At 43.6% G+C, this 70364-nt stretch overlaps 3 protein-coding genes across 3 annotated transcripts in view; all 3 read left to right on the top strand.

Annotated features, from left to right (window-relative positions):
• Window positions 1–10390: 10390 nt before the first annotated feature.
• Window positions 10391–24342, top strand: LOC120915629 (indolethylamine N-methyltransferase-like). The gene is made up of 3 exons (XM_040326298.1): window positions 10391–10593; window positions 14245–14452; window positions 23754–24342. The coding sequence occupies exons 1-3, from the start codon at window positions 10443–10445 to the stop codon at window positions 24175–24177; spliced, it is 783 nt and encodes a 260-aa protein (XP_040182232.1). The 5' UTR covers window positions 10391–10442; the 3' UTR covers window positions 24178–24342.
• An 8958-nt stretch (window positions 24343–33300) lies between these two features.
• On the top strand, window positions 33301–40917 carry LOC120916116 (indolethylamine N-methyltransferase-like). Its single transcript, XM_040326933.1, has 3 exons — window positions 33301–33528; window positions 36821–37028; window positions 40138–40917. Exons 1-3 carry the CDS (start codon window positions 33378–33380, stop codon window positions 40559–40561), a joined length of 783 nt encoding a protein of 260 aa, XP_040182867.1. The 5' UTR covers window positions 33301–33377; the 3' UTR covers window positions 40562–40917.
• A 21650-nt stretch (window positions 40918–62567) lies between these two features.
• The window catches only part of LOC120915628 (indolethylamine N-methyltransferase-like), a 19096-nt gene continuing 11299 nt past the window's right edge, over window positions 62568–70364 (top strand). Inside the window, exon 1 of the mRNA XM_040326297.1 lies at window positions 62568–62753. Within this exon, the coding sequence (XP_040182231.1) occupies window positions 62603–62753 (151 nt within the window). The 5' untranslated portion in view covers window positions 62568–62602. The remainder of the gene's footprint in view (window positions 62754–70364) is intronic.

Raw genomic sequence — 70364 nt, 5'->3', positions numbered from 1 at the left:
AGCTTCCCCTAATTTGAGATTTACCGCTCAGATTTACAACAACTGCACTTCTAGTCCAATTTCAAGTGCACTTCCCACTTGTAGTGCAAAGTGCATTTGCCTTTAGTAAAAGAACCCCAGTGTGTGTTTATATATATATAAATAGAGAGAGAAACACACACTGGGGGTCATTTAATAAAGGCAAATCAACTTTGCACTACAAGTGGGAAGTGCACTTGAAATTGCACTGGAAGTACAGTTGCTGTAAATCTGAGGAGTAAAACTGAAATTAGGGGAAGCTCTGCTGATTTTATCATCCAATTATGTGATGGCTAAAATGCTCTACAGGGACTGCACTTCCAAGTGTACTATCAGTGCAATTTCAAATTCACTTTGGACTTGTAGTGCAGAAGTGATTTTTCTTTAGTAAATGACCCCCAATGTGTGTGCTTGTATATATTTTAGAATATATGTGAGGTTTTTTTTTTTTCTATAAAGAAAAGAAAGGAGACAGCTGTGTGTCTGTTTCAGTGAAACAAAATAATTTATATGCCTTTTTTGTAATCAGTGACCTTTAAATGTGCCTGCGTCTGGCATTGCTCAAAGAAACTGATAAGATAACATACAAATGGTACTGAATTAATTAGTGTCCTGACTACTTACAAAAAAAAAAAAAAAGTATTCTGGCTAAGTTTAAATAAAAAAAACATTTCTATTTTTCTATATATGAATGTATATGTGTGTATATTCATATTTTTTTTTTTATTTCATATACATAACTTCAAAATTCTAACTGTAAAATATATTAAAAATAATCTAAATATGTTAATCAAAAATAATATGTATATATTTATCTAAAGTTTTATTTTTTTAGGACAAAAATAAAATTATATACATAAATATATATATATACATAAATATATATATATATATATATATATATATATATATATATATATATATATATATATATATATATATATATATATATAAAAAAAGACTATAAGTAAAAAAATATAAGAATGCTTTGGATAAATAAAAACTTCATGTTAGTGAATAATACAGGTAAATTATTTAAATATAAATAAAAATATGAATAACTAAGAAAAAAAATATGTGTTACGTGTGTATATATATATATAGATTATATATATATATATATATATATATATATATATATATATACAAACACATATTAAAATTTACTTTTTCTTGCCAAATATTTTACTATTTTAATTATTTTTTGTAATTCAATAATGCATTCTAAATGTATTTATATATTTTTAAATCAATTTAAATAATTATTATACTCTTTACAAATAAATAAACTTTAACACTAAAAAAGTTAAAAGTTTTTTAGTTTATTATTTATTTAAATGAAAAATCTTAAAAATAATAAATCCTAACCTTTGTATCAGCTGCTCAGGGCGTTCTGAGCACTCGCTGATAAAAAAAAAGCATTTATATGCTAGGCACAGCGGGGAGTGTCCTTTTCAGGACGCTGCCGGCCGTTGTCCTAGCAACTCAGCAGTGTTGACGGCGCGCCTCGCCGTCACACTGCGCATGCGCGGGATAGAGCGGTGAATGCTGGGACAGCATTCACCGCATCCCGGAAGATCCTGCAGGACGGCTTCAGAGTGCCAGTAGTAAAGATGGCAATGTCCATCAGAAAATTTTATAAAATATCTTTCTGGGCGATATCGTAGTGCTAGCGGCAGCGAGGATGAGACTGGTGAGTACTATTTTCTATGTACCACCAGCGTGACAAAAAGCTCTTGAAAAAAAAATGTTTTCCCGCGGAACTACCGCTTTAATGAGGACCTAGCACACAATGCACAGATTCCTGTGACTAAGGTGCACAGGCCCTTCTCAGTCTTGGCTGTCGATATTGGGGGGGACCCTAAGTCGTTTTCTTTTACAATTTTGGCACGGGTTTCCCCTTTAAATCAATACCAGGCCAAAACGGCCTGGTATGGATTGGAGGGCCCCCACCCCGTTTTTGTTTACATTTTTCTATTACAGGAAATGGTATTGTATTGCCAGAAATTTAAATGTCAATTTGTTTTTCTTTATAAGCATCAGTTTTGCTGCAGCAGGTTCTATGCATGCTACAGATGCACTACTTTACAGGCAGACTTAGGCCTCGTACACACGATAGGTTAACCAGAGGATGGACCGTTTTCATCAGTCCAAACCGATCGTGTGTAGGCCCCATAGGTTATTTAACCATAGGTTAAAAAAAAGCCAGCTTGCTTTAAAATTAACCTATGGATTCCTAACCGATGGGAAAAAAACGATCGGTTAAAAATCCACGCATGCTCAGAATCAAGTCGACGCATGCTTGGAAGCATTGAACTTCATTTTTTTCAGCACGTCGTTGTGTTTTACATCACCGCTTTCTGACACGATCGTTTTTTTAACTGATGGTGTGTAGGCACGATGGACCATCAGTCAGTTTCATAGGTTAACCTATGACAACCGTCTTTCAGACCGGTGTCCTCTGGTTAACCTATCGTGTGTACGAGGCCTAAGGGGACCCCCCATGCACAATATTTAATTTTTTTTTTTTTATTGTTTCACTTTAAGCATCATTAAAATCACTGCTCCTGTAAAAGGGATCTTTTTAAAAAAAAGATTGCATTGATACATGTCAACCACGGCAGTACCCGGGCCACCATACCCTTTTTATGGCCAATAACTTGCATATAAGGCTTCAAAATGGGAACTTCTAGTTTTTCAAGTTCGGATCCCATAGACTTTAATAGGGTTCTTGGTTCGGGTCCAACCTTTTTCCATGTTCGAGAGCTGAACCGGGGGGTGTTCAGCCCAACTTGACTAATGGTGTTTTAGCTTCATCTTTTGCATGCTCTGTACCACATTACACTAATCTGTTGGGAATAAAAACAAGTCTTCCCCCCAAGATCTTGTGAAATCTCAGAAAAAGGGCTTTTTTCTCAACAGATGCATGTAATGGTGTACGGTACGTGAGCAAGATGAGGTTCAAACATTATATACCTGATCTTGAACATGTGCAATACATCATTACACTCATCTGATCATAAAAAAGTAATCTCCTACTTTCCCAAGATCATATGAGATCTCAATGTTTAGAAGTGAGATCTCCCTGCAATGCACTGGTTACATTGTCTTCCTAGGGGATACCCGTGAGGCCCTGGCTTTCTCACCAGTGCCTCTGAAGACCTGGAAATAGAAAACCTTCATATGTAAGTACTCAAATAAAGCATTTATTTTGCATGCAAATTATGTTGTTCCGCAGCAACACACCAGGCTCTCCAGAGAGTGCATTTATTTGACTTCCAATACAGAATAGAAGTCCAAATTCCACAGATGATACAAATCCAACAGAGTAATTCAAAGTCCCATCTGACTAGATCAGCTCTAGACCTGTGCCGTACCCAGAGAATACACAGAGAATATTCTCAGTGACAAGACTGAATGCCAGCTTGAATGTCTCAAATACTGGTCTCACACTGGAGGGAGGGGTTCTTCCAGGTCAACCAAATGTTTCCCTGAATGAATACCCCCTCAAGTCTAATTACCATCAATAAATACTTCCTAGGTAGTCTTGCATAAGATTAACACATCAAAGGGTCTTCAGCTGTCCCTTTGATATGTTAGAATTCAGCTGGCTTGGACAGTTCAACTGAATTCCTGGTCAATATGGTAATGCAATACAATATATTGTGCAATACATATAACCTAACCTACCTACATTGACGGTAGTGACCTACATACACTGACTTACCTACACTGACGGTAGTAGTGACCTATATATACTGACCTACCTAAACTGACGTATTCCTATACCTCTGGGAATAAGACTTTTTTTGGGCTGTTTATTTTAATCAGTTGCTTAATTATATCCTATGAACCCAGGACTGGCACAGAGATATAGTGCTGTAGTGTATTGTGTTTTGTGGTATCATCTTTATACTTATGGTTAATAGTATATGCTGATAAATTTACCACAGCGCTGTCACTTTAAAAGCATGAATATTTTCCTTGGACTGCTTGCTGTCCATCAAGTACCAGATTTTTAGGCAGTTGTTTGTACTATTAGGCCCAGATTCTCAAAGGGCTTACGACGGCGCAACGCAATGTACGCCGTCGTAAGTCCTAATCTGGGCCGACGTATCTATGCGACTGATTCTTAGAATCAGTTACGCATAGATATCCATTAGATCCGACAGGCGTAAGGCTCTTACGCCGTCGGATCTTGAATGCAATTTTTATTTTGTCCGCTAGGTGTCGCCTCCGTCGTTTTCCCCGTCGAGTATGCAAATTAGCTAGATACGCGAATTCCCGAACGTAGGCGCGGCCGACGCAGTAAAGTTACGACGTTTACGTTAGGGTTGTCCCGGCGTAAAGTTGCCCCTGGGTATATGAGGCGCAATCAATGTTAAGTATGGCCGTCGTTCCCGCGTCAAAATTTATAAATGTATGTTGTTTGCGCAAGTCGTCCGTGAATGGGGCTGGACGCCATTTACGTTCACGTCGAAACCAATGACGTCCTTGCGACGTCATTTGGAGTAATGCACCCTGGGATATTTTACGGACGGCGCATGCGCAGTACGTTCGGCGCGGGAATGCGCTTAATTTAAATGCTACACGCCCCCTACCCGCCTAATTTGAATTAGGCGGGCTTGCGCCGGGTGATTTACGCTACGCCGCCGCAACTTTACAGGCAACTTCTTGCCTGAAAAACTTGCGGCGGCGTAACGTAAATGAGATAGTTTACGCCCGCCCTAAGTTACGCCATTCTACGAGAATCTGGCCCTTAATCTCTATCCACAGCGCTGTCCTTCACATGTTAATATTATCACATCATTATTACCATACATGATCTCATCATATATGCATTTGTGCATTAAATACAAAAATAATGAAATTGGTATAATAATTTCTTATTATATCAGCTTCATTTGTTTACTGTATGCACAAATGCATACAGTATATGATGAGAACATGTATGGTACTATTGCTGTGATAATATTAGCATGGGAAGGACAGCGCTATGGATAGAGATTAATAATGGTATATGCAATATGTTGGTTCCAGTAGTTCCTCTGTTCCCAATTACTTTGTTTAGATTTCTGTTTAATTTCTGAGTAAGGGAGACCCCACTGTTCACAGAGACCCTGCCCTGGGTGGAGGAACCGCCAACGTTATTAACAAACTCACACTTCCACTTACCGACGGTTCTGGGTTTTTTTTCCTAGGGGTTTCGTGAAATAACCTGTTTGGGATCGCTATTTCCCATATCCCCCCCCCAATAAAGTGAACTACACTCCTTAAACATGTATAGCCAGATTCAGGTAGGGGCGCGTATCTTTACGGCGGCGTAGTGTATCGTATTTACGCTACGCCGCCTTAAGTCAGAGAGGCAAGTACTGTATTCACAAAGTACTTGCCTCCTAACTTACGGCAGCGTAGCGTAAATGGGGCCTGCGTAAGCGTGCCTAATTCAAATGAGGGGGCGTGTTTTATGTTAATCATAAAAAAGCATTCAAGTTTCAATTTTTTGTCCACAAAGCCTGGTACACGTTTTATTTTTACAGCCTGAACAAAAAAAATTAAGAGCACGGGAGGAGCCGCTTTCCTAACTATTCAATGTTAGCGATCTCCCCCGCTGAGCTATTTTGTTCTGCCAGAACACACTGGTCAGTGCTTTCAGCCATTGGCTGAGAACGCTGATGAGGTGGTGATCAGCAGACCTTTTTCGGTCATGCCCCTTCAACAGAAGGGCCGAATATCAGCCAAATTGTATTGAATCGGTCTATGCCACCTGACATGCGGCCCCCTTTAAAGGAGTTGTAAAGTCAGAAGGCTTTTTTATCTGAATGCATTCTATACATGAAGATGAAAATCCTTCTGTGTGCAGAAGCGCCCCAAAGTTAGGAGAGAGAGGGGGTGGGGCCAGGCCGCAGTTCCGTGTCTGAATGGACACAGGGAGCTGTGACTTGACTAGGGTGCCCCCATAGCAAGCTGCTTGCTGTGTGTGCACTCAACAGGAGGGAGGGGCCAGTAGAGCCAAAGAGGGACCCTAGAAGAGTAGGGTCTGGGCTGCTCTGTGCAAATCAACTGAACAGAGGAGGTAAGTATGACATGTTTGTTATTTTTAAGAAAAAAAACATCTTTACAATCAATTCTGAATATAACTTGTAGATGTTGCTGATAGATTCATTGCGGAACCAAAATGTACCCCCCTACAGTGCAGACCCCCCCCCCCCTTCAGACCCATAATGTACCTCAGAACACACACAGAGACCCGGGACCCAGCCAGGGCCGGACTGGGAATAAAAACCAGCCCTGGAAAAAAATTTATACCAGCCCCACAGCATTTTTATACCAGCGTAACAGCATATCGTCATTATTTTCTTGTTCATGAAAGGGAAAACCATACATTTTAAATCACATTTGAAGAGTGTATTATATACAGATAAGACAGATATGAAAGCACAGAGGGCTTTATATCTATAAACGCAAACTCCAGGTAAAAGTGGTCAATCATCATGGGGGACCCCAGGAACTCAGAATGTGGGGGGGGGGGATCACCTTCCGCAGAAAGAATACGGTATGGGTAGTGGGTTACTGATATAAGGGGGAAACCTTTATATCAGTGCCCCATTACATTATAGTATTCACTTCCCCTTTACATGAGTGACCCCCCCCCCCTCAGACTGGCCTAGCGATGCTGTCACCGACCTCCTCTCAGGTGCACCATGCAGGGCTCAGTCAGTCGGCTCCAGCTTGGTGGCTCTAGTTTTATCCTATATAGTCTCCTCTCCACAGTCCACAGACATCTGACTTCTCCAGACTCCCTCAGAGACTGCAGACATGATACAAGAGCTCAATGCAGCCTCATCAGTGCCCATCAAATGCAGCCTCACTGTACCCATCAAATGCAGCCTCACTGTGCCCATCATTGCAGCCTCACTGTGCCCATCATTGCAGCCTCACTGTGCCCATCAAATGCATCCTCACTGTGCCCATCAAATGCAGTCTCACTGTGCCCATTATTGCAGCCCCTCCTGTGGCCCATGTCCCAGTCTGCAGTCCCTGTCTGTGGGAAGGTGTGTTGTTGATGCTCGGTACGGTACCTTCCATGCCAGCCGGATATCCATGATCGCCATCAGCATGCAGGGTCTGTTCTCATCTTGGATGGGGACAGTGCTCCTTCCAGAGGATCTGTTTGTTGTGAGATGGAGTGGTCCCTGGCCACCTGCACCTTCAGCTGTCCTCATTTTCTGCCCCCAGTCAGCCTGTCCTCTGATCCTGGGGAAGTGAGAGCACTGGGTGGGAGCTGGAGAGAAGGGAGAGCGGAGAGCACTGGCGGGGTTGGAGAGTACATGGGTGGGGGCAAAGAGCAGGGGAGAGTGGAGATCACAGGGGTGGGGAGCAGAGAGCGCTGGGGGGCTTGAGAGCACTGGGGGGGGGAGCCAAAAAGAACAGGGGTGGAGAGCACGGGTGGCTGAGGGGGGGGGGGCTGGAGAGCACTAAGGGGGGATCTTGAGAGCACTGGGGGGGCAGAAAGAACAGGGGTGGAGCGCACGGGGGCTGGAGAGCACTGGGGGGTATAAAGAGCAGGGGGGAGTGGAGGGCACTGGGGAGTGGATAGCAATTGGGGGAGCTTGAGAGCACCAGTGGGGGCCAGAAAAAACAGGGGTGGAAAGTACGGGGGGCTTGGGTGCACTATGGGGGGCGGAGAGCACTGGCGGGGTTGGATAGCACATGGGTGGGGGCAAAATGCAGGGGGAGTGGAGAGTACAGGGGTGGGGAGCGGAGAGTGCTGAGGGGGAGCTTGAGAGCACTGGAGGGGGAGCCAAAAAGAACAGGGGTGGAGAGCACTGGGGGGCTGGAGAGCGATGGGTGGAGCTTGAGAGCACTGGGGGGGGCCGAAAGAATAGGGGTGGAGAGCACAGGGGGGTAGGGAGAACAGGGGCAGAGAGCACAGGGGGGTAGGGAGAACAGGGGTGGAGAGCACTGGGGGGGGGTGGGGAGAACAGGGGTAGAGAGCACTGGGGGGAGAACAGGGGTGGAGAGCAGAACAGGGGTGGAGAGCACTAGGGGGAGAACAAGGGTGGAGAGCACTGTGGGGGGGGCAGGGGTGGAGAGCACTGGGGGGAGAACAGGGGGGTAGGGAGAACAGGGGTGGAGAGCACTGGGGGGGTGGGGAGCAGAACAGGGGTGGAGAGCACTGGGGGGGGAACAGGGGTGGAGAGCACTGGGGGGGACAGGGGTGGAGAGCACGGGGGGGACAGGGGTGGAGAACACTGAGGGGGGGACAAGGGTGGAGAGCACTGGGGGGGACAGGGGTGGAGAGCACTGGGGGGGGGGGCAGGGGTGGATGAGCACTGAGGGGGGACAGGGGTAGAGAGCACTGGGGGGGGGCAGGGGTGGAGAACACTGAGGGGGGGACAAGGGTGGAGAGCACTGGGGGGGGGGAAAGGGATGGAGAGCACTGGGGGGGGCAGGGGTGGATGAGCACTGAGGGGGGGACAGGGGTAGAGAGCACTGGGGGGGGGGGCAGGGGTGGAGAACACTGAGGGGGGGGGGACAAGGGTGGAGAGCACTGGGGGGGACAGGGGTGTAGAGCACTGGGGGGAGGCAGGGGTGGATGAGCACTGAGGGGGGGGACAGGGGTGGAGAGCACTGAGGGGGGGACAGGGGTGGAGAGCACTGAGGGGGGGACAGGGGTGGAGAGCACTGAGGGGGGGACAGGGGTGGAGAGCACTGGGGGGGGACAGGGGTGGATGAGAACTGTGGGGTGGGTACACTTGGATGGTGGCTGGAGAGGGATGGGGAGATCAGGGGGGCAGAAAGAACAGGGGTAGAGAGAACGGTGGTGGGGAGGAGAACACTGAGGGGGGGGGAAAGCTTCAAGGAGAACCTGATAGGAGGAGAAGCGGGGGGCTGCATATAGATGAATTGAGCTGTCTATTTTCCTCCATACAGCCGCGGAATGCTTGATTCTCCTCCTCTCCCTCCTGCAAACATTCAGCGGCTGTATGGAGGAATATAGACGGCTCAATTAATCTATATGCAGCCCCCCGCCGAATCCGATCTTAAGCACCTCGGCGGGCATGAAATCTCCTGTGTATTATTACGGAGCTAGCCTGGCTGCCTGGGTCTGTGTTCGGCGATGGCGCTGTAACACGGTCCCGCCCCCCTAGAGCGGCTCGTGTGATAGGATGAAGACTGGTTCTATCTACTATCGCATGAGCCGGTCTAGGGGGGCGGGACCGTGTTACAGCGTCATCGCCGTACACAGACCCAGGCAGCCAGGCTGCTAGCTCCGTAATGATACACACAGGAGAGAGGGGACTGCGAGCGCTGCAGCCCCCGCAAATGAAACCGGCCGCAGAACAGGCAGCCTACCGGGAGTTCTCCCGATTTCCCGGTAGGCCAGTCCGGCCCTGGACCCAGCGCAACGATCTTCTTCTCTCGGTGGTCACGGCTCTGATCAGTCTCGGCAGCGGCTGTCACAGCCAAGTAGAGTGAAGCCACCTCCCCCTCCTCCTACATGCACAGCACTGTGTAGACCTAAAGGAGGAGGGGGAGGCGGCTTCACTCTGCTCAGCTGTGACAGCGTCTGCCGAGACTGATCAGGGCCATGACCACGGAGAGAAGAGGATCATTGTGCCGGGTCCTGGGTTACTGTGACGACAGGTGCCTCTTGGGTGCGGCTCGCACCCCCCCTGTAAAGCCACTGCCTCGGGCTCTCCGCGCACGGTGCTGCTGCCTCACCCGCGGCGCTGTCTCCTCTCCAGTCACGGAGGGGAGGGCGCCGGCCTGACACCCCCAGTGTGTGGCACTCGGGGCGGCCCGCCCCCACATAGTACGCCACTGCCTGCCAGTAAATTGCACTTCGGGGAGTTGCCAATACTGAATCCTGGTAACCAACTTCAAGAATTGTCTTACCTCTGTGCTTGCCAACAAGGTTTTCTCCACCAAGTACTAAGACGTATTTTACATGGGGATCAAATACTTATTTTGCTCACTGAACTGCAACTCAATTTATAGCATTTGTTTTATGTGTTTTTTTCTGGACTTTTGGTTCAAATACTGTCTCTATCTTTTACAATACACCTATGATAACAATTTATAGACCCTTCATTTCTTTGTAAGTGAGCAAACGTACAAAATCTACAGGGGATCAAATAATTTCTTTCCCCTCTGTATAATATTTAGGTATTCTAAGTAATTTTGAAAACAACAAATATAAAAAAAAGCCTGGGCTTAAAGTGGTTAAACCTTTGCAAACTCAGGTGACAGTCATACCTCAGTCAGCACGATCCCCATGACTGCTTTATAAATATATTTTATGATTATATTATAATGAAATGTAAACACCTGATTTCAAAAGAATATAAATAGAACTCAAACATTAAAGCTTAGTTGAATTCAGAAATCAAAGAGGTGAAGTTCAGCATTGCAGGACAATGGATTCCACATCACCTAAACTCTATCATCAACATGGAATGGATCCCAGAAGTCATCTGGATTTATATTTCTCTAAAAAGGAGGGCATGCTCTTTGCAAAGGATACTTTAAAATTTCCAATGGCGTGTCTTCACTATCTGCTCAGCACCGGTATGTACAGCATAGATTGATATTTTCAACCAAAAAAGACTAATGTACATTATAATTTTGTTAATAAATCTAAGAGTATCACTCACATGAGTGGAGTCCCCATAGTTCTGTCCTGACAGCTTCCTATTGCTGGTAGAGGGGGAATGCTTTATTTACTGCTCAAAAATCAAGCTGTTTCTATAGAAAAAGTTATTCACCTCATTTTGGGCTCTTCCACATTTTGTTGTGTTACAACCTGCAATTGAAATTGATTTGATTGATATTTGATATCACTAAGATACATGAAATTTAATTGAATTTGTAAATAAATAACAAAGATCAACACAAAAAAATTGGATTACCTCTCAACCAATCCTCTGATTTAGTATAATTGGTTGAATGAAGTCTACTTTTGGGTAATTAATGTTCCTGGAGTAAGCAAGTCCAGGATAAGAATTAAGACAAGTACCAATCAAGGCTGTTTAAAAAAAAATATTATTGTGAAAAACTGTCTTGGGTGCCACTTCCATAGGAGGAAAACAACAACTTCAAGATTTAAGCCTCATTTACTCCATCCAATGGCGCAATGAAGGGATGGAGAACTCCAACTTGAGGTCGAGAGGTCAACAGTGGCAGCCTGACCCAAAGAAGATTATTGTAAAACAGAATCATAAACTAATACCACATTATGATGAGACAATAACAAATAATTATGTATGTATTTATTTTATTTGGTCAATATGTCACTCTTATGCCGTGTACACACGATCAGGCTTTTGCCCGGCCAAATCACATCGGAATTCCATCGTAGAAAAATAGAACATGTTCCATATCTAAACTCCAATGGAATTCATCGGAATTTCCGATGAAAAAACTCAGATGGGGCTACACACGATCGGAATTTCCGATGGAAAAGGTCCATCTGACTTTTTCCATCGGAAATTTCGATATATTATATTATCACTTTTTATGTTTTTGCTTGCAAAAGGTCAATTCATAAACATTATCACACTTGTTTTCTATCTTAAAGGCCCAGTTTACACTTGTAGGACTTGTCATGTAACTTTGGACTCCAAAGTCACATGACAAGTTGCACCCCATGTTTTCCAATGAGTACCGTTCATATTTGTGTGACTTAAGACTCATGCACACAGGATTTTTTACTTAAAGGGTCACTAAAGGATTTTTTTTTTTAGCTTCCTTTACCTTACTGTAGTCCTGGTTTCATGTCCTCATTGCTCATTTTTGCTCTGATGTTGCTGTAAAACTGCTCTGTTCTGGACACTTCCTGGTTGTCTGGCTCCGTATGAAAAAAGTCATGGGAGAGTTTAGTTTCGTTTTCCTAGCCATGACTCTCTATGGCACTGTCCAGCACAGAGGCATAAAATAACATGCAAAGACTAAACTACTTTCAGTTTCGTTTTTGCATCTAAGAGGCACATTATATGATTGATTTTTATCTATTTTTAATCGTTTTTAAAAAGGAATCAGTTAACTATTATGTCTCTATACCCTGTAAACAGTCATTTCAGCAAAAAAATGTTTTTCCTTTAGTGATCCTTTAAGACTCATGCACAAAGGATTTTTTTCCTTCCGCTTTTATGGAGTGTCAGGCTTTTTTAGTTATTTTTTTACAGAATAAAAACATCTCTCCATGTTATTCTATGTGTCCACATAAGCTTTTAGTAGCTTTTAGTGGCATAGGCATTTGCAAGCTGCAAAAAGCCCCAAGGCCATCGCATTCTTGCGCAGCAGCATTACAGCTGTAAAAATGCCTGAAGCGGCTAAACGCATATTAATGCTGTATACAGCATTAGGCCACCTCAAGCGTTTTTAACCACTTGTCGACCGCCGCATGTACATTTAGAATGGCTGAATTGCACGGCTGCGCAAAGGGACGTAACTGTACATCCCTTTGAATTTGCCACCGTGCAGGTGTGCGCGCACCCCTGCCGCAAGGTACGCGACCGTGCCCACAGGACCGGCGGACTCGATGTCCGCTGGTGTCCCCCAATTGTGTCACGGAGATGCAGAACAGGGAAATGCCTATGTAAACAAGGCATTTCCCTGTTCTGCCTTGTGACAGCTGATATACTGCTCCCTGTCATTAGTGTCATGACACTGGTATCCCATCCCCCACACAGTTAGAATCAATCCCTAGGACACACTTAACCCCTTCCTCGACTCCTAATGGTTAACCCCTTCCCTGCCAGTGTAATTTACTCAGTAACCAGTGCATTTTTATAGCACTGATAGCTGCATAAATGACAATGGTCCCAAAATAGTGTCTAAAGCGTCTGATGTGTCCACCAAAATGTCTCAGTCATGATGAAAATCACATATCGCCGCCATTACTAGTAAAAAAATATATATTAATAAAAATGCCATAAAACTATCCCCTATTTTGTAGACGCTATAAATTTTGCGCAAACCAATCAATATACGCTTATTGTGATTTTTTTACCAAAAATATGTAGAAGAATACGTATCGGCCCAAACTCAAAAAGAAATGTATTTTTTATATATTTTTTAGGGATATTTATTATAGCAAAAAGTAAAAAATATAGTTTTTTTCAAAATTTTCTTTTTTTTTTGTTTATAGCGCAAAACATAAAAACTGCAGAGGTGATCAAATACCACCAAAATAAATCTCTATTTGGGGGAAAAAAAAGTACGTAAATTTTGGTTGTAAGCCACGTCGAACGACCGCACAATTGTCAGTTAAAGAGACAAAGTGCTGAATCGCAAAAAATGGCCTGGTCATTGGGCAGCCAAATCCTCTGGGGCTAAAGTGGTTAAGCTGTAGCAATTGGATTTGGAAGTGGAAAATAGAAGAGGGTAGAGAAACACTGCTAAAAGCTAACTCAGCTAAACGCAGCTAAATAGGTATTAACGCCAATGCAAATCTCTTCTGTAAGCGCGTTTTTCCTGGTGTCGGTACTGGCTTTGCAGCTTGTTTTTTTGTTTTTTTAACACACTGTGTGCATGAAGCCTTAAAGTCACAGTGGCTTTTAAGTAAATCCTGTACTACTTTGGTCAGACTTTCATGCAACATGAGGGCCATAGACTTCAATATAAACCCTCAAAAGTTGCATGAAAGTCACACCTGAATCATATACATGCGTGTGCAACTTTGTAGAGCACACACAGTCACACGGTCAAAGCCAGAGTCGCAGCAAAGTTGCACTTGTCCAAAGTGGCATCAAAGTCACATCAAGTCACACTGTAAAATCGCAGTGGAAATCACACAATTTTGAAGTCGCACAAGTGTGAATGGAGCCTAAAAAATGATCAGAACAGATGTAGAGCAACGTGACTTTTTCTCTGCAACTGGCCCTCTGACCCCTCGATACTCTCCTTACTCTCTCTCTCTCTCTCTCTCTCTCTCTCTTGCTCTCTCTCTCTGACCCCTATACTCTCCTTGCCCTCTCTCTCTCAGCTCCTTGCTCATCTGGTGCTTTCATATATGGAGGATAATGTGACAGATAATCGTGGCTGGCCTAGCAGGAAATCCGAGAGCCATATTATATATTGGTTGGGAACAATTTTTTAAAGCATTTTTCACCTAGCATTGTCATTAAATGCCAAATGTTATGAAAATGTGAAATCTCTTTTTTAGCAGTGAAAATAGTTTCGGGTAAGATAACATCTGAATCTCTAATATTCCTGCAGGTCGAATTAAGGGTACGTTTTTGATTGATATCAGCCTTGGTTCCTTCATTCACCATCTTTTTTCCGCCTCTAATTTCTTCAAAAAAATAGTCCTATTAAAATTCCAAGAGAGATGTATCATGGAACTGAACAGATGGCTACATGACCGTACCGGAGCATACGATTGGTCGCATACATCATCAGTCGCGGCGGAGTTAGAAGGAACGAGGTGACTTGTCCCTTTCTAATTTTTGCATTTTAGGTTGCAGAAGATTGTTTCTTTAAAGGCAGCTTCTTTTGTTTTTGAGTATATTTCATTTATTAAGTTGTTTAAAATACAAACTTTTTTTCATATTTTTATTATTATTATACACGATTTATATAGCGCCAACAGTTTGTGCAGCGCTTTACAATGTATAGGGGGACAAGAAGGCATATTCCAAATAGGCACTTTACAACAGGGCTCAAAATTTAAAGTCCTGAGCTACTAGCCAGGCCTCAAGAGTTACTCGCCACCAGTTGCCCCACCTAATTCATACACTGCCCTGCGCCTAATTGCACCTGTAAACACGCCCTCGTAGATTATCTCATGGAATGACAATGTTTTATGCAGAATCAAGTTACAAAATTAAATATTACCAACAACAACTTTAACAAAATGGGACAGGGCACTGGGGGCAGATGAGAGGGACAGGGCACTGGGGGCAGACCAGAGGGACAGGGCACTGGGAGAAGACCAGAGGGACAGGGCACTGGGAGCAGACCAGAGGGACAGGGCAATGGGAGCAGACCAGAGGGACAGGGCACTGGGAGCAGACCAGAGGGACAGGGCACTGGGAGCAGACCAGAGGGACAGGGCAATGGGAGCAGACCAGAGGGACAGGGCACTGGGGGCAGACCAGAGGGACAGGGCACTGGGAGCAGACCAGAGGGACAGGGCACTGGGGGCAAACCAGAGGGACAGGGCACTGGGAGCAGACCAGAGGCACAGGGCACAGAGGCACAGGGGGCAGACCAGAGGGACATGGCACTAGAACTGGGTCTCTTTCCCATTCTCTTGCCGTCTCCTCTGCAACTCCCATCCATCCTCTCTCTCTCTCTCCCATTCATCTCATCATCAGGAGCCTGTGTGTGCGGCTCCACGCTTGCATGTCCACACTTCCCCCTTTTATTCAGGCTGGCAGAGAGGAGAGGAGCTGCAGCACAGCGGGAGGGAGTACAATCCAGCGCTGAGATCCACACAACTGCACAGCCATTGACACCATAGCACAGCGCACACTGACACCGCACAGCACACATTGAGGCCAGTCTGTTCACAGTGCTCAGGCTGAACTGTTGGACACCTACATAGAGCACAAGGAGAAAAAAACTGCACAAACTAGAAGGCTGCCGCTCTCATGTCAGGGCAACTTTCAGTGAGCGCTGCACCAGAGTGGTAATTTTCGCAATTCTCCACCTCACTCATTACTTTCTGCTCTCCAGCTACATTGGTCGGGGCCCGGGGGAGGGGGGCAGGCTCAGCGAGGTCATACCGTTAGGTCCCATGGCTTAATGAGAATTGTAAGGAGAGCACCTGTGTACTGCTCTGCCTGTGCGCGGCTCACCAGACTACTTTTCCTGAGCATGCACCTTTCCTCTTCGGCCGCCAATCTCATCAGGACTCTAAGTGTAGGCACAGATTGCAGGGAGATTGGTCATGCAGCCCTGTCATCACTCGCCCCCAGCTTAAATCCACTCGCCAAATGCTAGTAGGCGAGTGGAAATTTTGAGGGCTGCTTTACAATATACAATTGAGGGAAAATAGCACTAGCTGGTGTACCATTTTCCCTCGATTGTACATTGTGGAGTGTCTATTTTAGAATATTAATTAATGTCTAAATTAAGGTGATTTTATCAGATGTGTTGCGGACCAGACCCTTTTCCTATACTGTGAAGCCCATAATGAACAGGCCCGGTACCTGGTAGACAAGTGCATTTGTTTTAATCCGAATTTCTGGTATTTTCGCGTTCGTTTTAACAAACGATAACGAAAGTGCGAAATATGGCATGGCACTGGGGCAAACCAGAGGGACATGGACTTTTTTACTTCTGCAAATATTGCTCTCCCTCTTCTTATGTACAAGACTCCCTCCTCCTCCGCTGCCTTCTCTCTAGAACCAGGTATTTTCCCCCATTCTCTTGCTGTCTCCTCTGCAAGCCCCATCCATCCTCCTCTTTCTCTCCCTCTCCTATTCTACCCACTCTCATAATCAGGAGCCCCTGTGTGCAGCTCCACACTTGCATGTCCCCACTTCCCCCTTTCATTGTCGGGCAGTGAGGAGAAGAGCTGCAGCACAGCGGGAGGGAGTACAATCCAGCACCAAGATTCACACACCTGCATAGCCATTGACACCATATACTGCCCCTCTCTTATATATACTGCCGCTAGGGCAACTCTAGGTGAGCGCTGTGCTGCACTGCCTACCTGGGGACACCCAGAGTGGTGATAATCGGAGTCCTCCAGCTCACTTGTTTCTTCCTGCTCTCTGCTCTCCAGCTACATTGGTCAGGTTGGGAAGCCAGGCTCAGAGAGGTCATACTATCAGGTCCCATGGCTTAACGAGAATTGTAAGGAGAGCACCTGTGTACTGCTCTGCATGTGTGCGGCTCACCCGACTACTTTTCCTGGGCACGCACCTTTCCTCTTCGGCCACCAATCGCAGCGTGGCTCTAAGTGTAGGCACAGATTGGACTGTTGGTCGTGCAGAACTGTTATCACTCGCCCCCAGCTTAAATCCACTCGCCAAATGCTAGCAGGCGAGTGGAAATTTTGAGGGCTGGCGTAACCTATAGGCTTATGGGGCATCCATAGTCAGTTGTCCCTCCAATACACTGAAGCCGGCTCTGGGAGCCGATCATCTGACCAACCAGACCATTTTCCTCTATTGTGAAGCCTATGGGAGATGTCACCACCCAGACACTGCAGCCGTTGTTGGCGATCTCACCTCTCCAAGGAAGCAGACTGCTGAGAAGATCATGTGACCGGACCAGACCACCCTCAGACTAGGTACTCTGGTACCTATTTCCTTTACAGGGTAGTTAATATAGGGCTAAGAATAAGGGTGGGAGTAGGTTGATGTTTAGAGAGTATTTGATTGGACTTCTTCTTCAATAGCTCAATCTGTAACTTATATATAGAACTTAGATCAGTGACTCCTTGGAGTTGAACAGTTCCAGGTCTCTCTAGTTTTTCTGATAGACATCAGCTTGGGTGTCCCCAATGCAAACAAAGGATTTCAACTGTGTTGAAGTCAATAGGGGTACATTTTTTGGTGGTCACTTTTGGTCCTTTGATAAGGGAGGTGTATTCAATAATACCAGCAGGCTTGTGTTTCATAAGCAGCTGGTATTGACCCCTTAACATGTAGAAGAGAAAAGTACAGAGATCTTGTACTTACTGTAATTGCTTATTAACCATTTGCTTACTGGGCACTTAAACACCCTTCCAGCCCAGGTCAATTTTCAGCTTTTAATGCTGTTGCACTTTGAATGATAATTGCTTGTGCATGCAAACACTGTACCCAGATGGCATTTTTATAATTTTTTATAAATTTTCATTTGGTGGTATTTAATCACTACTTTTTTCTCTCCTCATACTGTCATACTGTCAACGCAAGAAAAAAAAAAGCTTATTACTTTCTTCTGTTTACATCACGTGATCAGCTGTCATTGGCTTAAAGCTGATCACGTGGTAAGGGATCTGTGATCAGCCGAGTCTCATTGACTGGATGAATAAGGTGAATATTTATGCATATAAAAAGTGAAAGGTAATAATAATTTTCTGTAACAAGATGTATTTTTTATATATATATATATATATATATATATATATATATATATATATATATATATATATATATATATAATAAAACTGAATTCTAGACAGATATAAAAGACTCAGATTAAAGGAGCTCTGTAATCATTTGAAAAGCAAAATTTGTAAGTACCTGAATCTGACCTGTTATCCGCCTCTTGCAGTCTCTGTATTATAGGACAGGAGTGTGAGAGGAAAAAGCAGCACATGTTCATGTGGTGATAGAAGGAAGGAGCAGAGTGACAGAGACAAAACTATCACTGTGCTGCTTTTCATATCACTGTCCAGTCACAGATTGGGGAGGGTCCAGGACAACCTGGTCTTAGAGGACGTGGGTTCAATGATCCTGACCATCAGACCGAGGACATCAAGTGGCAGAGAAATGGTACTATGGGGGATATCTCTGAAGGTGAATATTGCAGAAAAATCTGGTTGTATTATTTTATTTTATTCATCTTGTTTTTTGTATTTTTTGATCCTAAAATTGATAGATATACAGTAGTATAGAGTAGATATAAAATAAAATCATGTTTAGTTATATTTGATCAGAAATTAGTGGCTGTGCTTTCCAGTGTAGCACCCTGGTGTCTAGGCAGGGCTGCTCCTAAATTTACCTGCCAGGTGTATTGGCTTCGGACAATTGTTAGGGATCAATTGGGTTCACCCTAAGTCTGGAATTGCTGCACTTCTCTCTTCTGTCACTAGATGGCCGAGTATCTGGTGACATTAGATAAGACAAGGGCATTGCAAGGACGGATCAGGAATGAATGAGGTGTCTCAGCCAATGGCCAGGCATCTTCTTGGGTACTCTGGCCTGCTGGGAGAGCCTGTTTGTTTGGGTGGGGTCAGGTGATCAGGGTTTCTGTGTCGTTGTGCTGCCTGGGCTGCTAGGCCGGAGTTTGGGCCTATCCCAGGCACATCTGGCTGCTAGACTGTCTAAGGGCATTTTCAGAAGCTAGAGAGCAGTGTAGGGTTGGGATTGCGCCTTGCAGTCCAACCAGAAGTGACGGTTCTACCGGCTGGAGAACTTGTTATGGTCAGAGGTAGAGGGGAAACTGTCGCCACTAAGGGACCATCACCTTGTTACCAGGGACCACAGTGAGTAGCTGAAGCAAGTGTCAAAGCTGTTTTCTCACCAACCGGGGGCGGTGAAGAATCGGGAAACTTCAGCAGGTGCCAAGCTAGGGACCCAGCCAGTGGGGTTACGCTTGAGGAGTATCTGGAGTGCCAAGCCAGGGACTCGGCAAGGAAACGGGAGTGACGTTCGAAGAAGATACTAAAGTAAGCAGATTAGAAGAGCTCACAGGATTCAGTGGCAGTGAATCAGCAAGTCTAGTGAAAGAGAGACTGGGAGCTCAGTGGGCTGAGAATCTACAAGAAGTGATGGTATAAAAGTAAAGGAGTTTGTTACAATTTGTGTTAGGAACTGTTCTAAGACTGTTGCCAAAGGAGACAGCGCTCCTATACATGCAGATGTGGTGTCTTGCTGGATGCCTTTCCCTGCATGGGTGTCCACCTGTAGAAGTCTCGGAGTCTGCCATTTGACATTGCAACTACCTAAGGGTGTCCAGGCTCTAAACTCCCTCTCCCAACGTTCTGTTCAAGAGAAAATAAATCTCTTTGCATTCAAGAAGTGTCTGGCGCCCGCAAATCTACCTTATATTGCACCCACTATGCCTTGCAACCCACTCTATACAGAAGGATGTCAGTTGTCCCTGGCTCTGGAGGTTCTCATTAGACTAAAGGAGAAATGGGACCTTGCTACACCAGATATGTTGGAGACTTGGAGTAGATGGTGGGTATTAGAGTGGTGTATTAGGCTGCCCATAGATAAGTGGGCTGAATGAAAAAAACTGATCAGATCCCCCTATACACACATTCAAAGTGGATGAATGAATCCTCCCTGTTGTGTCATTTAGCCAGATTCATAAAGACTGGCAAAACTCTGAGGCGGCGTAGCGTATCGCATATACGCTACGCCGCCGTAAGTCAGAGAGGCAAGTGCTGTATTCACAAAGCACTTACCTCCTAAGTTACGGCGGCGTAGCGTAAATGGGCCGGCCTAAGCGTGACTAATTCAAATGTGGAACAGGGGGGCGTGTTTTATGTAAATGACTGGTGACCCGACGTGATTGACATTTTTTACGAACGGCGCATGCACCGTTCGTGAAAGAATCCCAGTGTGCATGCGTCAGATAGAATGCCTAAGATACGCCGAACACTGCCTACGACGTGATGTAACTTACGCACAGCCCTATTCGCGTACGACTTACGCAAACGACATAAAAAGATAGGCCTGTTCCGATGTCCATACCTTGCATGGGCTGCGCCACCTAGGGAGCAGCTTTATCTTTACGCCTGCGTATCTCTTACGTAAACGGCGTAACTAATTGCGACGGGCGCACGTACGTTCGTGAATCGGCGTATCTTGCTCATTTGCATATTCTACGCTGAAATCGACGGAAGTGCCAACTAGCGGCCAGCGTAAATATGCACCCTAAGATACGAAGGAGACTTACGCCGCTCGTATCTTAGCCTAATTTAAGCGTATCTGGTTTCCAGAATACGCTTAAATTTACGACGGCGTAGATTCAGAGTTACGACGGCATATCTACTGATTCGCCGGCCTAACTGTCTCTGAATCTAGCCCATTGTCTTTCTGCAGTACTGATCGAGCGTGGAGAATTCAACAGAGTGGTTGTACAGAAGTAAATCAGTAGATCGACTTCTGTACAGCTACAGTGCCCATACATAGAACAAAATTCAGTCAGTCCCTGCTGAACCGGTCTAATTTCGATCCATGTATGGCCAGCTTTAGATAGTAGATACTGAAGTATAAAATATTGAGAGACACATACAAATCAGAAAACTGTATACTTACCTATGGTAATTTTCCTTTATTAACACGTATAATATGCATGGCATCATACTAATAGTATATAACAATCTAAAAACAGGGTAAAAATTACCTATAAAGTTTAAAGGAGAAGTCCAGCCAAAGTTTGGCTGACATTCTCCTATGAATCACAGGAGTGCAATTCGTTTTGCACTCCTGTGACCCGTTTTCAGCAGAGAGTGGACTGAAATCTGCTCTCTGCTGACGTCATAGATATCAGTCCAGGCACCGCGTCATGCCAACAATGGAAGTCGGGATACACCAGGTGCCTGCACTGACACCCGTCTCAGCCTCTCTGCGAGCCGCCCCTCCACAGCTCAGTGCTCCAATGAGTGCGGAGGGGGATAAGCAGAAAGCTGTGACTGACAGTCTACAGCTCTCTGCTCACAGAGCTGTGAAAACGGAGCGATCGGCGGTGTTCGATCGCTCGGTTTTCAGTAAAAAAAAAAAACCTTTACTTCTCTTTCAATTATTAATACTGGAAGTAGAAGAGAAAACTACAGATCTTTCAAAGTTTTCAGAAACCATGAATCAGACCAAGACAGAAGTACAGTTAAATCACACTCAGGGCCGCCATCAGGGGGGTACAGGCATATATATATTTTTATTAAAAGGCTCAGGAGGTCCCCAGGGCCCCATGTGGCAAACCCCCTTTTTTTTATAAATGTTCATTTTTTTATTTTTGTTTATATATTTTATTTTTATTTTTTTTTATTAAAGGGCCCAGAGGTCCACAGGGCCCTGGATGGCAACCCCCCCCCCCCCTTTTTTTTTTATAAATGTTTATTTTTTTTATATATATTTTTTTTATTTATTTTTTATTAAAGGGCCCAGAGGTCCGGATGGCAACCCCCCTTTTTTGTAATTTCTTTTTATAATAATTTTTATATATAATTTTTTTTATTATTAAAGGGCCCAGAGGTCCCCAGGGCCCTGGATGGCTACCCCCCTTTTTTTATATATATTTTTCTTTATTTCTTCTTTTTTTGTAAAGGGGCCCCCCCCCTGCTTCTCAATTTGTGGCAGCCCCCCCCCCGATTCTCAATTTCAGACGGCAGCACCCCCCCCCCCCTGTTCTCTGCTCCAGGGGGCCCATGCCTGAAGCTGTGTAAGGGGCCCCATAATTCCTGATCACACTTGTTTAATAATAATAAAAAAGGTAAACAGAGTAAGTGTAGTCAAACATAGCCAGAGATATATACATACATAAGTAGATACAGTATATAGATATATACAGTAGATAGATTGATTTTACTTTTATTTTTTAATTGAAGTTTTAGAGTATCCAGCTTTGTTAGGGCAATACTTCAAGAGTTCTTCCACTGGGAAACAAGACGTCAGTGTAAAATAATACTCTAGTTTTCAATGTTGTGCATTTTCCACTGTCATTTTTTAGAATTGTGTATGTCTGTTTTTTCCTCATCACATCACTTATGTATAAATATCAAAATCAGCCCTGTTTTTACTTAATGTAATATTCACATGTTACCTTCCAGCGGAGGGGTGGGTCGGCCCTTTGGCTGGTCAGTTGGCACAGCGGCAACACAGTGCGGGTCGGGAAACACCTCCTCTCCAGTCCAGACAGTGCAGAGTGCAGAAATGGGCCATGCGTTCCATACCACCGGCACAGGGAAACCCGGAAGTGATGTTGTAACTCGGATGGAAAGCACCGCCCATGTCCTAGGGCGGTGCCATTGTCGATCAAAGCTCCCAGCCGTAGTGATACACTATGGGCACCAGGTGGAGGTTGTCCGGAGTGATGGACTGCTCCACAAAGCAGCTCCAAAGTGCTTCCCATATGCACTGTGTCCGGCGCTCAACCACAGTGCACTTAAGAACCCTTTCTTTTTTTTATTGGCCCATTTTTAAAAATTTAGTGAACCAGCAAGAGCTGTACAATGGAACCAAGTTTGTGCAGGTGGAAGGAAGAAGAGGAATCTGTAAATAGGGAGGAAGTTGTCCCCGGTTTTAATTGTTGGACATTTTAAAATTGGGCATCCCATAATCCCTTATCCAGGGCCATATTAATGCAAGGGCACTCCTGGGCACTGCCCCAGGGGCCCAAGGTGCATGGGGCCCCACAATAATCTTGCATTACATCATATTTGCCAACTCTCTGGGACATTCATGCTTTTTATAAACTGTCCCGAGATGGCCGTGTCTCGGGAAGCATCCCAGAACCTATACTGTGCCCTCCCGATCCCAGTATTGTGCCCTCCTGACCCCTCCTGTACTGTGTCTTTCTGCATTCCCCTCTGTACTGTGTCTTTCTGCATTCCCTCCTGTACTGTGCCCTTTGTATTGATTAGTCTTTGATTTATGGAATGTTTTCCTTTTGTAAAATGTATTTGATTGAAAGTACTAATGAGTCTATGTTTAATTCTATCAACTATGTATACTTTTTCTCTTGAAAGTGCGTAAATTGGGGCAAGCTGGTAGGGGCCCCAATGCATTACTTTGCCCAGGAGCCCATGATGCTATTAAAATGGCCCTGCCTTTACCCCATCCAAGTTATCATCCCCTAATAAAACAACAAAAAAACAAGCCAAAGGTCTGATTGATCACTGTGTCTGGATACAAGAAGGAAATGTTGTGTGACTGGCTGTGCAGTAGTGGGGAACCCTGCCATTAGCAACTCCTACAGGGGTAGTGCTACACCAGTATGACAATTTTATTTTAATTTGTCAAATTACAGTCTAACTGAACGTTGGCAGAATTGATCATCATGCCACATGACTGTATATTGAAATATTTCCTGTAATGTCCATATTATGTTTTCAGAGATCAACTTCAGGAGAAAGAAATGCGCCTAAGGTCGTCCATCATGCAGATTTTGAAATGTGATTTTGAACAGGAAAACATAACTTCCCCGGTGCTACTACCACTTGCTGATTGTATTATCAGTGCGTTGATACTGGAAAAAATAAGTAAAAATGAAGATGAATACATGAAGAATCTGGAGAAGATAATAAAGTTGCTAAAACCCGGAGGCCAACTAATACATACTGGGTCACTAGATGCAACTTACTGGACTGCTGGAACAGAACGGTTCCATAGTTTTAAATATAATGAGGAGTTTGTGAAAAACGCCTTTGGTAAGGTGGGTTTAGTCATTGATTACTGTGCAGTGCAGAGGAGAAGCAATGTCAGCGATCTCACTGATTATAAAGCTGTTATATTCATTGTAGGACGCAAAGGGGAGTAGATGATTGGAGCCAAATAGAGCCAAATAGAATTATGTAATGATCTACTAATGGCAGTCAGAAATCACAGCAATTGTGCTAAAGTCAGTAATGTTATTTTGCATTAATCTGCGTTAAATTGTGTAATCAAATATCACTATCTTAATAAAGATCATTCAGAATATAAATGTGTGTTGACTTGTCTTGGAACAATATTGTAAACCTTTTATGTATACAACATATCTTTTTATCTATTTATTGATAACCAATGCATTTCAGGACATTTACTGTGTCCCTTTCATCAGAAAATGGATAAAGATTATATAAAAATACAATATCAGATACAGTGTATGGATAATATATAAGAAAACATAAAAAATTAACATTATCAGGTTCAATACCTAAACATTATTAAAGGTTTATGAGGAGAAGAAAAATAGAAGAGATTACATTGATAAGTGTTGTACAGGATGGCAGGGATGGGTCCTGGATGGCAACTATAGTTCCCCACTATTTGGGTTGTGGTCCCTTTAACCACTTGGTTACTGGGCACTTTTATCCCCTTCCTACCCAGGCCAATTTTCAGCTTTCAGCGCTGTCACACTTTGAATGACAATTCGAATGACAATTCAGCGGTCATGCTACACTGTACCCACATAACATTTTTCACACAAATAGAGTCTTTTGGTGGCATTTAATCACCACTGGGTTTTTATTTATTTTTCTAAACAAACGAAAAAAGACCGAACATTTTTCAAAAAGATTTTTTTTTTCATCGTTTGTTATAGAATTTGGCAAACATAATTTTTCATTTTCACTGATAGGCATTATTAGGCTGCACTGATAGATGTGCACTAGGGATGAGCATTATGTTCAAGTCGATTCATGAATTGTCTGGTATGGGTTTTAAGGGGAACCCCGCACCAAAAAAAAAAAAAAAAATGGACTACGCCCTCCCAAGAGAAATAGATTCCCTTAATGGGACCTGGCAGTAGTCCTCAATTTTCTAGCAAACCCTCATTGTACTCTTGACAGAAGACTGTTCTTTATGGGAGATCTCCTTAATATCGGCTTTTCTATTAGCCATGATTTCGGGGGAAAGTGTGTTGACTCCAAAAATTTGGGGTGGCAGAACCTTATTCCATGTTCTTCCCAGACAGGGTTGTGCTGAGACCATTGGATCATTTTGTTCCAAAGAGTGGCATCCATATTTTGTCTTTCCAGTGAATGGGTGCTTCCAGCCTTCACAGCGGAATCAGATGCTGATCTGCACATGTTGGACATTCCAAAAGTCCTCAAAGCCTATCTCGGCCTACTTCTACATTCAGAATCATGAAGATTTAAAGAGTAAAGCCCCATACACTATCAGTTTTCCTGATGGTTTTCTCTTCAGGTTTACCAAAACCATCTAATATGAGGTCAAACCTTAAGCGTTTCAATTTGAATGCAATCAGGCAGGTCCTTGTACTACATGGTTTTGGTAAACCTGAAGAGAAAACCAACAGGAAAACTGATAGTGTGTATGGGGCTTCAGGGGCTTCGGCCAGAACCATCTCGGCCCGAATAGTGAACATTTTTACTGGGCATGTAGACCCGGGAAGGATCCTAGAGAGGTGGTTGGAGCTCATAACTCAACCAGGATAATGTCATCTTATTGGACGGCACAGGCAGGGTTGTCTCTGGAGACAGTCTGCAAAGAGGCTAGCTGGTCATCACATTATATGTTCTTAAAACACTACAGGGTGGATCCAGCAGCTCTTACTACAGTAGAGTTTGGGAGGAAGTCTATCCAAGCTTCTATGTATTTTTGTTAAATAAAGATTAAGTTTACAGCATTATACCCTCCCTCTCAAAAGCTCATCATTTATCATATGTATGCTGCCATGTCTGGCGTCAGGAAAAGGGAAAATTGTATCAAATACTTACCGTAATTTTTCTTTCCTGATGCCTGTTAGATGCCGGGGGGCAGGGGAAGAGGAGGTGTGAGAGATACAGAAGACATAATGGACATAGAAGACATATGCCTCTGACATGTGTCATGCGAAGTGTCAAAAACCTCTTCCTCTCCAGGCGTTGCTTCCAAAATATTCAGACATAAATTCCTTCATTATACGATGGTTTATTCTTCCAACGATTATGACAGCTAGACAGTTTATGCTTACATTGTTACGTTGTTACAGACATCATGGCAGGTAGGCATCACAAAGTTACAGAAGGAGGAAATAGATGTTACATCTTCTCTGCTGGAAAGAGCCCCTTATGATCTTTCTCCTGGGTGAGACACACCCTGAGGCTTCCGTAGGGCCGGGATGACCCTCGAGATTCCTGTGGGTCAGATGACCCTGAGGTTTCCTAACTTACTATGCTCAAACCTGTATACTTATACAAGTTTTACAGCTAACTAAGCACAAATCTAGCTTTCCAAAGAAGGTTACGATGAGCTCTAACGCTCGCTATGTATATTTAAGTAACATCTCCTCCCCTATCCTTGACATAGGACTTTAAGAATAGATATGGCCTACACCATACCATCTGTTCTGTTGTCCTACATTGACCTTCGTTTGTCTTTAACAAACCTTCAAATGCTACCATGTTTAAGCATTGATTCAGAGACCTTTAGAACATAATATCAATACATTTAAAATCTAACAATTCCCCCTTAATGCACTGTAATTAACAAATAAAATAAGTGCATTCATCTTAAATAATAAAGGTTTCTGATTCACTTTTTTTCAATACAAACAATACAATTTAACATTTCAGATATTGTATATAAACTTTTTCCAAAATTCTGCGATATTCCTGTGAAATATTTAACCATTTCATTCCTTTAAGAAATGATAAATTATTATATTATTAATTAATTTTTAATTTATTCTCCATCTAAATGATGTAATATTAAAATTTTCTTCCTTTACCTTCATAAATTTTACTTCGTATAACTTCAACCATATCATATAACTATTTATCATAAAGAAGAAATAAATATATTTGATGTATCAAATTATATTACTCTATAATATTAATTAATAAATACAATTTTTTTCATTTCTTTTGATATTTCAATAACCAAATTTCTTCAGTATAAGTTTTTTATACATTATCCTAGACACTGAACAATTATAAACATAATACGTAATCTATTTGTTTGTGGATATATAAAAACATAACTTTCCCATTATTTGATTGTCATATTTTTATATATTCTATCTTTCTTTCTATTTATTTTTCTATCTTTTTATTCTATTTATTTTATTTATATAACTATATAATTTATTTATCTATCCATGACCAGCAAGCAACTCTTTCTTTCATTTATTTTTCAATGTTCCATATTATATAATTCAACTATAATTCTGTTTACATACTTTAAAATCCTTTTCTTCCACACAAATTTGTATGTTTTTTAACTATATTAATACTTCAAATGTATACTTTGTTATACATTCTTGTAATAACAAACTATCCATCCAATTTTCCCAAGTTATGTGTTCTATAAAAATGAATACAAATTAATTATTCTATGTGAAATAATAATTCTATGTGTATCAATATGTATTCTTATAAAAGATTTAGAAACCAAAATATAACAACTATTTTTTCCATATTTCAAAAAATTCAAAAAAATCCTATATTAGAATTACATTCCAACTCCCCCTTACATAATGATCAATCAATCAATATGTCACTTTTGATGTAAGTCCATATGAATAAATCATTGAAGTTCATCCAAAAATGTTGATCCTTGATAACATAATCAAAAAATGATTTTAAAAAAATAGAAGTAATAACCAAAATAGAATTTTAGTTGTGCTTGTTTCATGGTCATGAAAGAAAACAAAAAATAAAATAACCTTCCCAATTGAAATCTGATATTTCAGTTGGCATTCGTATTGACATCCCTGGTACCTTTAGAACTATGATTCCTAACCATAACTTTAGCTACTGGAATAAATTATGAAACATACTCATAAAAAGTAGAAATCTTATATTCAAAACATAATTTCTATTAAAATTTAGCAAAGGCCTAGCCATATTTTGTGAACAAACTTCTGAAATTCCTATACTTGTACTTTGTCCTATGTAACAGATTGCAAATAACTACATATGCTAATTTAAAAAAAACATAGAAGAACAGACATTCTTCATCCTGTCATTAACTCAAAAAAAATGTAACCAACCCTTATTTTAGAAAAGGTTTTAAACCAAAAATATAACAGGTAAATAAGTCACTTAGTATTTACCTTTTCTTGAATCATCTTACCCTATTTAGACTTTAAAATACTATTGTAGCGTTCTATAATATCTGGGTACTAAAGATGATAAGAAACAATAACTTTATCAAATACTAAAATTGCATACATGTCCTTCATCATCTGTCCTATAAAAATGGAAAAATCATTATCTGATTCCATGGTTTGAAAACAAACCCCAATGGAATGTGACAAAATGTATAACTTAGTTTTCATTAAAAATATATTATTTTTTCCTAGAATTACCTCAATTAATTTTATCAAAAATTAACTAAAAAGGAAAAATCATACTTGTATACTCCTTCAGCAGGTGAAAAAATCTAATATACTCAATCTACACAGATTGCAAATTTCTCAATACTTTATAGTATCAGATCACTCTTTGCCTTTTGGATTGCTCTATAAACAAAAACAATATTCAAGAAGTTTGATGACAAAAATGCTCTAATAATGAGTAGTTCAAAATTTCTTTCATTAGCTCAAACAAAAAATCAATTAATCAATTTGTCAGTCAATCTGTCAGGTACCTGGATATGCAAAAATAAATATTTTCATTTAAAAATAATTCTATCCATTATTGTTGGAATCAATTATTTTTACAATGAATTTTATCTTCATTATCAGTCTGTACTGAGACAAAATTTTCATCGTCCCCCTTTTTATTCTGTGACTAATTATTTTTTGTAAAAGTAATATTTTTATCAGATTATTGTATTTTTCTTTACTATACTTTACTTATATTAGCTTTAATTTTGCAAAAGAACATTTAGGTTGGGTTATCCTAAATATCTTATATCAGAAAGAAACTTAAATCATGTTTAAGTATTTTTCTTTTTTTAACCAACTTATACAGTATGGTTAATTTAACCACATGCCCTGTCACTCTGACTGCTAAGCAAACAAGTCTTAAGATCATTTTTTTCAGTGTAGACAGATATTCAGAAAGTTTCATCTGTGCCAATATAAATATATATAAATATACTGTATATAGATCTAAATGGATTCTTCCCAATAAATATCCACTGAAAAATTGATAAAGTAACTTTTGCATGACTTACTTGCATAATTGTGGCTTATTACACTGCATAATTTTAGCTTCAACTGATCTTACTTTTTAACACCCAGTTGTCACTCAGACAAAAGCTTAATCAAAGCCTTGTGTTGACACCTCATGTTTAAAAATAACACCTTTAAAACAATTACTTTAGTTAGTAATACCTTATTAAATATATTTTCCCATCCATGAACCTTTATTTCAGATTTCTGAAAAAAGTTTAAACACTTAAAATGTGTTTATATCCATAGAGTTGAAAAACTCTTGTCATGACTGACCATCTGCTTCGTAACTCAACCTCCATTTCTCTGTTAATGACACACTCTCAGAGAAAGATCTGTCACCGTCAGTCTTAGCTACCATTCACTATACAATTTGTCTAACCAATCTCATTTTATCGTTTTTACAATTTTTAACCTTTTTTCAAAATTTTAAAGCATATTTGGTTTGTACATCTGCTAAAAATCATGTACATAATGTTATAATATGACTTTTGATTATATTAATGACAAAAAATTAGTGGAACAATCTCATGAAACCCAGATTGGCCTCTGCGCATGAACCGACCTGTGTCCCCGAGAAAATTACTCCAACCAACTCTTTATCAGAAATACTCAATTTCTCAAAAACTTTTAACAATAGTTTTCTCTTCAATTTTTGCTATTTTTAGATTGAACAAAACTTTCATATTTTAATATTTTTCCTGGGTAAACTTTAGTAATTTAGAACAATTTACCACTTTTAATTAAATAACCAAACCCAAGTTTGGAAACTTTTGTAAAATTACTCAATCCTTAACTTATTATTTCTACAACCAAATCTGTAGGATTTTTGTTAAATACTAAATACCTTGTTGTTTACCATTAACTGAATTTTATACAGTTCTTACATAATCTTAATCAATAGTTTTTCCTTTAAACTTCTGCCCCTGTATGTGCTTTGAATGACATGCAATAACACATTTCTGTTGTTTTAGGCTAAAATATTCCCGAACATATATATGCAGCATTAAACTTAATTTCCTTATTAAAGAACTTCTTACACTCTGGTATTAATTAATTAATTACCCCACTACTGTTTACATGCCTGCATTGCATATATATATATATATATATATATATATATATATATATCAATTCCCGAATATTACTGAGATATACTTCTGAACCTTGAGATTAACCATCCCATGTTAAACCACTTATATAAAAAAACATATTTACCCCTTGTTTTAGAATGATTTTCCTGTGCACTTAAAAAAACAAGCAATAAACAATGTCCTTTAACTTTGTCTTCTTTAGTTTCTTTCGTTTGTTACATTGACTGTCTTTGGTGACTTTTCTTGTTGCATTTTCATGTTGCTGTATCTTCATACGTTGCTTTTCTTGGAAGAATAATGTCCTTATCTTATTCATTGAAGAATTAATTTTCTATCAGTTCTTGTACGATGTTCATCTCTGGCTCGCCTGGTTCCTTTTGGCTCACGTGTTAGTGTAAATGTTTATTTAAGCTGTAAAGTAGCCTCAAGTAAACAAATGTAAAGATGCGTGCGTAAAAATAATGTCTTTCTCCTTTTTGTGTATGCGAAAGGAATGTATAATGTATAGTGTATTCTTGGACAGTTCAAACATCAAAAATCCATAATAGCTCACTCAAAGTGTACATCTGCCTGTGTGACTACAATGGTGGCCTTAAAAAAAAATAACGTGAAGCTTCTATTTGGCAGCTTTCTTCACGTACGTAAACGTCTACGATTTTCCTCCATAACCTGAAAGTCCTCGCTGGATTTTGCATGATATCTTGAAACCTTCTGTCCAAAATAGCTGTGGCTCAGTAGCCCTGTGTAAGGTTTTTTTTTTTTTTTCTTCTGCTCGTAAGCTACAAGCATTCTGACAGGTGAGAAAACAAAACAGCGTAAAAACTCACCCTGTGTTTTTGAGCCTTCTCGTTGTCTGATGGAACACAAACGCCTTTTCGTTTCTCTAGGTTCTTTGGTCGTATTTTTCTTCAAGACTTGAAAGAACATCTTTATGACTTCATTTCTTCATTTCCCCCTTGTCAAGGCTTTAGGAAAAAATATGACCAGTCTGGCTGGCAATCGCCATTGTTAGATGCCGGGGGGCAGGGGAAGAAGAGGTGTGAGAGATACAGAAGACATAATGGACATAGAAGACATATGCCTCTGACATGTGTCATGCGAAGTGTCAAAAACCTCTTCCTCTCCAGGCGTTGCTTCCAAAATATTCAGACATAAATTCCTTCATTATACGATGGTTTATTCTTCCAACGATTATGACAGCTAGACAGTTTAAGCTTACATTGTTACGTTGTTACAGACATCATGGCAGGTAGGCATCACAAAGTTACAGAAGGAGGAAATAGATGTTACATCTTCTCTGCTGGAAAGAGCCCCTTATGATCTTTCTCCTGGGTGAGGGTCCCATCCACACCCTGAGGCTTCCGTAGGGCCGGGATGACCCTCGAGATTCCTGTGGGTCAGATGACCCTGAGGTTTCCTAACTTACTATGCTCAAACCTGTATACTTATACAAGTTTTACAGCTAACTAAGCACAAATCTAGCTTTCCAAAGAAGGTTACGATGAGCTCTAACGCTCGCTATGTATATTTAAGTAACATCTCCTCCCCTATCCTTGACATAGGACTTTAAGAATAGATATGGCCTACACCATACCATCTGTTCTGTTGTCCTACATTGACCTTCGTTTGTCTTTAACAAACCTTCAAATGCTACCATGTTTAAGCATTGATTCAGAGACCTTTAGAACATAATATCAATACATTTAAAATCTAACAATGCCAAGACATGGCAGCATACGAACCCTCCCTCTGATCTTTGTGCTTTATACAGAGAATGGGGGAAGTAGCTCTCAGTCAGACTTTTATAGAGAGTTAAACAAGTCCTGTGGGTGGATATAGGGGCGGGGCTATATCATATGTATGCTGCCATGTCTTGGCATCAGGAAAGGAAATTTACGGTAAGTATTTGATACAATTTTCCCTTTTTATCGTATATTGGTAACCAATACACTTCAGAACATTTACTGTGTCCCTTTCATCAGAATACGGATAAGGATTATATAAAAGTACACTTTTAGATAGAATGTACAGAAAATACGTTAAAATATACGTTTATAAGGAGATAAAACATAGGGCAATTAAAGTAATAAGTGTTGTACAGGACGGCAGGGATGGGTCCGGGATGGCAGCTATTTTTGCGCTATTAACAAAAATAGAGCGACAATTTTGAAAAAAAACAATATTTTTTACTTTTTGCTATAATAAATATCCCCAAAAAAATACATATTTTTTGGTAAAAAAAAATTGCAATAAGCGGTTATCGATTAGTTTGCGCAACATGTATAGCGTTTACAAAATAGGGGATAGTTTTATGGCATTTTTATTAATAATTTTTTTTTTTTTACTACTAATGGCGGCGATCAGCGTTTTTTTTTTTTTTTTTTTTTTTCATGACTGCGACATTATGGCGGACACATCGGCCAATTTTGACACATTTTTGAGACCATTGTCATTTTCACAGCGAAAAGTGCTGTAAAAAATGCACTGCTTACTGTGAAATTTTACAGTATTTTCCTGATGGTATAAAGAAAATATAAAAAATAAATAATCTATCTCCTTTGTTTCTTTCTTTCTAGATGATAATGATTATCTAAAATAACCTCCACTATTTAACATATGCATACTCATATGGCAACCATAGGTTAGTCAGCTGTATCCCCATGACTGCTTGGTAAATATGTTTATGATAATATTGAATTACATGCTAATAAATATTTAAAATATTCCTGTTGAATATAAATTGAACTCCAACATTAGTAATGTTTAGTGGAAAGTGGAAACCAAAGAGGTGAAGTGCGGCTTTTTTAGCATTGCAGGACGATGGATTCCACAACACATACATTTTATCCCATACATGGAATGGATTCCAGAAAGCATTTGGATGCATATTACTCAAATAAGGAGGACATGGTATTTGCAGAGGATTCTTTAAAATTTCCAATGGCCAATCTTCACTATCAGCTCAGCAGTGGTATGTACAGCATATATTGATATAAATAAAAAATAATCACATAAGTAAAATCTTCTACTTGTGTTTGTTAGTGGAATTACCTGGAGGAGCCCATCAGGAGTGAGAACCCTCATAGTTCTTCCTCACAGCTTCCTCTTGCTGGTAGCAGGGGGAATGTTTTACTTCTTACTCCAGGGCTAGACAAATCCCGGTCGCCATGGCGACTAGAAATAGTGTCCTGGCGACTTTTTTTTGTGTGAGCTGGCGCCATCTGGTGGTGAGCCGTTGGTATTACAAGTTATTACCACCAGATGTGTGAGCTGGCGCCATCTGGTGGTGGCCATTGGTATTACAAGTTAAGCATTACAAGTTAAACAGCAATTCTAATATCATTTTTCACTGCCATCTTCTTCCCTCTAATTAGAACCCCCAAACATTATATATATATTTTTTATCCTAACACCCTAGAGAATAAAATGGCGATCGTTGCAATACTTTCTGTCACGCCGTATTTGTGCAGCAGTCTTACAAGCGCACTTTTTTGGGAAAAAATTACACTTTTTTTAATTAAAAAATAAGACAACAGTAAAGTTATCCACATTTTTTTTTTATATTATGAAAGATAATGTTACGCCGAGTAAATTGTTACCCAACATGTCACGCTTCAAAATTGCGTCCATTCGTGGAATGCCGACAAACTTTTACCCTTTAAAATCTTCATAGGCGACGTTTTAAAAAATCTACAGGTTGCATGTTTTGAGTTACAGAGGAGGTCTAGGGCTAGAATTATTGCTCTCGCTCTACCAATCGCGGCGATACCTCACATGTGTAGTTTGAACACCGTTTACATATGCGGGCGCTGCTCACGTATGTGTTCGCTTCTGCGCGCAAGCTCGTCGGGACGGGGCGCGTTTTCTGGCTCCTAACTTTTTTAGCTGGCTCCTAGATTCCAAGCAAATTTGTCAAACCCTGTCTTACTCATAAATTAAAGGGGTTGTAAAGGATTTTTTTCCCCCTAAAAAGCTTCCTTTCCCTTAGTGCAGTCCTCCTTCACTTACCTCATCCTTCCATTTTGCTTTTAAATGTCCTTATTTCTTCTGAGAAATCCTCACTTCCTGTTCTGTCTGTAACTCCCCACCATAATGTGAGGCTTTCTCCCTGGTGTGGAGAAAGCCTCTTGAGGGGGGAGGGGGTGAGCAGGCAAGTCAGGACACTGCTCTACTTTGCAGATAGAGAAAGGAGCTGTGTGTTAGTGGGCGTCCTGACTTGCCTGCTCGCCCCCTCCCCCCTCAAGAGGCTTTCTCCACACCAGGGAGAAAGCCTCGCATTACTGTTCAAAATTGTCGCTCTATTTTTGCTTATAGCGCACAAAATAAAAACCGCAGAGGTAATACAACCAAAGGAAAGCTCTATTTGTGGGAAAAAAAGGACGCCAATTTTGTTTGGGAGCCACATCGCACGACCGCGCAATTGTCAGTTAAAGCGACGCAGTGCCGAATCGCAAAAACTGTCCGGGTCCTTTAGCTGCCTAAAGGTCCGGGTCTTAAGTGGTTTAGATTAAGCCTCATTTACTCCATCCAATGGCACAATGAAGGGATGGAGAACTCCAACTTGAGGTACAGAGGTCAACAGTGGCAGCCTAACCCAAAGAAGATTATTATTTATTATCTTTTTTTTTTATGTATTTGCTTCAATACATTTGACAAAGGTCAATTCACAGACATCATCATACTTGTTTTCGATCTTTAAATGATCAGCACAAATTAGGGGTGCAACGGATCGTCACCGATCCGTGATCCGAACGGGCCACCCCGTTCGGATCGGCACACCCCGCGATCCGCGGAGCGCTCCGGAGCCTAGGCCTAGGAAAGTCCCCGGCTTCGGCCTAGCTCCGGAGCGGCGGCCATCTTGCTCCACCCAGTCTGCTTGCCAGAGCCCAGCATGACACGCCTCCCCGCCTCCCCGGGGAGGCGTGTCACGCTGTGCACTGGGCTCTGGCAAGCCGACATGGAGAGGGAATATTAGCAGAGAAGCACTGGTGTGAGAGGAGGAGGGGGGGGGGGGGAAGAGCACATTTCAGGGGTGGATTAAAGAGGAAGCAGGTGAGGCTGTTTGGGACTTGTTAAAAGTACAATCTTGATGTTTTTACATATTATAATATATATATAATATATAAAAACATCAAGATTGTACTTTTAACAAGTCCCAAACAGCCTCACCTGCTTCCTCTTTAATCCACCCCTGAAATGTATGTGTATGTGTATATATATATATATATATTTTTTTTTTTTTTTGGACCAATGAAACACCCTTTTTTTTTTTTTTGCGCTGATCCGAAAATGATCCGATCCGTGACTCCTGATCCGAGGATCGAACCGATCCGTGAGTTTTTTGATCCGTTGCACCCCTAGCACAAATGTAGAGCAAAGTCACCATATCACATATTGGTTGTGATTATTTCTTTAAAGCTATAGGCCCGGATTCAGATACGAGTTACTGAATCTGGAGATACGCCGTCGTAACTCTGAGTGTGCGGGGTCGTATCTATGCGCCCGATTCTTAGAATCAGTTACGCATAGATTTCCCTAAGATCCGACCGGCGTAAGTCTCTTACGCCTTTGTATCTTAGTTGCATATTTACGCTGGACGCTAGGTGGCGCTTCCGTATATTTACGCGTATAATATGTAAATTAGGTAGATACGCCGATTCAGAAACGTACATCCGCCCGGCGCATTTTTTTACGTCGTTTACGTAAGGCTTTTTCCGGCGTAAAGTTACCCCTCATAAAGCAGGGGTAAGTCATGTTAGGTATGGACGTCGGAAACGTACGAACAGCTTCGTATTTTACGTCGTTTGCGCAAGTCGTCCGTGAATGGGGCTGTACGTAAGTTACGTTCACGTCGAAAGCATTGACTATTTGCGACGTGATTTTGTACATGCGCACTGGGATACGTCCACCGACGGCGCATGCGCCGTTCGAAAACAGCGTCAATTACGTGGGGTCATGATAGTTTAACATAAAACACGCCCACTACCAGCCAAATTTGAATTAGGCGGGTTTACGCTGACACATTTACACTACGCCGCCGTAACTTAGGACGCAAGTTCTTTCTGAATATGGAACTTGCGCCCTAAGTTACGCCGGTGTAGTGTATCTGAGATACGCTACGCCCGCCGATAGATACGATAATGTATCTGAATCTGGGCTATATTCTCCTAGCTGTGCCATTACATGCTAATTTTAATTAAAAGGTGAAATCTCTTTTTTTAGATTCAAGGAAAATAACACATGAATCTGTAATATCCCTGCAGGTCGAGTTGAGGGTACATTATTGATTGACATCAGTGTTGGTTCCTTCATTCACCATCTCTATTCTGCGTCCAATTCCTTTAAAAAAATAGTCATATTAAAATTCCGAGAGAAATGTATTATGGAAATGAGCAGATGGCTACATGACCGTACCGGAGCATATGATTGGTCGCATACATCATCAGCCGCAGCTGAGTTAGAGGGAACGAGGTAATGGCCCCTAATGATTCCTCACTTTTTGGCTTCTACATTTTAGGTGACAGAAAATTGTTTCTTTGAATGGAACTTTGATTGTTTTTGAGTATTTTTCATTTACTAAGTTATTTAACATTCATTTTTTTCTCATGTTGGCCATCAGCCCCTTTTTCCTGGCACATCATGGCAACCTACAATAGGTTATGGCTCTGCCCTCGCAGCCTGATAGGACTGGTTAAAGTGGAGGTTCACCCAAAAAGTTAATTTTTAACATTAGATTGAGGCTCATTTTGTCAAGGGGAATCGGGTGGTTTTTTTTTAAATCGAAGCAGTACTTACCGTTTTAGAGAGAGATCTTCTCCGCCGCTTCCAGGTATGGTCTTCGGGACTGGGCGTTCTTATTTGATTGACAGTCGCATACATCGCGTCACGATTTTCCGAAAGTAGCCGAACGTCGTTGCACAGGCGCCGTATAGAGCCGCACCGACGTTCGGCTTCTTTCGGCTACTCGTGACGCGATGTATGCGACCGTCGGAAGCCTGTCGCAAGCCTCTCAATCAAATAGGAACGCCCAGTCCCGAAGACCATACCCGAAAGCGGCGGAGAAGATCTATCTCTAAAACGGTAAGTACTGCTTCGATTTAAAAAAAAACACCCGATTCCCCTTGACAAAACGAGCCTCAATCTAATGTTAAAAAAAAATTCGGGTGAACCACCGCTTTAACTATAAATCAAAGACAGACACAGCATTCTTTATGGCCCTCACCTGATCAGGACTGGAGTCACAAGGTATTCCTTACCGCATGTCGGCCCAGCATGATCCAGCCTCTCCTGGGTGTAATTCCTTCCCTTATGGCCTCTAAATAAGCTATATGGTTGGAGGCCAATTCTGCTGGTCTGGGGGGCCACGGCCTGTCAAAGAAAATTTTAACCGCTTGCCGACCGCCCCACACAGATGTACGTCGGCAGAAGGGCTCATACAGGCAAATGGGCGTACCTGTATGTCCCTTTAAACTTGCCACTGCACGGGCGGGCGTGCGTGTGCCGCCGCCGGCACGTGCACATACCCACGTGTCCCGCAAACTCGATGTTCGCCCGCGGCCCGTGATTGTTAAAGGAGAGGCAGAACGGGGAGATGACTATGTAAACAAGGCATTTCCCTGTTCTGCTTAGTGATATGACAGGGATCTACTGCTCCCTGTCATCAGGAGCAGTGATCATTGTCATGTCAGTGGTAGCCCACCCCCCCACAGTTAGAGTTACTCCCTAGGACACACTTAACCCCTTGATCGCCCCCTAATGTTTAACCCCTTCAGTGCCAGTGTCAATCAGTGTGAGCCCTAAGCGTGTCACATGCCACTTTGCCTGCCACCAGATGCCATCAGGTGTCCCCAGCAGAGTCCCTCCTTACATCAGGTGTACCTAGAGGAGTCCTTCCTTACATCAGACGTCCCCAGTGGAGTCCCTCCTTACATTAGGCATCCCCAGCGGAGTCCCTCCTTGCATCAGGTTTCCCCAGCGGAGTGCTTCCTTACATTAGGTGTCCCGTTGCTATGTTATTTGGCCGTCTACCGCCCCCCACTCCCGTGCGCGCCCCCGGTTTTCATGGTCTCAGTACACCATAAAAACAGGGGGCGAGGACGGGATTAGATCTGAGCTGAGCTGAGAGCTAGAGGGAAACAGGAAAGATCTTGTGGCGGCGGCCATATTTTTGAAGCCCGAAACAGATCCGATCCCCAAAAAATTTTGATTTCCCGGGACAAAAGCAAAATCCCGGGATTTTAATCGGGATGGCCTTCAATCAGGACGAGGGTCCCAAAATTGGGACAGACCCGGGAAAATCAGGACTGTTGGCAAGTATGTATACACACATGCTCAGTGTAGCGCTCCTTGCCTAAGTAACTTCACAGTTCTCGGAGCTCCCTTTTGCTTGTCTCTTGTGTATCATGTGCCTGACTACCCATGTACCGACCCCAGCTTTGTTTATGTCTATGCTTGCTCGCTACCTACCCTGACCTCTGCTTGTTTCCTGGATTTCCTGTTGTCTCCTGCTGCTTGTACTCTGCACACGCGTTTGGTCTCTGCATCCTCAGCTGGGTGAACCTGGAAAACGCAAGCTGGTTCCAGCTTGCTACAAGTCCATCCCCACCATCAGGGGATCTGGTGAAGAAGCAGGCTGGGGCTTAGACGCTGCGCCCTGGGGAACTCCGAATTGGCAATCTACAAGGGTTCACTATCACAGACTCCTGACAAGTTAAAATATATATATATATATATATATATATATATATATATATATATATATATATATATATTTTTTTTTTTTTTTTTAATTTTCCAAATTACAGCCTAACTGAATGTTGGCAGAATTGCTCATCATGCTTCAGAAGTAAGGGCCAGATTCACGTAGAATTGCGGCGGTGTAATGTATCGTAGATACGTTACACCACCGCAAGTTTTCATCGCAAGTGCCTGATTCACCAAGCACTTGCGTGAAAACTTACGCTGGCAGCCTCCGGCGTAAGCCCGCGTAATTCAAAGGGGCGTGTGCCATTTAAATTAGGCGCGCTCCCGCGCCGGACCTACTGCACATGCTCCATTTAGAAAAATTCCCGCCGTGCTTTGCACAAAGTGACGTCATTTTTTCGAACGGCGACGACGTGCGGCGTGCGTAGCGTACTTTCGTATTCCCGGACGTTTTACGCAAAACACACATTTTTTTAAATTTCGACTCGGGAACGACGGCCATACTTTAAACAGCACATACGTGTGCTGTCTAAAGTTAGGGCAGGTCAAACGACGCCTAAAATTGCGACGGGAAACTAGACTAGCAACGACGTACCGAACGCGAAAATCCGTCGTGGATCGCCGTAACTGCTAATTTGCATACCCGACGCTGGAGTACGACGCGAACTCCACCCAGCGGCGGCCGCGGTATTGCATCCTAAGATCCGACAGTGTCGGATCTTAGGGATATCTATGCGTAACTGGTTCTATGAATCAGTCGCATAGATACTCTGAGAGATACGACGGAGTATCTCCGCTGTGAATCTGGCCCTAAATTCTTACTTATATTGGAAACTTTCCTGTAATGTCCATATTATTATTTTTTTTTTTTTTTTAGAGATCAACTTCAGGAGAAAGAAATGCGCCTAAGGTCGTCCATCATGCAGATTTTAAAATATGATTTTGAACAGGAAAACATAACTTCCCCGGTGCTACTACCACTTGCTGATTGTATTATCAGTGCATGGTTGCTGGAAGCTATTAGTCAAAGTGAAGATGAATACATGAAGAATCTGGAAAAGGTCTCAAAGCTGCTAAAACCCGGAGGGCATCTGTTACTTATCGGTACATTGGATGCAACTTACGTGGTTGTTGGGGAGGAACGGCTGCATTGTTTTAAATATAACGAGGACTTTGTGAAAAACATCCTCGGTAAGCTGGATTTTGTCATTGATTACTGTGCAGTGCAGAGGAGACGCAATGTCAGCGATCTCACTGATTATAACGCTATTATATTCGTTGTAGCACGAAAAGGACCGTAGATGATTGGAGCTGTCAGCATTCATTCTCAGCGTGTAAGCCCTGGTTCACACTGCCATGAATTTTCATGCAACTTAAGAGTTCAAAGTCCCATGACAAGTCGCACCCCATTAATGGCAACCGTTCTAATCAGTGCGATTTTAAAGCCGCGGCAATGTGAACAAGGGCTAAATATTACAAAGAATCTACAGGCAACAAATAGAATTAATCAATGACCTACTGATGGCAGTCAGGAATCACAGCAGCTGTGCTATAGTCAGCAATACTATTTTGCAACTATTTGTGTTAAATTGTGTTACCAAATCGTGCTATCTTAATAAAGATTATTCAGAATATAAACGTGTGATGACTTGTCTTGGAAAATATTGTAAACCGTTTATGTATACAACATATATTTTTATCTATCTATGGATAACCAATGCATTTCGGGGCATTTAAAGTGTCTTTCATTTGGATACAGATTATATAAAAATACACTAATATCAGATACTATGTATGGACAATATATTAGAAAACAAAAAAATTTACATTTTCAGGTTCAATACCTAAACATTTTTCTTTTTTTTTAAGATGATAAAATGTTGGAAGATTAAATTAATAAGTGTTGTACAGGAGGGCAGGAATGGGTCCTGGATGACAGGTATATTCCCCCACTATTTGGGTTGTGGGACCTTTAAAGGAGAGCTCAAGAGACTCTTTTTTTTTTTAAATATTCAATTTATTTAACCTGGAAAAGGCAGCTACAGTATAACAGGTCAGTAGTATAGAAACATTAAACGGTACATTGAGGCTCCATTCACACCTTGGCGACAAAGCGCCAGACGCCCGACGCTCGTGCCGCTGGAGGGGAGAATTGCCATTGATGTCTATGAGATGGTTCACATCACATAAACGCCATACGCCTGCCGCCTGAAAACAAGTCCCGGACCCTTTTTTTCAGGTGGCATTGGCGTTCGGCCATAGACATCAATGGCAATTCTTTGTGAAAAAAAAAAAAAAGTAACCTAATCGCGACAAAATACGCCGCGTACGCGGCGTTACAATGTGAATGGGGGCTAAAGGGGTTGTAAAGGTTTGTTTTTTATTTTCTAAATAGGTTCCTTTAAGCTAGTGCATTGTTGGTTCACTTACCTTTTCCTTCCATTTCCCTTCTAAATTGTTTTTTTCTTTGTTTTCTTTCTCTGGATTTCTCACTTCCTGTTCCTCCTCAATAAGCTGTTCTGGCTGACTTACCCCCAGCCAGAACGGCTCGGATGATGGGGGCCAGCTTACTAAGGAGAAACAGGAAGTGAGAAATTCAGACAAAAAAAAAAACATTTATAGCTGGATTCAGGTAGGGCGGCGTAATTTTGACCCGGCGTAGCATATCGTATTTATGCTACGCCGCCGTAAGTCAGAGAGGCAAGTGCTGTATTCACAAAGCACTTGCCTCCTAAGTTACGGTGGCGTAGCGTAAATGGGCCGGCCTAAGTGCGCCTAATTCAAATGAGGAACAGGGGGGCGTGTTTTATATAAATGATTTGTGACCTGACGTGATTGACGTTTTTAACGAACGGCGCATGCGCCGTCCGTGGACATATCCCAGTGTGCATTGCTCCAAAGTACGCCGCAAGGATGTATTGGTTTCGACATGAACGTAAATTACGTCCAGCCCCATTCACGGACGACTTACGCAAACAATGTAAAATTTTCAAAATTCAACGCGGGAACGACGTCCATACTTAACATTGGCTAGGCCAACTATTTGTTCGACTAACTTTACGCCTGAAAACGCCTTACATAAACGGCGTATCTTTACTGCGACGGGCAATCGTACGTTCGTGAATCGGTGTATCACGCTGATTTACGCATTCTAGGCGTAAATCAGCGTTCACGCCCCTAGCGGCCGGCGGAACTACACAGCTAAGATACGACGACGCAGGCCGTCTTATCTTAGCTACATTTAAGTGTAACTCAATTTGAGAATACACTTAAATGTACGACGGCTTAGATTCCGAGTTACGACGGCGTATCTACTGATACGCCGGCTTAACTCTTTGTGAATCTAGCTATTAGAAGGGAAATGGAAGGAAAAGGTAAGTGAACCAACAATGCACTAGCTTAAAGGAACCTATTTAGAAAATAAAAAAATAACCTTCACAACCCCTTTAAGTCAAATCAATGTTACAAATAAATCAACTGAAATTCAGATTACAGACAATCAGTAGAGTTCCAAATCATAAAGAGTCCCAAATACCATGCAACAAATGTTGCCCAACAACAAAGTATCCAGTGCTAAAACTTCATATATTAAAGTGTCCTGTGCAATCAAATGCATACATATATTCAATAGTTTCCAATGCATTCCAATGAATAAAGTGTCCCATGCAATTTAACGAACTTAGGGGCAACAAAATCCACATGCAAACAAAGGTTTATATTGCATGTATTCAGTAGTATTGTTGTCTCATGCCGCACGCAACAAGCTGCGAGCAGACAAGATTTTCCATGCAGGATGACTTCACTCCAAAATCAACTGTCAGGAACCACGAAACAGACGGAAACAGAAAATGCGGTAAACATCACACCTTTTAATAAAATGGTACAACTAGTAAACTTAGTCAAAACATAGCCAGGGTTCAGTAGCCAGAGTGGGTAGTCAGAACAAGCCAGGAAATCAGGAAGCCAAAGATCAGTGTAGTCAGAGGCAGCAGACAGGATCAGGAACCAGAAGGAACATCAGCCAGGCAAGTCTTTAACAGGAACACAGCAGAGAGTCTCTAGATATGTTGACCAAGGTGAAGGCATTGAAGAAATAAACCAGGCAGTTTAAATAGCCAGAAGAGGCTGGCTGAGGGATTGACTGACAAGCAGGGGATGATCAACAGGTGAGCCACTGTGAAACGATGAGTACTGACAATTAACCGACAGCTGAGTAACCCGAGCACAGAGAAGCCCTGACACCAACCCTACCAACCAACCAACCAACCTACATGTTTCACCCTTCCAGTGTCTTCAGGGATGCAGGTTTTTTAAACCTACAGCACCATGGACAGTACTACCATGGATGACGAATGTCCTGTGTGCTGGTGTCCCCTCTTTTCTTTGAAATCTTCAGTCCTCTGCCCCCTGGATACCCCCTACAGCAAGGGTGCCCAACCTTTTGAAGAGCGAGGGCCACTTAAGCAACTTCGTAACCAGTCGCGGGCCACAATGAGCGGAGCAGACGGAAAACAGGTCACGGCTACTCTATAGGCCCTCTGATCCACCCAGATGGAAGGGGACAAATTCTCTTCTGTTTTTTGGATTGGAGGTAGGCAGGCGTAAACGGACATCTGTCGCTCTATAGAGGAGAATTGAGGGTCCCATTTGGTCGGGCTGATCATGTGAAAAGGGCCTAAGACTGCTTTCACATTGATGTGCTTCGGTTTACCCACACCGCGGGTGCAGCATAGTGCACCTGTGTCTATCCTGCAGGTTAGCTGAACTTTGTCATAGACTCCGCCTGTGGCAAAAGCTGGCACTGTAGAGGACACATTGGCTTATGGCGCTCTGCTCCACAGCTGCTTTCTTCCTCCACCATCAGCTTCAATCACAACACTGATCCTGCGGTATGGCGGGTCGGCAACCTGTGATCTCGTCTTGCCAACCCGCCATTCCAAAGCAGGAGGTCGTGGGCCACATCAGAGGGCTCCGCGGGCCACTGGTTGGTCACCCCTGCCCTACAGCGATGATCTTCCGGTGCCTAATAGAAGTGGATTCACCTGTGACAGGCAGTCCTTCTCCATTTTTAGAAGTTGTAGTATCAGTTCCCACAGTGAAAAGCACTATGTGAATGGAAGAGGCAGACCTTTCATTCATCTGCCCATCCTCCATTCATAGAGCACTTTTTACTGTGGAAAGTGAAAGAAGGGCTACTATGAATGGAGAAGGAGGAGGAAAGAGTGGGCATAGCAAGCACATTTTCATGAGTGCCTGTTACAGGTAAAGCCACTGGTATTAACCACAGCAGCACCAGAAGATCACCACTGCAGGGATATTCAGGGAGCAGATGATGGAAGATTTCAAAGAAAAAAGAGTAGCCATCAGCTTTAATAGCTACAGTTTTATAAAAAAAAAAAGGAACAATAGTAGGCACTTTGTTTACTGAAGAACAGGGCAGCCATCAGGAATTATGGGGCCCCTTACTCAGCTTCAGGCATGGGCCTTCCTGGAGCAGAGAACCGGGGGGGGCTGAAATTGAGAAGCGGGGGAGGGGCGCTGCCGCGAATTGAGAATTGACAAAAAAAAGAAAAATATATATAAAAAAAGGGGGGTAGCCATCCGGTGCCCTGGGGACCTCTGGGCCCTTTAATAAAAAGATATATATACACAAATTACAAAGAAAGGGAAAAAAAATTAAATAAACATTTATAAAAATAAAAAAAAAGGGGGGTTGCCATCCAGGGCCCTGGGGACCTCTGGGCCCTTTAATAAAGAAAAAATATATAAATAAAAATAAACATTTATAAAAAAAAAAAGGGGGGTTTGCTACATGGGGCCCTGGGGACCTCTGAGCCCTTTAATAATAAAAAAAAATATATAGAATAATATAGAAAAAATATAAAGAAATACATACAAAAAAGGGGGGGTTGCCATCCGGGGTCCTGGGCCCTTTATTGTTATTATTATTATTATTTATATATATATATATATATATATATATATATATAAATTTTTTATATATATATATATATATATATATATATATATATATACATACATATATATATATATATATATATAACATAAATAAAAAAAAGGGGGGTTGCCATCTGGGGCCCTGTGGGCCTCCGACACCTGGGAACCTCCGGACCCCTAAAAAAAAAATTTTTTTTTTTTTTTTAAAGGGGGTTGCCATCCGGGCCCCTTACAGGTGTACTGCCTGTACCCCCCTGATGGCGGCCCTGCTGAAGAACATAAGATAGATAAAGTGAGAGTAGCTAAGGTACCTGCAAAATAGCATCTGCAGTAGCTTCAGACAGAAACTGCATAGCAGCTGATTACAACATTTTCTGAGCAGGATATTTGAAGCCAAATAAATGGAGCCATCTAAGTAAATCATAATACTTAAAAAAAAAACTTTTAGATGTCTGCTTCACAAAGCAGAATATACAGGGTTATGCCTTGTACACACGACCGTGTTTTCCGTCGGAATAAACTCCGATGTTTTTTTTTCGATGGAATTCCGTTCAAGCTGTCTTGCATACACACGGTCACACCAAATTCCGACCGTCAAGAACGCGGTGACGTACAACACGAGCCGAGAGAAATTAACTTCAATGCTTCCAAGCATGCGTCGACTTGATTCTGAGCATGCGTGTTTTTTAGTGCGCTGGAATTCCATACAGATGAACGGATTGTCCGTCGGAAAAATAGAGAACCTACTCTCTAAGTCCGTCGGATGGGGCATACACACTTTTTCCATCGGAGATTCCGATCGTGTGTACGCGGCATTAGAGAATAAAAAATGACACCACATGTGTTGAAAAAAATACACAAGCCCAGCTAGTTCAACATTATAAACTATGTACTGTAACTAGGAACAGAAATTAAGGCAAATACAAAGTGCAATAGGCCAGGCCTGGACTTTTCTATAACTATTTGACAACGCTGTGTCTGCAGGGGGCAATGGAGGCAGGGGGAGATTGGAGACAGGGGTTGTTGGTGGCACCGCAGAGGGGGATGGAGGCAGGGGACGATGGAGGCAGGGGGCCTGGGGGAGATTGGAGGCAGAGGGAGATTGTGGCACCGCAGAGAGGGGTGAAGGCAGGGGTGTTGGTGGCAAAGGGGAATGGAGGCAGGGGGTGATGTGACTAAATAATTTGCCCTTATTATATCGAAAATAACAAACGTTTTTTTACCTTAAATCACATTGCGATTTGCCTAGCGTACTTTTTTGTAGCCTAAATACTGAAATTTGCACCTAAAAATGTAATTTAGTAACTTTTGTGAAATGCCAGTAAAAACGTGGTTGCTCCAGTAAATTTCGGGCGTCGTGCCAGTAAATTTCAATCTGGCAGGTTGTCAACACTGGTCATGACTGAGGTACTGCACTCAGCACCATTGTAAAAGATAGCACTGAAATTGAAAGCTACAGTCCTTTCTATGACCTTAGGCGATGCACAGGAGCATAAAAAGGCCAGTTAGGAAATGCAACACTTAGACCCCTTTCACACTGAGAAGTTTTTCAGGCGGTACAGCGCTAAAAATTGCGCTGCTATACCGCCTGAAAAAAGAGAAAAAAATCTCCTGTCAGCAGCATCTTTGGAGCGATGAGAGGAGCGGTATGTATACTGCTCCTTCAGCGCTCCTTCCCATTTAAAACAATGGGAAACCACGGCACTACCGTCCGCAATGCGCCTCTGCAGAGGCGCATTGCGGGCGGTATTAATCCTTTATCGGCCGCTAGCGGGGGTTAATACTGCACCGCTAGCTGCAGAATCCGACGGTATAGCACCACTATTTTTAGCGGCGCTATACCGCCACCACGGCTCCTGCCCCAGTGTGAAAGGGGCCTAATCCAACAGTGTGGCCAAAGGAGCCTTTGAAGAATGAGGCTGACCACGTTGCAGCCTTTTCATAAATTGTGAACTAGCTCACAGAAACCTCCCCACCCCATGTCCCTGCTGTACCTATGGGTTGTGGTAACCTTCTCCCGCTGCCCACAGCAGGTGGTTTAACAGTCCCACAACTAAAAATTTCTTCACACAGCCTCAGAGGCTGTATACCATTACAATGCATACAATGGAGAGACATTATTGGTCAAAACTTTGCCTATCCTGGTGGGAGGGTCACCTGGATGAAAAAAAAACTTGCAAAAATTAGGCTTGGGCATTAGGGTTTATTCTGACCCTGGTCATGAAGGGGTTACACAAAGAAAACACATCAGTATCACATTGCAACTGTACGGTGTTTGCTATCCATTTTGGGGGTCTTTAACCACTTAAGCCCCGGACCAATATGCAGCTTGGTGCCCAGAGGTGTTTTTACAATTTAGCACTGCGCTGCTTTAACTGGTAATTGCGCGGTCATGCAATATTGTCCCGAAACGAAACTTGCGTCCTTTTCTTCCCACAAATAGAGCTTTCTTTTGATGGTATTTGATTGCCTCTGCGGTTTTTATTTTTTGCGATATAAACGGAAAAAGACAGTACATTTTGAAAAAAATTGATTTTTCTTAAAACAAAAAGTAAAAAATATCGAATAAACTAAATTTTAGTCAAACATTTAGGCCAAAATGTATTCAGCCACATGTCTTTAGTAAAAAAAATCGCAATAAGCGTATATTTATTGGTTTTCGCAAAAGTTATAGCGTCTACAAACAAGGGTACATTTTTTGGAATTTACACAGCTTTTATTTTATGACTGCCTATCTCATTTCTTGAGGTGCTAAAATGGCAGGGCAGTACAAAACCCCCCCAAATGACCGCATTTTGGAAAGTAGACACCCAAAGGAAACTGCTGAGAGGCATGTTGAGTCCATTGAATATTTTTTTTTTTTGTCCCAAGTGATTGAATAATGACAAAAAAAAAATAAAAAAATTACAAAAAGTTGTCACTAAATGATATATTGCTCACACATGCCATGGTTATATGTGGAATTGCACCCCAAAATACATTCTGCTGCTTCTCCTGAGTACGGGGATACCACATGATTGGGACTTTTTGGGAGCCTAGCCGCGTACGGGGCCCCAAAAACCAAGCACCGCCATCAGCATTTCTAAGGGCACAAATTTTTGATTTCACTCCTCACTACCTATCAAGGTTTCGAAGGCCATAAAATGCCAAAATAGCACAAAAACCCCCCAAATGACCCCGTTTTGAAAAGTAGACACCCCAAGCTATTTGCTGAGAGGCATGTCGAGTCCATGGAATATTTTATATTTTGACACAAGTTGCGAGAATATGACAAACTGATTTTTTTTTGCACAAAGTTGTCACTAAATGATATATTGCTCACACATGCCATGGTTATATGTGGAATTGTACCCCAAAATACATTCTGCTGCTTCTCCTGAGTACGGGGATACCACATGTGTGGGACTTTTTGTGAGTCTAGCCGCGTACGGGGCCCCGAAAACCAAGCACTGCCTTCAAGATTTCTAACGGCATACAATTTTGATTTCCCTCCTCACTAGCTATCACTACCTATTACTGTTTTGAAGGCCATAAAATGCCAAGATGGCACACAACCCCCCCAAATGACCCCATTTTGGAAAGAAGACACCCCAAGCTATTTGATGAGAGGCATGTTGAGTCCATGGAATATTTAATTTTTTTGCCCCAAGTGATTAAATAATGACCAAAAAAAAAAAAAAATAATTACAAAACGTTGTCACTAAATGATAAATTGCTCAAACATGCCATGGGCATATGTGGAATTACACCCCAAAATACATTCTGCTGCTTCTCCTGAGTACGGGGATACCACATGTGTGGGACTTTTTGGGAGCCTAGCCACGTACGGGGCCCCAAAATCCAAGCACCGCCTTCAAGATTTCTATGGGCATACATTTTTGATTTCACTACTCACTACCTATCACAGTTTTGAAGGCCATAAAATGCCAAGATGGCACACAACCCCCCCAAATGACCCCATTTTGGAAAGAAGACACCCCAAGCTATTTGCTGAGAGGCATGTTGAGTCCATGGAATATTTAATTTTTTTGCCCCAAGTGATTGAATAATGACCAAAAATTTTTTTTTTACAAAACATTGTCACTAAATGATAAATTGCTCAAACATGCCATTGGCATATGTGGAATTACACCCCAAAATACATTCTGCTGCTTCTCCTGAGTACGGGGATACCACATGTGTGGGACTTTTTGGGAGCCTAGCCGCGTACGGGACCCCAAAAACCAATCACCGCCTTCGAGATTTGTGTGAGTGAAATCAAAGATTTATGTCCTTAGAAATCTTGAAGGTGGTGATTGGTTTTCGGGGTCCCGTACGCGGCTAGGCTCCCAAAAGGTCCCACACATGTGGTATCCCCGTACTCAGGAGAAGCAGCAGAATGTATTTTTGGGTGTAATTCCACATATGCCCATGGCATGTGTGAGAAATATATAATTTAGTGACAACGTTTTGTAATTTTTTTTTTTTTTTGGTCATTATTCAATCACTTGGGGCCAAAAAATTTAATATTCCATGGACTCAACATGCCTCTCAGCAAATAGCTTGGGGTGTCTTCTTTCCAAAATGGGGTCATTTGGGGGGGTTGTGTGCCATCTTGGCATTTTATGGCCTTCAAAACAGTAATAGGTAGTGACAGCTAGTGAGGAGGGAAATTAAAATTGTATGCCATTGGAAATCTTGAAGGCGGTGCTTGGTTTTCGGGACCCCGTACGTGGCTAGGCTCACAAAAAGTCCCACACATGTGGTATCCCCGTACTCAGGAGAAGCAGCAGAATGTATTTTGGGGTGCAATTCCACATATAACCATGGCATGTGTGAGCAATATATCATTTAGTGACAACTTTGTGCAAAAAAAAATCAGTTTGTCATATTCTCGCAACTTGTGTCAAAATATAAAATATTCCATGGACTCGACATGCCTCTCAGCAAATAGCTTGGGGTGTCTACTTTCCAAAATGGAGTCATTTGGGGTTTTTTTGTGCTATTTTGGCATTTTATGGCCTTCGAAACTGTGATAGGTAGTGAGGAGTGAAATAAAAAATTTACACCCTTAGAAAGCCTGAAGGCGGTGATTGGTTTTTGGGGTCCCGTACGCGGCTAGGCTCCCAAAAAGTCTCACACATGTGGTATCCCCGTACTCAGGAGAAGCAGCAGAATGTATTTTGGGGTGTAATTCCACATATGCCCATGGCATGTTTGAGCAATACATCATTTAGTGACAACTTTGCGCAAAAAAATAAAATAAAAAATTTCCGGAACTTGGGTCAAAATATAAAATATTCCATGGACTCGAGATGCCGCTCAGCAAATAGCTTGGGGTGTCTACTTTCCAAAATGGGGTCATTTAGGGGGGTTTTGAGTTGTCCTGGCATTTTATGCACAACATTTAGAAGCTTATGTCACACATCACCCACTCTTCTAACCACTTGAAGACAAAGGGCCAGATTCACAGAGGAGATACGACGGCGTATCTCCTGATACGCCGTCGTATCTCTGAGAGTATCTATGCGACTGATTCATAGAATCAGTTACACATAGATAGCCCTAAGATCCGACAGGTGTAATTGACTTACACCGTCGGATCTTAGGATGCAATACTTCGGCCGCCGCTGGGTGGAGTTTGTGTCGTTTTCCAGCGTCGGGTATGCAAATTAGCTTTTACGGCGATCCACGAAGGTACACGTGTTCGTTACGTCTTCGCAAGTCTTTTTTTCTCGTTGCAAAGTTAAGAGTGTTATTAACATGGTGTAAAATTACTCCACCATGTTAAAGTATGGCCGTCGTTCCCGCGTCGAATTTGAATTTTTTTCGGCGTAAGTACGTTACACACGTCGCCATTCACAAACACGTCGGGGCGCCGTAATTTCGCGCAAAGCACGGCGGGAAAATTGCGAACGAAGCATGTGCAGAACGTCCGGCGCGGGAGCGCGCCTAATTTAAATGGTACACGCCCAATTTGAATTGGGCGGGCTTGCGCCGGACGGCTTTACGTTACACGGCCGTAAGTTTACACGCAAGTGCTTGGTGAATCAGGCACTTGCACTGAAAACTTGCGGCGGTGTAACGTAACGACGATACGTTACGCCGCCGGAGTTTTCTGTGAATCTGGCCCAAAGCCCTTTTTGACACTGTTTGTTTACATAAAAACATTTTTTTTTTTGCAAGAAAGTTAAGTTGAACCCCCAAACATTATATATTTTTTTAAAGCAAAAGCTCTACAGATTAAAATGGTGGGTGTTGCATTTTTTTTTCACGCAGTGTTTGCACAGCGTTTTTTCAAACTTTTTTTATTTGAAAGCACTAAAACACACTATATTGCCCAAATTATTGATGAAATAAAAATGATGATCTTAGGCCGAGTACATGGATACCAAGCACGACATACTTTAAAATTGCGCACAAACGCGCAGTGGCGACAAACTACATACATTTTTAAAAGCCTTTAAAAGCCTTTACAGGTTACCACATTAGATTTACAGAGGAGGTCTACTGCTAAAATGACTGCCCTCGATCTGCCTTTCGGCGGTGATACCTCACATGCATGGTGCAATTGCTGTTTACATATGACTCCAGACCAACGCTTGCGTTCGCCTTTGCGCAAGAGCAGGGGGGGACAGGGATGCTTTTTTGTTTATATATATATATATTTATTTAGCTTTTTTTATTTTATTTGTAAACTGTTCCTTCCATTTTATTTATTTTTTACCATTTTTATTGTTATCTCAGGGAATGTAAATATCCCTTATGATAGCAATAGTTAGTGACAGGTACTCTTTTAAAAAAAAATGGGGTCTATTAGACCCTAGATCTTTCCTCTGCCCTCAAAGCATCTGACCACACCAAGATCGGTGTGATAAAATGCTTTCCCATTTTCCCAATGGCGCTGTTTATATCTGGGGGGGACATTCCCTCCCACTGAATCTAAAAGCAGTCTAGAGGCTAATTAGCCGCTAGGACTGCTTTTACATGAAAGCCGACCGCTGGCTGAAAAGAATGATACCAAGATGATGCCTAAACCCGCTGGCATCATTCTGGTATAACCATTCAAAGTCCAGCAACATACCAGTACGTTGATGGTTCTTGTTGGACATGTATTGTAATCTTTTTTTTTTTCATGCAGCCTGTTGGCTGAACGAAAAAAACATTGATCGGTGGGTATGCCCACCATTAGAATACCTCCCTTCATCCACCCACTTCTAATGATGGGCATACATGCACCATTTATATATGCCGAAGCATGGGGGCATCCTCACGCAAAAAAGTTATGCCGCGTACACACGGTCGGACTTTTCTATGCCGCGTACACACGGTTGGACTTTTCTATGCCGTGTACACATGGTCAGACTTTTCCACGGGAAAGCCTCCGTAGGAATGTCAACCGTATGTACGCGGCATTAGGAGCAAAATCGCTCCTCCGCCCCTAATGCCCCCATGCTTCGGTATATATGCTCTTTTTCTAAACTGTGGTGGTGAAATCACCTCCTACAGCGTTGGAGTCGCGGCTTTATATATCGTGGGAGCAAAAGCTGTTGCTGTCACGCTAAATAAATCCGCGCTGCAACTGAATGGCGTACCTGCTAAGCAAATGATGGTTAACATTAAAACAAAGTAACATTACAGTATAACAGTAAGATCATACCATACCTGCAAAGCAAATACCAAAAAAAAACATAGTAAAAAATAAAACATTTAACGCAACCTATGCCTAAAATATATATATGCCGAAGCATGGGGGCATTCTCCCGCAAAAAAGTTATGCCGCGTACACACGGTCGGACTTTTCCACGGGCAAGCCTCTGTCGGAAATTTCGACCGTATGTACGCGGCATAAAAAGTTATGCCGCGTACACACGGTCAGACTTTTCCACGGGCAAGCCTCCGTAGGAATGTCGACCGTATGAACGCGGCATTAGGAGCAAAATTGCTCCTCCGCCCCTAATGCCCCCATGCTTCGGCATATATGCTCTTTTTTTAACTGTGGTGGTGAAATCACCTCCTACAGCACTGGAGTCGCGGCTTTATATATCGTGGGAGCAAACCATGTTGCTGTCAAGATAAATAAGTCCGCGCAACAGCTAAATGGCGTACCTGAAAACAGTAAAGTAAATTACATACCTGAAAAGCAAGCATGAAAAAAACATAACAACAATAAAACTTTGCAGAATAGAATGCAGTAAAAAAAAGCAGAACAATAGAGAGAGAATATAGAGGGAGAGAACAATAAAACGACAACTATTTTTTTTTTTGTGTTTTTATTTTTAACTTTTTTTTTTAACACTTTTTTTTGTAACTGTAACTTTTCAACTTTTCGGTTCCAGGTTTGGGTCTCTCAAAATGCGATGGCATCTTGGGAGACCCTGTGTAAATGTGCCTAGCCTGTGAAATGCTTTACCCTACGCTAATACTTCACTCGTGTGTGGAAGCGTTCAAAACATTCACCAATACAAAGAACAGGATTGGCAGGACAGCGGGGACAAAAATAACGGGTGTCACGCCTATATCCGCGCTTGGTACAGACACGACATTTTCTTGGGGGGCTCGTTGGGTAGGGGTACTCTCGAGGACATACGAAAAATGTCTCTCATGCAGTCGGCTTACTGCATTTGGTAGGGGATGGTGAGGTGCAGAACCGCCTGGATACAGGAGTTCTAAGATGATCTCATCCAGGAATTCAAGGAAGGATCTATTCCGTCCTGATGCTTTGTATAAGACATAAGCATTCAGTAAAGCCAATTGGAATAAGTATAGAGACACTTTTTTGTACCAGCGTCTCGCCTTACGGGCAATATGATACAGCGCCATCAACTGGTCATTGAGGTCCACCCCTCCCATATTAAGGTTATATTCGTGGACACAGAGGGGTTTCTCCACAACACCAGTCGCCGTACGAATTTGTACTGTCGTGTCTGTGTGAAGGGTGGTAAGAACGAAAACATTCTTATTGTCCCGCCACTTCACAGTGAGCAAATTATTACACCTACAGCAGGCTCTCGCCCCCAGCCTAAGACGGGAATCTACAAGCCGCTGGGGAAGTGCTCATAAGCGATCAAATGCTTCTCCTGTGGGGTGTTAAAACACAACGTGATTTCACCACTTCCGTGATAGTCCCGTCACTGTTAAGAATGGCCACTCACCAGATCATATTTAATAAATGCTGTTGGTTCATTCCCAGGATAACCACTCCTCTTTTGCGTCTCCACAACTGTCAGGTGTCTTGGGTATATTAGTGTGGTCTCTTTTTCTCTACAAAAGCTCACAGAAAAAGAGTGTCCCTCATAGTGTAGTATGTAAAAAAAATTATTATTTAAAATCAAAGCATATATTGCACTCACATTTAGTTGTGCCCATATGCCGGCACCAAGCTTCTCTAGCCGTGTATGCAAACATGTGAAGGACAAAAGCCGTTCCTCTCTCGTGTTCCCCCTACGCCTGTCTTACGGTCAGCGTGTTGTCCCGTAGATGTCAGCAGCTTCTACGCGTTTCGCAAGGTATATTGCGTCCTCAGGAAGCTGCTGTACTTCTGTTATGCTTCTGTATTTATAGCCCTCTAAATCTAGTTATGATTTGAAATTCCCGCCCTTCACCGGAAATGCGCGGACCGGAAGTTGTTCCGCCGCCATTTTGCTTACTGGAACCACCGCTCTAATGTTCCCATCTTTGTTTTCCTGTTTATGCTATTTATTTATTTAATATGTGGTGGCCATCTAAATGTGCACTGGCCATCTGCGCCGCTGGTGGTTTGTTTTCCCCCCTGTCCTGCGGTCAGAATCCGCCGTTCACAGCTGGCCGGATGTTGTCGTCCAGCCAGACTGGATATGGCGTTTCCGCCAGACTGGTACTCCCTGTACCCTTGCTTACAATGGGCGGAAGCCGCTCATTCCGTCCGGCCGGATGTTGTTACTCCGCCCGGCTCACTAATAGAGTTGGACAATAAGGACACAGTGAAGGAGCAGGCAGGTAAGCCAGGTCGTGGTTTCCTTAACAGCAAACGCAATACCGTCTCAGCAGCCCCACACTCATCAAGACCCTTGCAACCACACAATACCGTCTGAGCAGCCTCACACTATTGTTGAGACCCATACAAATGCAATACCGTCTCAGCAGCCCTACACTCATCAAGACCCTTGCAACCACGCAATACCGTCTCAGCAGCCTCACACCATTGTTGAGTCCCTTGCAAACACAATACGGTCTCAGCAGCTCCACACTCATCGAGACTCTTGCAACCACGCAATACCATCTTGAGTAACCTCCCACTCGTCAAAGACCTTTGTGACCATGCAGTCTCGCCCCAGCAACCTGGCATTCATTGAGACCCTTGCAGCCAGACAAATCATCTTTGGCCCCATGTACACTGCTGTTGGTAAACAGACGTTTAGGAACAGTTGGGTGTTTTTCAGATGCCCCTGATTTCTCCTCTATGTTATCTTATCAGTACATGTACACAGGATCATTCATAGTCGTTTCTAGGCAGTTGAGTTTAGAAACCTTCCCGAAAAGAAAAAAAAAATGGGTTCAGAGGCATTCGAAACGCCAATGCCTGTAACAGCTTGTAAACACTGCCAGATGCGGTAACTCATGTTTACCAGCGTTTCATTCATTCAGCGTTTCATTTCATTCATTCAGTCGTTTTCATAAAAAATAAAGGGGAATATTGTCTCAGCAACTTGACACTCATTTGAGACCCTTGCTAAATGTGATATCATCTCAGCTACCTCACACCCGTTCAGACCTTTGCAGCCATACAAAGTCGTCTTAGCAACCTGACACTTATTTGAGACCATTGCAAATGCAATATCGTCTCAGCAACCTGACACCCATTCAGACCCTTGCAGCCATACAAAGTTGTCTCAGCGGCCGACACTCATTTGAGACCATTGCAAAACGCAACACCGTCTCAGCAACCCCTCACTTGTTGAGACCCGTGCAACCACACAATGCCATCTCAAAACAAACCTCATAATCATCGAGACCTTTGCAACCACGCAATATCGTCTCAGCAAACCAGACTGAGACCCTTGCAACCACGCAATACCATCTTGGCAAACCAGACTGAGACCCCTGCAACCACACAATATCATCCCAGCAACCTGACACTCACTTACACCCTTGCAACCGCACAATATTGTCTGCAGTAGTATAAAACACTTTGCGGCACGCACCTACGTGCAAACCCAAATACAAACTAAACTTGCAAACACACCTCAGTGACAAACAATCAGCCACACAAACACACAGTGGCACCCAGTTGGCCATTCATCTTCAGTGGCAAGCAGGCCACTCATCTTTTCTCTGTTTTTTCCCTGCGGTTAGTTCAGGTTTTCATCCAGCACCAGCGAGTGCACGTTGGCCTGCGAGTGCACGTTGGCCTGCGAGTGCATGTATATCGTCTTGTTGAGCACCTGTGTATTGTCTTGATTTTCTCACACCAATGCAAGATCCAGTCCAAGTTCTCAAACTAAACCAAGCATCAGTAGCAGACTTAGCTATGTGGGACAACTTCCCCACCTGATAGAACAGCATTTCAATCTTCATCCCGGCAGTGTCAGCCGAGCCACCAAAGGCTTTTGCAGCCATTTTTTAGGCCGCCACTGGTTCTCCAAACCTTGGCCCCCAGAAATTCTCTTAAATTTTTGCTTCACCCAGTCTTCATCACGCCTCGTGCTGCACCCCATCGTGGCAGCTGCTCAGGTCTGGGACCACACTTGAACAGGACAGACACTGTTCTTCACCACAGACAATCAGGCCACAGCCGATATCATCAATTAAGGTAGATCTAAGTCACTCCCCATCACTTCCTGCGCAGGCTCGCGCAGCTGTCACTCCGTCACCAGTTAATATCTTATGTAGACCTTTTCCAGGCAAATGCAAAAAGCAGCTGTTGCGCTTTCCTATTCCAACCTTGGAATGGATGTTTTTTCCAGCAACAGCCTGGAGCCGACCCAACAACTATCCCTGTCCCACCATGGACATTGCTGACGATGGACTGAAGTCGCATCTCACCAACGCAATCCAACTTATTAACCACTCCTTGGCACGCAACACACTGAAGGCCTATCGCACTGCTTGGAACACTAATCGCAAATTTTTGGCCCCTTGCCCCGGAGCAGCAATAGGCAACGTTGGACACATCCTAGCCTTCATATCGTATTGTCACATGCAGCTGACCATTTCTCACAATACTATCACGCCATATCTAGATGGCATCCAGCATTTCCTGTCCCTGCAGGACCCCAGTAAACCGTCAGTATTCTCGAGCCCATGCAGTCAAGTCCCTCCTACAGGGCATACAGAAGCACCAACCTGTAGTCAGTGGCAAGCGCCTACCTTTCAAGAGTCCCCTCTTTAGGGACATGTCTGAAATCCTTACTCGTTCCCTGTTTAGGGCTTTGCCTAGACTAGTCACCCAAACAGCCATCTACCAGGCCTTCTACGGTTCTCTACAACCTAGTGAATTTAGTCAGCGGCTCCGGCAGTCACACACTGCTCCGACGCCACCCGACTCGCTTTCGAACTACTACACTCTCACAGTCTGCAAACGCAACAAACCAGCCCCTGGGGTTGACATCAACCTGTTTCAGACTAACAACGCCTGACGCCCAGTGACGGTGCTCGACCCACTACTGGTCCATCTACCCAGCCAATCTGATGGTAGCTCGTTGCTACCCTTTCTAAACCAGCTCCCTGAGTGTCAGCCAGTGTGTCAAGCATGTCAGAATCCTCCTAAGTAACTTGGGCTTCAAACCCCAGTCAGTTCTCTGGACATTCTTTCCGAATTAGAGCAGCCTCAGTTGCCTCCCAAGATAATCAAGATACCAGGCTGATGGAAGTATCCTTGTTTTGCCACATACATCCCAAATCCTCAGGAATAAATGGCGCAAGCCTTTACCAAGCTGGCTCAATAAATACAAGAAATCAATATAAACTATTTCCCTATCTGAGTCTTTTGCCCCCTTTTCTTGGCATACTGACCAGACCACCAAGGCACACTTCAGGTCTATTTATGTTGTAAGTCTTGTTGCGTGTTTATGTGATCCACATCTCTCTCTCTCAGAGAATAACGACCATAAATAAGAAGGCCAGTATGGTGGCCTGAGTTTATGGGAGGAGCCCGGAGGGTATTTAAGCAGCCCACTCACACATGCTCTTTGTCGGTTCAGTGTGCGGTACTACACGTCACTGGGCCGACTCTTCCCAGCTCACCTCATGTCCGTGAGTCTGCGGATTCAATCGCATTCGACACCCTCCCGCCCTTCCCTTTTTCAGGGCACTTCTCAGCATATCCTTCTTCAATTAACTACCCATTACTTACCTTGGGTATGCCCCGTTTTCTTGGCATACTGACCAGACCACCAAGGCACACTTCAGGTCTATTTATGTTGTAAGTCTTGTTGCGTGTTTATGTGATCCACATCTCTCTCTCTCTCTCAGAGGGTAACGACCATAAATAGAGATTTATTTTTGTGGTAGTTATTTACCGCAGTTTTTTTTTTTGCAAAAAAAATGAAAAAAGACTTTGGCCCAGATTCTCAAAGGAGATGCGACGGCGTATCTCCAGATACGCCGTTGTATCTCTAAGTCTGAGCCGTCGTATCTATGCGCCTGATTCTTAGAATCAGTTACGCATAGATTTGTATTAGATCCGACCGCATATTTACGCTGGCCGCTAGGGGCGTGTACGCTGATTTATGCCTACAAATATGTAAATCAGATAGATAGCTAGATACGCGAATTCACGAACGTACGCCCGGCCGACGCAGTACAGATACGCTGTTTACGTTAGGCTTTTCCTGGTGTAAAGTTACCCCTGCTATATGAGGCGTACATGCGGCGTACCAATGTTAAATATGGACGTCGTTCCCGTGTCGAATTTTGAACATTTTACGCCGTTTGCGTAAATTGTCAGTGAATGGGGCTGGACGTAATTTACGTTAACGTCAAAACCAATACGTCCTTGCGGCGTATTTGGAGCAATGCACACTGGGATATTTCCCCGGAGGGCGCATGCGCCGTTCGTTAAAAACGTCAATCACGTCAGGTCACATAACATTTACATAAAACACGCCCCCCTGTTCCACATTTGAATTAGGCAGGCTTACGCCGGCCTATTTACGCTACGCCGCCGTAAATAGGATACGTTACGCCCGCTCAAAGATGCGCCGATCGACGTGAATCTGGGCCTGAATTTTTTTTTAAATGTTTTTCTTAGTTTCTGTCAGTAAATTGTGTAAGTAAGTATTTTTTCTCCTTCAATGATGTTCGCTAATGAGGCTGCACTGACGGGCACTGATAGGCTGCACTGATGAGCACTGATGAGGTGGCACTTATGGGCAATGATTAGGTGGCACTGGTGAGGAGGCACTAATATTCCGCAACTGATAGGTGGTACTGATATGCTGCACTAATGAGCACTGATAGGTGGCATGGATAAGCAGCACTGATGGGCTGCACCGATGGGCACTGATGGGCAACACTAAAAAGCAGGCACTGATGGGCACTGAAAGACAGCACTGACTTTCATCACTGATGGGCACTGATTGGTGTCACTGATTAGTGTCACTGATGGGCACTGCTTGGGATGCACTGATGACCAATTCCCTGATTACCTGTACAGGTCTCCCCTGTGAGGAAATACCGCTGATCAGCTCTCCTCTCCTCACACTCTGTCAGTGTGAGGCAGGGAGAGCCTATTAACGGCACTTCCACGTTTACATGTGATCGGATCGGCTGTGATTGGACACAGCTAATCACATGGGTAAAGGGCCATGTAATCGGGTCTTTATCGAGATCAGGGTCATGCTGTGTCCCTAGATCCCATGGTGACACTGGGGTGATGTTATACAATGTCATCCCAGAACGAGAGGTGATCCCGTCCGCCATCATTTTACTATATGGTGAGCGGGAGCTAGTTAAGGAATCAATTCATAGCAAATGTGTTGTGCAAATGTTCCAAGCATTATTTTTCTTTTCTATTTTTTTCTTTCCTTAAATAACTTCTTCCTCCACTTTAAAAGAGAAGTATGGGGTTTTTCCCCCCTAATCATACTTACCTAGGTGGATGCAGCATCGTTCCCCTGCCTGTCAGGAAAGGTTCCATCCTCTGGTAATATCTATCATTTGGCATGCAGTACTGAGGTCCACCAGCAGGTGTCTCCTGGCAGTTTTGAACTGTCAGGGGAACTTCTCCCTGCTGGTGTTATGTCATCCTTGGGCCGCAGTACTGGCATCAACCAGCGGATGGATCCTGGCAGTGTGGAGCAGACAGCACCTTTTGCGCTCAGGTGTGACTTGAGGCCAATTACAGGCATTCCTATAAATACCCGGCAAGTGCAAACATACCTTGCCCTGGTATCGTCCTCATGCTCTGATCTGTACCTGCTGCCTGATTATCTGAACCTGTTCCTGAAATCTGCTACCTGAGTTCCTGATCCTGTCTCCCTGTCCTGACCATCCATCCTCTCCCTGTCCTGTGTTCCTTACCCCATATGCTGTTCTCACTGTGTATGACCTTGGCCTGGCTAACGTTTATGTTTCTGGAATATCCCTTTGTCCATCTGCCGATCTGCTGTGTATGACCCTGGCCTGGCTATGGTTTATGATTCTGGCATTTCCCATTTATTGTACATATCTGTCTGTTGTTATTTGTGGGTCTCTGTCTGTTGGTTGGTTAGTTGTACTGTGTCATATAGGAGGTGGTTGTATTTATATTATTCACTTACCTAAATAAATCATTATATTTTCACTTATATGTGTTTGATATTCCTCTGTTGCTAGCCACACAGTTCTGGTCACTAGGGATGAGCTTCGTATTTGAGTCGAACTCATATTCGACTCGAACATCGTATGTTCGATCGTTCGTCAAATTACGAACGTTTTGGGCCGTTCGCTCCAAATTCGAGTTTCACGGCCCATAATTCACTGCGGCATCGCAGTGCATTGCTGGCTGATGATTGGCCAAGCATGCACTATGACCCGCATGCTTGGCCAATCACAGCTTGCAAAAAACAGAGAGCCATAATTGGCCAAAGCCAGGGTGGCTTTGGCCAATTATGGCTCAGGGGGTTTAGTACTCGCCCACACTATAAAAGGCCGCCTGCAGGTCGGCCTTGTGTAGTGTGTTGCGGTGGTTAAGAGAGAGAAGACAGAGAGAGAGTGTCATTTTTAGTAGGTAGATAGAGCAGGCAGGCAGGCTAGTCAGTTAAAGTCACAGTGTGTAGAGGATATATATGCATCCCAGGTGTTGTATATATATTTATACACTGTATAGTTTAGCTAGATCAGCTTTTTCTAATTTACTGGCAGGCAGGTGATTGTGCTAGCTGCAGTATTCTCACATGGTGTACTGCCTGTGTCCTCTGCAGTGTGCACCTAACATTAAAGCCGCAAGCAGTTTTAAATTACTTTTTTCTTATAGTAATCTCATTTTGTGCAGGGACAGTTCTAAACACGTGCCACTTCACAGGCATACTATAGACACCCAGCAGGTATGATATTTAAAGGAATTTTTCCTCTTTTTTTTTCACTTTAAGCATCATTAAAATCACTGCTCCAGAAAAAACGACCGTTTAAAAAAAAAAATATTCCATTGATACATGTTCCCTGGGGCAAGACCCGGGTTCTCAAAGACGTTTTACGACAATAACTTGCATATTAGGCTTTAAAATGAGCACTTTTGAATTCAAACGTTCGAGTCCCATAGACGTCAATGGGGTTCTAAATGTTCGCGCGAACGGTCGGTCCGTTCGAAGGTTCTGGTGCGAACCGAACGGGGGGGTGTTCGGCTCATCCCTACTGGTCACACCTGGTACATGAAACTGCCAATCGCTCAGTTCTCACAGCTCCCTAAGCAGATAGTTGCTGATTGTTGGTCACCACTCTCTTCTCTGCCCCCTCCTCACTTACTGGAGCACTGGGCTGTGGAAGGGGCAGGAGCACCTGGCTTAGGCTCTAGGCTTAGGCCGGGTGTCGGTCCAAGCATGTGGGCGGATCCTGACTTCATTGTCACAATCTTACCCCTGAGCCTGAAACGGCTATGTGATATCAGCTGACAGCGGGCTTCAGTCTGTTGAAAGCGGATCACAGGAGTACAGAATGAACTGTATTCCTATAAAAGAAGCACAGCAAACAAGCTTTGGCTGTACTTCTCCTTTAAGCATTTGCAAACTCAGATGGAAATCATAACTAAGTCAGCACTATTCACATGACTACTTTATGGAAATCATAACTCAGTCAGCACTATTCACATGACTACTTTGTAAATATATTTATGCTTATATTAAATTCTAATGTAATCACCTTATTTCAACTGAATATAATTAGAACTCCAACATTAAAGTTTAGTCGAAAGCAGAAATCAAAGAGGTGAAGTTCAGCATTGCAGGACGATGGATTGCACAACACCTAAACTCTATCATGTACATGGAATGGATTCCAGAAATTATCTGGATTTATATTACTCTAAAAAGGAGGGCATGCTGTTTGCAGAGGATACTATAACATTTCCAATGGCGTGTCTTCACTATCTGCTCAGCACCGGTATGTACAGCATATTATGATATATTTAACAAAAAATACACATTTTGATAATACATCTAAGAGTATCACTCACATAAGTGGGAGTCCCCATAGCTCTGTCCTCACAGCTTCCTATTGCTGGTAGAGGAGGAATGTTTTATTTCTTTCTAAAAAATCAAGCTGTTTCTATAGAAAAAAGTTATTAATTTCACCTTTGGCTCTTTCACATTTTGTTGTGTCACAACCTGATATTTAAATTGATTTGAATGGGATTTTATATCACTGATGTACATGAAATTACATTAAATTTGTAATTAAATAACAAAGATTAACACAAATAATGGGCCTCCTCTGGAGCAACCAAATCGCCCTCTGAAGTTGTAGAATTAGCTGAATGAAGTCTACTTTTGGGTAATTAATGTTCCTGGAGTAAGCAAGTCCAGGATAAGGTTTAGACAAGTACCAATCAAGGTTGGGTTCAATAAATATTTTCAAAAACTTCTCCTGTGGGCTTTTAAAAACATTTTATTGTGAAAAGCTGTCTTTTTGTGTAACCCTCATGGGAGGCAAACGACAACTTCAAGATTAAGCCTCATTGACTCCATCCAATGGCGCAATGAAGGGATGGAGAACTCCAACTTGAGATGGAGAGGTCAACAGTGGCAGCCTGATCCAAAGAAAAGTATTTTAAAACAGGATCATAAACTGGTACCCAGTGGCGTAGCGTGGGTTGTCAGCACCCGGGGCAAGGCAAGTAATTTGCGCCCCCCCCCAACCTGCAGACTTTTAGCACTCCCCAAGTCCCTTCAAATATAATAGTAATGACCAACCTGATACCTATACTGACCACTACACTACACTGGCCACTACACTACACTGTCCACTATACTATACTGTAAATAGTATCAAAATATATAGCCTAAAACTGATTATAAAAATGATAAAACAGCGCTTAAGATGGATATAGTCCAGTGTAGATAAAAGATGTTGAAAAGTCCATAGATCCGTGTATAAGGCAAAGTTCAAATTGATGTAGGAAATGCTTCAAGGAATGGTAGTACACCCTCCACCAACTTCCAAACTCCACCACTCAGAAAGTGAAACACGCTTCCCCTCTGGGGTTCAAACTCACCAGATAGCGAACAAAATAAAGCCTTGAGAATCAATAATCCTGATCAGAGCTCCAACCTCATTCCAGAAGCAGCAAAGGTTTCTTTTAAAAACTCCAACTCACGGGTCATAGAGAAAAAAAAACAGAAGCGCCAAAATAGTGTAATACTGCTTTAATTTAAAAAAAGGACCCGTGTAAACACACCCCGCTTCCTATCTACGTACATAAAAACATTTGTAAATGAGCATAAAAGAGTTAAGTCACCGCTCTCCTCCGCACACAGGGGGTCGCGCTTGTGCTGAATGCACGCTGCTGGAGACTCCTGTCCTGGTAGCGATGGTTCAGAGGTGGAACGCACTCCTACTAGTTCCTGCATACGCCGTCGTAGCCACGCCCGGACACGTTTCGTCACTTCCGACTTCAACAGAGGGCGTGGCTACTCAGGGCACATCACGTCTCTATAAAATCCCTCCGCCACGGCTATTGGATGAGGCATCCGTGCTGACCCGCTCCCATTGGTGTTCAAGAGAGCGGAAGAAGCAACGGACGTCAGCCGTGTCAGTTCATTGGGACAATAACAAGCGTGATAGATAAATAAACACTGCACATGAGAAACGATCAGTGCTAAATCGTGTCGTGTTTGTTGCTTCTTCCGCTCTCTTGAACACCAATGGGTGCCTCATCCAATAGCCGTGGTGGAGGGACTTTATAGAGACGTGATGTGCGCCGAGCCGAGCCACGCCCTCTGTTGAAGTCGGAAGTGACAAAACGTGTCAGGGCGTGGCTACGACGGCGTATTCAGGAACTAGTAGGAGTGCGTTCCACCGCTGAACCATCGCTTCCAGGACAGTAGTCTCCAGCAGCGTGCATTCAGCACAAGCGCGACCCCCTGTGTGCGGAGGAGAGCGGTGACTTAACTCTTTTATGCTCATTTACAAATGTTTTGATGTACGTAGATAGGAAGCGGGGTGTGTTTACACGGGTCCTTTTTTTAAATTAAAGCAGTATTACACTATTTTGGCGCTTCTGTTTTTTTTTTCTTTTCTTTATGACCCGTGAGTTGGAGTTCTTAAAAGAAACCTTTGCTGCTTCTGGAATGAGGTTGGAGGTCTGATCAGGATTATTGATTCTCAAGGCTTTATTTTGTTCGCTATCTGGTGAGTTTGAACCCCAGAGGGGAAGCGTGTTTCACTTTCTGAGTGGTGGAGTTTGGAAGTTGGTGGAGGGCAGGCCCGGATTGGCCATAGGGAAAACCGGGCATATGCCCGGTGGGCCGCGGCCGCCAGGCCGCTGTTCTTGCTTGCGGGGCCAAGGCAGGCTGCTCTGTAAGCCCGCGCCGGTCCTCCGACCTTTCTGCGGCCGCCCGGCTGCCAGTTCAACCTCAGTCTCAGCCTTCGGCATCGGGATCTGCAGCAAGAGGACGTAAACAAGAAGGGGGAGGGACTAGAGGAGACACCGCTCCACCGCCGCCAGTGAAGTTCAGCCGTTGGTGCCGGGGGGCATGACCAGGAAGGGAGAGGAGCCTGCTACAGCATGTTCTGCAGATGGGATCTCTCCGAGAAAACGTAAGTGCCTGCCCCTGTAACCTGAATAGGAGGAGCGGTGGGGTGGCTGCATCTAGAAGAATCATTCTCTCCATCTTCTTCCCGCGGTCTCTGAATGCCTGCTTCTGCTCCTCTCCCTCTCGCAGGCATTCAGGTACTGCGGGAAGAAGATGGAGAGAATGATTCTTCTATATGCAGCCACCCCACCGCTCCTCCTATCCTGCTCATCTCTGCTGCCCCCACAGTGCTCTCTACCCCCCCCCCCCACAGGGCTCTCTAGCCCCCCAGTGATATCCACCTCTCCCTGTGCCCTCCACTTCTCTCCCAGTGCTATCCAGCCCACCCCCCTGTGCTTTCCTCCTCCCTCCTGTACTCTCCACCTCCCCCCATGCTCTAGGCTGCCCCCCTGTGCCCCCGCCTCTCCCCCTGTGCTCTTCACCTCCCCCAGTGCTCTCCAGCCCCCCCAGTGCTCTCCACCTCCCCCCATGCTCTACGCTGCCCCCCCGTGCCCTCCGTCTCTCCCCCTGTGCTCTCTACCTCCCCCCATGCTCTACGCTGCCCCTTGTGCCCTCCGCCTCTCCCCCTGTGCTCTCCACCTCCCCCTGTGCTCTTTTCAATTCCCCCTAATTCTCTCCAGCCCCCCAGTGCTCTCCAAGCCCCCTTCTCTCCACCTCCCTCCTGTGCTCTCCACCTCCCCCATGCTCTACACTGCCCCCCTGTGCCCTCCGTCTCTCCCCCTGTGCTCTCTACCTCCCCCATGCTCTACGATGCCCCCTGTGCCCTCCGCCTCTCCCCCTGTGCTCTCCAACTCCCCCTGTGCTCTTTTCAATTCCCCCTAATTCTCTCCAGCCCCCGCAGTGCTCTCTATCACCCCCAGTGCTCTCTATCCCCCCCAGTGCTCTCCAGCCCCCCTCTTCTCTCCACCTCCCTCCTGTGCTGTCCACCTCCCCCCATGCTCTACGCTGCCCCCTATGCCCTCCATCTCTCCCCCTGTGCTCTCCACCTCCCCCATGCTCTATTCTGCCCCCTTGTACCCTCTGCCTCTCCCCCAGTGCTCTCTAGCCCCCCAGTGCTCTCTAGCCTCCCCAGTGCTCTCTACCTCACCCTGTGCTCTCCAGCCCCCCGTGCTCTTTAACACCCCAGCCCAGTGCTCTCCACCTCCTCCCATGCTCTACGCTGCCCCCCTGTGCCCTCCGTCTCTCCCCCTGTGCTCTCCACCTTCCCAATGCTCTACGCCTCCCCCTGTGCTCTCCACCTTCCCAATGCTCTACGCCTCCCCCTGTGCTCTCCACCTTCCCAATGCTCTACGCCTCCCCCTGTGCTCTCTACCTTCCCAATGCTCTACGCCTCCCCCTGTGCTCTCCACCTTCCCCCATGCTCTACGCTGCCCCTGTGCCCTCTGCCTCCCCCCCAGTGTTCTCTAGCCCCCCCAGTGTTCTCTAGCCCCCCCTTTGCTCTCCACCTCCCCCATGCTCTACGCTGCCCCCTCTGCCTCTCCCCCAGTGCTCTCTAGCCCCCCTGTGCTCTCCAGCCCCCACTGTGCTCTCCACCTCCTCCCATGCTCTACGTTGACCCCTGTGCCCTACGCCTCTCCCCCAGTACTCTCCAGCCCCCCATTGATCTTCACCTACCCCCTGTGCTCTCCACCTCCTCCCATGCTCTCTGCTGCCCCCCCTGTGCCCTTCGCCTCCCCCCAGTGATCTCCGCCTCCCCATGTGCTCTTCACCCCCGTGCTCTCCTGCCCTCCCTGTGCTCTCTGCCCCACCCTGTGTTTTTGCTTCCCCCTGTGCTCTTCAACCCCCCATTCCCTGTGCTCTCCAGACCCCCATGCTCTCTGGCCCCCTTGTGCTCTCCTCTTCCTCCCTGTGACCTCTGCCTCTCCCCTGTGCTCTCTGCCCCCCTCATTCTATCCACCTCCCCCGTGCTCTCACCCCACCCAATGTTCTTCCCTGTGCTCTCTGCCCCCCCTGCTCTATCCCTGTCCCCTTGCCCCCTGCACCTTTGCAGGGTTTCCCCCTCCCCTCTCCAGAGGGATGCTTTAGGATGGAGAGTGGGGATGGGCCGGTTAAGGTGTCATGGGCTGCTCATTCCAAAATGCCCGGGCCTATTTTTTGTCCCAGTCCGGGCCTGGTGGAGGGTGTACTACCATTCCTTGAAGCATTTCCTACATCACTTTGAACTTTGCCTTATACACTGATCTATGGACTTTTCAACATCTTTTATCTACACTGGACTATATCCATCTTAAGCGCTGTTTTATCATTTTTATAATTAGTTTTAGGCTATATATTTTGATACTATTTACATTTTTGAATAGATGGAATCCATCTATTTTTAAACAGCTGCTACAATATATATATCATCATATATTTTTTTCAGTAGAATTTTGGATAATTCCTGATATCGTTATATATATTTATTTATTTATTATTTTATTATCTATTTCCTGTACCTCTTATGTACCTCATCATTAAGTGAATATTTTCTTTGGCGCCGGGAAGTGCACTGTGTATTACCCCATTGTTGCTGCCTTCTGTGCACTCTTTTTAGATACACTATACTATACTGTCCACTACACTAACCACTATTCTATCCACTACACTACACTGACCACTATACTATACTATCCACTACACTTCACTGACCACTATACTATACTATCCACTACACTACACTGACCACTATACTATACTGTCCACTACACTACACTGATCACTATACTATTTTTCCACTACACTGACCACTATACTACACTACACTGACCACTATACTACACTGAGAACTACACTACACTGACCACTATACTATACTGACCACTATACTACACTGAGAACTAAACTGAGAACTACACTAGACTGATCACTATACTACACTACACTGACCACTATACTACACTGATAACTACACTATACTGACCACTACACTACACTGAGAACTACACTATACTGACCACTACACTACACTACACTGAGAACTACACTACACTGACCACTATACTGTCCACTACACTGAAAACTACACTGACCACTATACTGTCCTGCCTACAAAAACTCTCTCTCTCTCTGCCCATCTCTCTCTCTTTGCCTCTGTCTCTCTCTCTGCCTCTGTCTCTCTTTCTCTTTGCCTCTGTCTCTCTTTCTTTGCCTCTGTCTCTCTCTCGTTGCCTCTGTCTCTCTCTCTCTCTCTCTTTGCCTCTGTCTCTCTCTCTCTGCCTCTGTCTCTCTCTCTCTCTCTGCCTCTGTCTCCCTCCCTTTGCCTCTGACTCCCTCTCTCTCTTTGCCTCTGTCTCTCTCTCTTTGCCTCTGTCTCTCTCTCTTTGCCTCTGTCTCTCTCTCTCTCTTTGCCTCTGTCTCTCTCTCTCTCTCTTTGCCTCTCTCGCTCTCTCTGTGTCTCTCTCTCTCTTTGCCTCTGTCTCTCTCTCTTTGCCTCTGTCTCTCTCGCTCTTTGCCTCGCTCAGACGCTCTCTCTTTGTGTGTCTCTCTCACTCTCTTTGCCTCTGTCTCTCTCTTTGCCTCTGTCTCTCTTTGCCTCTGCCTCTCTCTCTTTGCCTCTCTCTCTCTTTCCCGTCTCTCTCTCTTTGCCCCTGTCTCTTTCTCTTTGCTTGTCTCTCTCTCTCTCTTTGCTTCTGCCTCTCTCTCTCTCTTTGCCTCTGTCTCTCTCTCTCTCTTTGCCTCTGTCTCTCTCTCTCTCTTTGCCACTGTCTCTCTCTCTCTCTTTGCCACTGTCTCTCTCTCTTTGCCTGTCACTCTCTCTCTCTCTCTCTCTCTTTGCCTGTCTCTCTTTCTGCCGCTCTGTCTCTCTCTCTCTGCCGCTCTGTCTCTCATCTCTCTCTCTCTCTACCGCTCTGTCTCTCTTTTTCTGCCGCTCTGTCTCTCTCTTTCTCCCTCTCTGCCGCTCTTTGTCTCTCTCTGTGTGCCGCTCTGTGTCTCTCTCTGTGTGCCGCTCTGTGTCTCTCTCTGTGTGCCGCTCTGTGACTCTCTCTGTGTGCCGGTCTGTGTCTCTCTCTGTGTGCCGCTCTGTCGCCTTGCCTCTCTCCCCAGTCTGTGTTCCTCCTCACCTGCTGCTTGTCCTCCATCATGACATCGGGGTCCGGAGGATACGAGGAGGCAGCCGCAATGTTGGTTCACTGTCCGGCGCACTGTGATTGGGCGTATGGAGGTTCAGGATCATGGACAGGCCAGCCCCACGCCGCACATGACCCCCATGGCCCAATCACAGGGCGTCAGACATTGAAAGATGGCGCCCGGAGCTTCGGGGACACAGGAAATTAAATTTGGGAGGACGCAGCCAGTGTGACACACACTGGCTTGAAATTGCACCCCACTAAATATCGCGCCCGGGCCACAGTCCCCCCTGCCCCCCCACGCTACGCCACCACTGATACCACATTATGATGAGACAATAAGAAATGGTAATTTATTTCTGATGACTGTTTTATTTGGTAAATATATCATATTTGGTAAATATATCACTCTTAGTCATTATATTATCACTTTGTATATATTTGCTTGAAAAAGGTCAATTCACAAACATTATACTTGTTTTCTATCTTTAAGGCTCCGCTTACACTTGTACGACTTGGTACCCCAAAGTCACATGACAAGTTGGACCCCATGTTTTCCAATGAGTACCGTTTATATCTGTGTGACTTAAAGTCACAGCGACTTTAAGACTAATTCCTACACTACATTGGTCCAATTTTCATGCGACATGAGAACCATAGACTGCAATGTAAACCCTCAGAGCACACACAGTCACATGGTCAAAGTCAAAGTCCCAACAAAGGTACACTCATCCAAAGTTGGCTCAAAATCACATCAAAGTTGCATCAAGTCACACTGTAAAGTTGCAATGGAAATCGAACGAAAGTGTGAATGGAGCCTAAATGATAAGAACAAATATAAAGTAATATATAGAGTAAAGTGACTTTGTCTCTCTGTCCCCTTTATACTCACCTTACCCTATTTCAGCTCCTTG

The sequence above is a fragment of the Rana temporaria genome, chromosome 10, assembly GCF_905171775.1.
Source record: "Rana temporaria chromosome 10, aRanTem1.1, whole genome shotgun sequence".
Lineage (NCBI taxonomy): Eukaryota > Metazoa > Chordata > Amphibia > Anura > Ranidae > Rana > Rana temporaria.
Note: the sequence above shows the minus strand (reverse complement) of the source record. Positions and strands in the feature narration are given on the sequence as shown.

What these genes read in the sequence shown, in the direction of transcription:
- LOC120915629 (XM_040326298.1), top strand. Translation starts at nt 10,443, where the DNA reads ATGGATTCCACATCACCTAAACTCTATCATCAACATGGAATGGATCCC. An exon ending in TCACTATCTGCTCAGCACCG is followed by an intron (nt 10,594 to 14,244) that starts GTATGTACAGCA and finishes ATATTCCTGCAG; the next exon opens with GTCGAATTAAGGGTACGTTT. An exon ending in GCGGAGTTAGAAGGAACGAG is followed by an intron (nt 14,453 to 23,753) that starts GTGACTTGTCCC and finishes TTATGTTTTCAG; the next exon opens with AGATCAACTTCAGGAGAAAG.
- LOC120916116 (XM_040326933.1), top strand. Translation starts at nt 33,378, where the DNA reads ATGGATTCCACAACACATACATTTTATCCCATACATGGAATGGATTCC. An exon ending in TCACTATCAGCTCAGCAGTG is followed by an intron (nt 33,529 to 36,820) that starts GTATGTACAGCA and finishes ATATCCCTGCAG; the next exon opens with GTCGAGTTGAGGGTACATTA. An exon ending in GCTGAGTTAGAGGGAACGAG is followed by an intron (nt 37,029 to 40,137) that starts GTAATGGCCCCT and finishes TTTTTTTTTTAG; the next exon opens with AGATCAACTTCAGGAGAAAG.